The following is a 72,089-nucleotide window of genomic DNA, read 5'->3' on the forward strand; positions in this document are numbered from 1 at the left end:
TTGTCAGTTTGTGCTGTAGTTTTATGATACACCTAAATATTCTAGGAAGATAAACTCTCCAAAGTCATTTCAAATGTGACCTTCCTTATTTCTTAATTGATTTCCCCGGAGGTGGTCCTCTTCTCACCCATCGGTGAACTCAGACATGCTGGATTGTCCTCTCTTTTCTGGGCACAGGAAATTGTTAGAGAGCGTAGCTTGGAGAAGGATGGGGCAGTCATAGGTTTCTGCCTTTTTTGTGTCTTTGCAGGTGGGGAAATGGAAGGATAAAAACCTACAGATGAAGTATTATGTGTGGCCCCGCTTTGAGCTGTACCCTGACTCTGAGGAGCGGGAGGATGATCATCTGAGTATTGTGACCCTAGAGGAGGCACCATTCGTCATTGTGGAGAATGTGGACCCGCTAAGTGGCACCTGTATGAGGAACACAGTCCCCTGCCAAAAACGCGTCGTGTCTGAGTAGGCACCCACAGGATCTTTCTCCTTCTGGTTTGCCTTTACCTGCAGAGCAGGTGGAGCTAGCTGGGTACTCTTTGCTGGCTCTCCCTGACACAGCTCTAGCAGAGCCAGCTGGGCGTTCTCATCTTGACCCATGCTGTCACTCACCAGTGCCAAAGCCAGCCAAACTAACCTGCCTGGCTTGCTCTGTCCCTCAGCACTGATATTACAAGCTGAGCTCTTCACAAGGTAGTTGTGTGACAGGGAGGAGAGAGTATATCTTGGGAAGCAAGGGGGATAATGAGTGAAATGTTCCTCTTTAATCTCTTGTGGTTGTGATTCTGCAGAAACAAAACGGATGAAGAGCCAGATTACATGAAGAAATGCTGCAAGGGGTTTTGCATTGACATCCTGAAGAAAATCTCCAAGTCTGTCAAGTTCACTTATGATCTCTACCTGGTGACTAATGGCAAGCATGGGAAGAAGATCAACGGGACGTGGAATGGAATGATTGGAGAGGTCAGCAGCGAAGGGCAGGGCTGCGCTTCACCCAAAGGCTGTGCTGTGGAGTCAAAGCCTATTTCCAGTTCTGATAGCCTCCCTTTGGGAGGCGCTGATGAGAACTCACATAAATAAGTGATCCGAACCCAGATATTATAGGGCTTGGGTGAAAGAATCCCCTCTAGTAATCTCACTGCTGAACAGTAGCACTCCTTTCTCATTATTTATCATTGCCTACTGTTTCCCTAATCTGTGTGACACTTTACAATCAAATTAAAGGTGATACCATGAGGTTACAGTTGAAATTTAGGCAAGACATCCAGGATATGATGAAAGACCTTTCAGTGGTGGGCCTAAGGACAACAGAAATAAGATAACATGTCTTCTGGTTTAGTGATGCATTTATCCTGAGAGCTGCAGAGGTGTACTTAAAGTGCATATACATACGTTCTTTGTGGAGAAGTTTAATATTTACAAATTTCTTGGAAGAAGAGAGGGATTAGAAGAGGAGAGAGGGCAAGAAGAGGATTCCAGGAGAAGAGGGCTGTATGGGCAGATGGGAGCAAAGGATGGTGGTGTATTTACCTGTGATGCCCAAGGAGGCCAGGCTTAGAAGCATCTCTAACTGCTTTTCTTTTCCCTTGTGTCAGGTGGTCACGAAGCGTGCCTACATGGCGGTGGGTTCCCTCACCATAAATGAGGAGCGGTCGGAAGTAGTGGACTTCTCCGTGCCCTTCATTGAGACAGGAATCAGCGTCATGGTGTCACGTAGCAATGGAACTGTCTCACCTTCTGCCTTTCTAGGTAGGTATGCTTTTTCTAAGGTGGTGGCAAGGAAGAGACTAACATCATTAACACTTAGCCGAACAGTCCTTGTGAGACTTTGGGAGATTCCTAAGTAGGGCATTTCAAGTAAGGACATTTTAAAATTGGCAGTGTTTTATTTCTAAACCTCAAATGAGCAAAATCTAGACAAAAAAAAGATAAAGACAAAGTCCAGAGGTTCCAGGGTATTTCTCAGTGACCTTTCAGCCTAAGGGCAATATTACATAGAGCCATCCTCCACTCACAGAGTATGGTTTCACTGTGGCTTGGCTAGTGGCATTTTCAAGAGGGCTGGACCATTAGAAAAATTAGTTCAGGTGTTAGAACAGGACTTGCATTTAAAGTTAGTGATAACACAATGGGCATGCCTGTACCACTTCCACGGCACTGGTCAGACCACTGCTGAAGTACTCTTGCCCCCCTCCTCTGTTTCTACATACACCAGTCCTGGAAATGAGGCAGTGAAATTGCTTGGAGGGTGTCCCTGTCTGTTGTTCCTTTTTTCAAACATGCTGGAGCAAGAGATCATGAGAGTGGTGTTAGAGGACATGTTCTAGGTAGTTTCATCGCCCTTTTTCCAGGGTTGGAGTGCGTAGGGTGGAAGTGGGTGGGTAGGGCTGGCTTTCTGAGCACTGCAGAAAGGTATAGACATACCCGGTGAGACAAGAGGATGCTACACCTTTAGAGATGTCATCCATTAGAAGGCACATTAACCTGAGCTCCCCTTGGCACTGTGTGGTAGAAGCTAAATATCTAACAGCAGCTATGAAAGAGATTATGGCATGATGTCTTTTGTCAGGCTAACCTCCAGTAAAAGAGGTTCTAGCATCCCTAGATAGTTGAGAGTGATCTATAAGTGCAGACGTGCTGCTGCATTTCTCCAAGCCTTCTCTGCATACCTAGTACATTTTGCTTTTATGTTTGCAGAGATGTCAAGTGTAAAAGGTGAGCTGTAGAACAATAGTCTGTTCCCGCACCCTGGGATCCTGCATGTTTTTAAGTTCATGAAGAACTTTATAGGGGTAAATGAAGTTATCTAAACCTCTCTGAGCTGGGATTCTCATCAGATCATGTTTTTCAGTATTTTCTGGCTTTGGTCAGGTCCTGAAATATCACTGGGAAATATAAAACAGGAGCTGCAACAAGATTAATTTAATGTTTATGATCTACCAGGAGATTTGGATTCAAATTTTAGCTGTAGTTTGGACCAGGTTTTTATTTTATCTCAGTTAGTTCGACCTTATCATTGCCCTTCAGATTTAGAGAAGGGCAGGAGCCAGCACATTTTTAGTATGCTCTGGCATTCTTTGTTGCAAAGATGATACTACTGTTAAAAATATCATAATTGTAGCTAAGTCTCAAAGGCTTTAGGGGGGTACAGTTTGATTCTGGAAGGCACCCCACAATTCAGAATCCCCTCTGAGCCTTATCTAGACTTGTTTAATCTTGCAAACTAGCTGGAAGGGCTTCATGGGTGTAACCTTTATTCACTGAGATTTACAATGTTTGTCTGATTCCAGATACCAGCATACAAATAAAAAACAGTTTTGTAATGAAATGTGAACTAAACGTTTTCCAGTCACTGGAGCTTTGAGGCTCAGTTTGAACTTGGGAGTGAATGCTGGGAGTCACTTCTTGTTCTACCCAAACCTGTTCCCCTACCCTTGCTTAGAACCCTGTAGGGTAACCTGATAAGCTATCTGGACTGTATTTGACCTTTCATTCTGTTTTTATTTTTTTTCCAGAGCCATTCAGTGCTGATGTGTGGGTGATGATGTTTGTGATGCTGCTCATAATCTCTGCAGTGGCTGTTTTTGTTTTTGAGTACTTCAGCCCCGTGGGTTACAATCGGTGCCTTGCTGATGGCAGAGGTAAGAAGAGCCTTTATTCAATGCCAAACCTTCTCCCTTGTAATTCCGGCTCTTTAATCCATGGAATTTCCTTTTCCCCCTATACATGACATGGTTCCAGCCCAATCCAATCTCCATGTTCTGTCTAAAAAGGGAAGGGAGGGAGGTGGAAAAATGACTTTGAAGATAACAGATGTGCGTAATGGATAATTTGCTTGGCTCAGGAGACTGTGATGTGGAGCCGTTAATCTACACAGTACTAGCTCCTATCCACTTTGACTTACGAGGAAATGGATTCCGAATGCTTGCATTGGTACTGCCTGTGTTGTGCTTTTCTGGGGATAATTAGTAGCTTTCCACTGTCAGTCCACCTTTCAGCCATGCTAAATTTCACTAGAGAAAAGTAAAGATTAAAAGCCATGTGTGAGAGGAGTCTCTCCCCTGTTATATTCTTCCATCCTCCAAACTTAGGATGTTAGCTCTGGATGCCCCTCCACCCATTTTAATTGTAATGCTCTTTGACTCTCCAGAGGTTGAGATGACTGGAAAAGTGAAACATGAGTTTTCTTGGGGATGAATGGGTGTTGTTTGTTAAGGATATGAAGGAATAATAAAGGGAAGCTTAAGTTCACTCAGTGGTGCTCAGAAATCTCTTCCCTTGGGAGAAGGCAGGATGAGTTAGAGAGAAGGACTATCAGCATTAGCAGAGGCTGGACACTCAGCAGTTAAAGTTGTTTCTCTTTCTTTATCTTGACTCTATTATGAAATAGTTCCCAACATAAGGCTTTTTTGTTCTGTCAGCGTGCTAGCAATTTTAAAATGGTTGAATAGAACTGTTTGCTTGAAAATACATTCACTTGCTTTCCAACCTATTGCCTTGAGCAGATTTATACCAAGCTAGAGAACACTGAAGAAAAGGAATTTGTTATGGAAATACTGACAGAGTCTTACGTACAGTAATGCTGGTGGAGCCTTCTCTAATAACTGAGCTGTGAACAGTGCATGTGGGCAAATGCCCATATCTAAACAGATCTATGGACAGAAATAAATATTAAAGTAGCTATGAGCCTAATGTGAATTATTAATACAGATGTGTAAATAGCAGCAGATAATAATATAAAGGTGAAGTCAGATAAATATTTTAAATTAGCTTTATGGGTAGATGCAAATATTAATATTTTTAGGGCTTGTAGATATCATGATATTGCTCAGACATATAGGTACAGATGTGAGTAACAGTGTGGCTACGGAAGGCAGATGAATATATTGTAGTGTTTTCTTGGAAGCAAATAATGAGCTGGAATTTCTTTGGGAACTCTATCCTTGTATTATTCTGTGATTGATAATGCAATTATCAATGTCTCCAGTGAAGTCAGTTGAATGAGGAGTGTTTTAGGGCAGAATTTTAAAAAGTCCATAACTGACGCTACATGGGATTTGCACTTGTGAGTCATGAGGTCATTTAACAATCTTACCTTTAATCTTTCTTTCCATCTTGGTCCTAAAAATGAATGAATGCAGTGCAAAAGCCCCAACTAGTGTGATTTTAACCTTATAAGCACTAAAACAAACAATCTGTGTTCCTCATAATAACTTTAAATAGTTTCCATTGCCAGTTGAAGATACAGTTTTACTATATAATACATCAGCTTTGAAGTCAGTTGTATACACAGCTCAAGACAGATATAGGTTTGTTGGGCATAAAAGTTACATTTATAATAACACAGTTGATCCCCAAGGGGTAGGTTTTGGCTAACCCAGTTTTTGCAGGAGGGGAGCTGCAAGAAACCTTCTTTCAATTGGACTCCCCTACCAGTCAGTCCCAGTAAGCCAGTCAAGTGTAACACCACAGCTAACAGGAGTATTCCCAAAGGAATTTGCATGCCAGTTAGCAGAGTAGAGCTGGTAGGTTCATAGGATGTACCCTAGGAAAGCATGCTCTGCTTCTTCAGATCCTCCAAAGATTACTTGGAGTAATTGCAAATTTAATGTCTTTCCCAGTTTGCATTCTCAAGAGAGGTGGGCTCCAATGTGCCCCTCAGAATTTCTGCTAATGGGTCCAGCATATGCAGCAAATTATGCTTGAGCAACCTTACATTTTCATGTGGGTTTCTTAGTCGAGCATTACGTTAACATACACATTTATTATTGCTAGAAGGAGTGAATATATGCTCTGAAAAGTGAATATGTAAAACTAATGCCTACTTAAACAGCAGATCTGCTCTGTCCATGTCAGATTCAGAGCTGGAGCTTTTGATTTTTCTGAGAAGAGAAAAAATCAGTAAACTATTCTTTAAAGTTGTTCACTGATCAGAGCCTGGATAGCTTGGCAAAAGCAAACTGGATTCTTTTCTGGTATATGCATGACCAGCAGAAAGTAGGGCTATCAAATTATTAAAAAATTTGAATGCGATTAGTTGCCTGATTAAAAAAAATTAATCACAATTAATTGCAATTTTAATTGCACAACTAAAAACTCCAAATGATGCATAGAAAAACTCAAAATTATGCAGCTTCCCACAGCTCTGTCTCATGACCCACCCCATCCCCTGCCCCTGTCCCACTGCCTCCCTCACCATGGGGGCCTCAATCTGCCCCCCTGCCTCTTCCCTCCCCCATGCCTCTCCCCCTCCACAGACTTACCTGCAGGACGCTGCTCTACATGCCACCAGGCTGCATTCTTGGCTGCGTGCATGCTGTGGCTACTCATTTGTGTCTGTGTGCACTCCCCTGCTGCAGCTGCCCAGGTCCCGTGCCCAGGCTGCCCTGTGCCTCCTCTGCACTGCCACTGCTGCTCAGCTGAGTGGCTTAGAGGTGACAGTGATGGCAGTGGAGCAGTGCCTGGGTGCAAGTTCCAAAGCCACATGCGTGATTAATTCATTACAAAAAATAATGCAAGAACCAATTAATGCGTTAATCACTCACGTTAACTGTGATTACTTGGCAGCCCTAGGAAGGTTAAGTGAACTTCATTTGTGGTTCAGTCCTTCAAATTATATAGTTATACCTGTGTAAGCCCACTGAGAGTGATAGCTCAAACAGGTGTCTGTAAGGACAATGCAGTTGGAGGACAGTGCTGTTAAGTGAGGTTAGGATTTGGCTGGAAAAATCTTTATTACCAGGGTCATCATGCATGAACCAAATAGGAACAGACTGACTCTGAGATACCAGGGTAGTCAGCCAAAGTACCTTTCTCTTGACAAGTATACAGAGTTTCTGAGGAAGTCTTTGAGGCACAATACATGTGGGTGTCTATGCTGCTTTTCACTTTTCAGAGTAATACTGTACTTTAATGCGGCTGCACATATGTAAGTGTTGCTGCAGGTGTTCATTACAGATGTGGGAACAGATGGTGATATTAATTCAGAAGTCAGGTTGCATGAGTAAAGAGAAACATAGACAGCTTGTCCCAAGGTTTTCATTACCTGTTTCTTGGTCATTCTAGAGCCTGGTGGTCCCTCTTTCACCATTGGCAAAGCTATTTGGTTGCTGTGGGGTCTGGTGTTCAACAACTCTGTGCCTGTGCAGAATCCCAAAGGTACCACTAGCAAGATCATGGTGTCCGTGTGGGCCTTTTTTGCTGTCATCTTCCTGGCCAGCTACACTGCCAACCTGGCTGCCTTCATGATCCAAGAGGAATATGTGGATCAGGTGTCTGGCTTGAGCGACAAAAAGGTAATGGATCTATCAAAAAAAAACCCTTCCCTAGGGATGAAGTTGTTCCCTCTCTCTTCTGTAGTAAGTGGGATCCTAATGAATTTATTCAAAAGATTAGATATTGATGCCAGCTCTGGTTAAAATAGTACAAATGCTCATTACTCTTTTACACTAACAATTTGCATGTTTAAAGACTGTGAAAAGGATTAATTGGCTGAAAAGGTGTTGTATATATTGTATAAACAATGATGGACCAGATCTTCCCATAGTGTAAATTAGCATTGCTCCATTGAAGTCAGTGGTACTACACTGGTTTACACCATGGAGGATGTGCCCCTGTAATTTAATGCTCACTAGTTATGAATCGATCCTTGGAAGCATAATACAGAAACCAAACTGTTTTTTCGTTATTAGAGAGTAAGCAGCTATGCTGGGCTGTGTATGTTGGTTTCTTACCAGATTGCTCATGTGTTTGGGGCTCTACTCACTAGTGTGCTAGGCTGTGGGCACTGATTATTTTTTATAGGGCTACTTCCAGTGAGCATGATGCAGTAGACTCACTTGCCTGTGCAGAGTCTATTCCAGGCTGTACAAACAACTTTGGTATTGTAGAGCTGCCCTTGAGTATTAGGCTGCAAATACTTTTATCGTAGGACAGCTATCAAGAACTGGACGGTACACATAGGCTTGTTATTACAGGCCTGGTTATATAGTTGTGGTCCCCTGTGCACTCTGTGACAGGATAGGCATAAATTGTGTCCAGGCCCATTGCTGCACAGAGACTTTCCTGTCAGCAGGCTGGAAATTCTGTCGCAGATTCGTTTCATTTTTGCTTTTTCAGGGTTTTTTTCTTAACTTGAAGTTCCTCAATATAATTGAATATGACAATGCAAAACACAATACACACAGTGTCCCTCATGTTCTTTATTTTGACTTTTGTCTTCAGGTGGTTCCATGCTGTTCCTACATTTTCCTTTCATCATGCCAGTTATTTTTTTTAATTTTATTTATTATACATTACTGCATGGTAGAAGCTGTCAGATAAAGCAGGATGTTTCTGTAAAAGAGGAGTGGGAGTTGTCCAGGATTAATTGCGAGACAAACACATTAGCTGGGTATTTCTTGTAAAGCTGTCAGCAAAGAAATCAAAGAAAGCATTAATAGTGTTGGCATCATCGAGGTTCACCTTCATCTACCCACTAAGGGCCTTGTCTCGTGGGACATAAAGTACATGTTAAATCTGTGGAACGTTATGCGGTATTCAAGTTAGAACTTGTCACACAATAATATATACTATGATCTCTGGCATACATAGCTTGTGCTCCGCTGCTGAAGGGCTGGTGAGCAGGCAGGTGTCCCAGCATGCTTTGCAGGGTCCCTTTTTTTGCATATTTCTGATGAGAACTAAGGAAAACACTGGTTAGCTGACTGTCTTGCTGAAGAAGCAAATTCCAGTGCCTCCTGGGCTAGGCATGGGATCGCCAATCCTTCGCTGACTGACTATCCCAGCTGGCTTCCTGGAGATGGTGAGTGGTAGAATTGACTAAATCCTTGCCCTGGCTGCTCTAATCCACATGATCTCCATACTTCAGTGCCGTTAGCTCCTTGCCCTAGGAGGTGCTACTTTGGGGAATGTAATATTGTCACGAACATCATACTGGTTAATGTGTAGGTGGTACAACACGACACTGTGAAAGCTGCAGCACTATGGGCTCCATACTGGATGACATCTTGACACTGCTGGGCAATAACAGAGCTTGGATTGATGTGAATAGCTCATGCTAAAACCTGGGATGATGATCAGAGGCAGAGGAAATTTAGGATGTCCTGTGGCTCATTCATGGACCTTTATGCTAAGCTAGTTCCACTATTGCAACTCAACGATGTTGGGCTTTGGCACCCTGCGTGCACCAAGAGACACATGTCCTGTTGGTTTGGAAGTCTCTGCACACCAGCAGCCTCTGTTCCATTGACAACCAGCTCTGTGTGGGATGGACAATGGCAATGACAGCTTTACATGAAGTATATGATGCTTTACTTGAAGAGCTGGGGCTTCAGTCCATTGGGCTCAGGGACCTTCATGAGGTCATCACGGAGTTTGATCAAATTACCCTCCATGGAGTTCAGGAGGCCTTCAATGGGACCCACATGCTCATTCTGTGCCCCCATCGCCATGCCTCAGATTAAACCATAAGGGGTTCTTTTCAGTTCTACTCCAGAAAGTTGTGGACCACTGGAGGTCCTTCACTAACATCAGTGTTGGGTGATTGGAAAGGGTACTGATGCCTTCATAGTTGGGAAATCCAATTTCCCAGGGAAGATGGAGTAGGGGGATTTCCCCCCCCCATGCTCCCGCTATCAATATGAGTGGGCTGACCGTTCCCTTCCTTGATCATCAGGGACCCAGCCATCTATTGCTCCTCGAATCATGAAGCCAATACACCAGCTGGCTGGACTCCAGGAAGGAGTTCTTCAGTTACCAGGTAAGCAGCTGCCAAATGGTGGTGGAATGTGTCTTTGGGCACCTAAAGGCACACTGGTGGTCCCCAGGGGGGTCCTTTATGAACTTGGGCTGAGGAACATTCCCAGTTTTGTGGCAACTGTGTGCATCTTCCACAATAATTGAAGGGGGAGGGGTGAAGCCTTTCAACTCCAAATGGACCCACGGTGGGGGAAACCCTTAGCACTTTGGATGGTTACTGGACTGAAGCAGTAGTCCTGGCTGAGCATCCTGGACAGAACTACTGGCAGGCTATTCTGATTGGGAAAGCCTTGTCTGATTATTTTTTGGGACATCCTGCCAGGTGGGAAGAGGTGAAGGGGACCTCTGTGTGATTGTAAACCCTTCATTCACTGCACTGCACCTTTTATTATCCATTTCTCCAGAGCATCTCAGTAAACATTGTCCATACTGTGGAAAGGTAAGTCCCTTTTCTCAGCCAGGATGGCCAATCTATTAGATAGGGTTTTAAACTAAGATCGTAGAGGGGTGGGGAAACGCTAACTGGAACCTACCCGGGGACCAATATACAAGAAAGCTCCATCGACAATGAAACCAAGCAAGCCACTCTTATGGGAGCTGAGAAAACAGCTCCCCTTCAATGCAACAGGCAGCCAGCAACCTCAGTAGAAGGACTTAGCTGCTTGTACACCAATGCCAGAAGCATGGGGAACAAGCAGGAGGAACTAGTCCTCCTGCTTACCACTGGGCACTACAATCTAGCAGGGATCACAGAGACCTGGTGGGACTCCTCTTATGACTGGAGCATAGCCATAAAGGGCTACATCTTTCACATGCAGGCACAGCTCACTGCAAGTGGAAGAGGGCAAGCGGCAGTGGAGCAGAGCCCCCGCACTCGCAGAAAAGCTAAGAAGCGATAAGGTAGGGAAGAGAGGTGGGGGTGTTGTCCTCTATGTGAAGGAGCAGTACACCTCCATATAGGCCGATGTTGGCCTCAAAGAAGAACAGCTTGAAACCCTCTGGGTCAAGCTCTGGGGGAGGCCTGGCAAGAGAGACGTGACTGTAGGTGCATACTACGGACTGCCTAACCAAGGGGAGAAACTTGATCTAGTGTTCACCCATGAACTAACGGAGGCCACGCATGCATAGGACATGGTTGTCATGGGTGACTTCAATTACCCAGACATCTCCTGGGAGGAGTGCTCGGCCAGCTTGGATTGATTATGATTCTTCCTGACCGGCACCAAAGAGTTTTTTTTTTTTTAATTAGGAGGTACACAAGCCAACTAGAGGCAATGCAGTTCTCAACCTGGTGCTGACCAAAGGGGATGACCTGGTGACCAACGTAAACATAGAGGGTAGCCTAGGCGATAGTGACCTTGAAATGATTACATTCATGATCCGTCACAAGACTGACAAAACAGATACCAAGCTTGAAGTCTTAGACTTCAAAAATGCAAATTTTTAATAAGCTCAGGCCACTAGTAGAGAATACCCTGAGAGAGCAAGGACCACAGGTAAAGGGAGCACAAGAAGAATGGTCATTCCTTAAGGAGACGATCCTAAAGGCTCAGAGAAAATCCATTCTCTTATGGAGAAAAAGTAGCAGAAGGGTCAAAAAACCCTCTTGGCTAAGCACGGAAGTTACAACCCTCCTACAGAAAAAGAAAGAGGCGTACAAACAATGGAAGCTTGGGACAGTCTCTAAGGAAGACTACTTGACAATGGCCCGCACTTGTAGAATACAGATTAGGCAAGGTAAGGCAGAAACAAAACTAAAACTAGCTACAAGAATCAAGGACAACAAGAAGTCCTTCTTTAGCTACATAGGGAGTAAAAGGAAAATTAATGGGAGTGTGGGGCTGCTGCTCAATGCCTTAGGGTACCTGGTCACTACCACTCAGGAAAAAACAGACCTCCTAAATGGCTGCTTTGCCTCGGTCTTTCACAAGGCCAAGTGGAACAACGTGCCAGGTAGGGCACAGAATGAGTAGGGCAGGATTGACGCTATTTCCACCATTGTCATAGAACTGGTATACAATCAATTAAAGAAATTAAGACGTATATAAATCAGCAGGACTGGATGAACTCCACCCAAGAGTGCTGCAAGAGTTGGCCAAAGTAATCACAGAGCCTCTGGCAAAGGTCTTTCAAAAATCTTGGGCTTCTGGAGAAATCCCAGAGGACTGGAAGAGGGTCAGTATTGTGCCCATCTTCAAGAAGGGGAAGCGTGAAGACCCAGGAAACTACAGACCAATTAACTTAACTTCTGTTCCAGGGAAAATCCTAGAAACTTTGATCAAAGAGACTATATGTGACAAACTTGCAGAAGGCATGATACTGAATGACAGCCAGCATGGCTTTGTCATGGGCAAGTCTTGTCTGACCAACTGCATTTCTTTCTATGGTATATGATGTCAACTGCTTTTCTCATGTCACCTGGATGAGAGAAAAGCAGTTGACATCATATACCACGACTTCCAGAAAGCCTTTGACGTGGTTTAGTACCATGAGGTAGTAATCAGAAAACTGGAAGATATTGGGCTCAACTGCGGGACCGCCAAGTGGGTGTGAATCTGGTTGCAGGGTAGGACACAGAGTCCAAATGAAAGCATTGGTGTCATCTTGGCGAGACTTGCTGTTCAATATCTTCATCAACGACCTGGTTGAGGGGGTGAAAAGCACATTGGCCAACTTTGCGGACGACACCAAGATATGGGGATGTGCGGACACAACCGCAGATAGGCTGCAGATACAAGGAGACTTAGCCAGGCTGGCATGTTGGGCACAACAGAACCAGATGAGGTTCAACGTAGAGAAATGCAAAGTGCTGCATCTGGGAAGGAAGAACTCCCAGCAAACCTACAGGCTGGGGGTAACAATAGACCCCAGCATGAATATGAGCCAGCAATGTGATGCAGTAGCCACCAGGGCCAATAAAACTCTGGCATGCATCAATCAGTGCGTCTCCAGTAAATCGAAAAAAGTGATTCTCCCACTTTACTCAACATTGGTGCAGCCGCAGCTGAAGTATTGTGTCCAGTTCTGGGCACTGCACTTCAACAAGGATGTGCTAAAGCTCGAGAAGGTCTAGAGAAGGGCCATGCACATGATCAGGGACTTGCATGGCAAGCCATATAAGGAGAGGCTGAGGGATCTCAGACTCTTCAGCCTAAAGAAAAGAAGGCTGAGAGGGGACCTGATTCCAGCTTACCGCTATATCAGAGGCATACATCAGGGGCTCGGTGAACCAGGGCGCCTTGGGGGAAAACTAGAAACAACAGCCACAAACTCCTGGAAGATAGTTTCAGACTGAACATTAGGAAAAAACTTCTTTACACCTAGGGTGTGTAGACCAGTGGTTTCCAAAGTGGGGTGCGCAAGACGATCCATTGGGGTGCGGGAAGAAAATATTAGAACTTCTATTTATATTTATATAAATATACATATATTGGGGGGGGTGCTCAAAAATTTTTTACTGATGGGGTGTGTGATCAAAAAAGTTTGGAGATCACTGGTCTAGACGATGGAACAAACTCACCCCCCAGAGGTGGTGCAATCATCTACACTAGAGGGCTTCAAGAGAAGACTGGACGGTCACCTGGCTGGGGTCATTTGACCCCAGATGTCTTTCCTGCTCATGCAGGGGGCTGGACCCAATGGTCCTTTGGGGTGCCTTTCAGCCCTATGATTCTATGATACTAAGTGTCAGGCTTGACACTCCCTATTGTGGGGGATTGGGGTGGGAGACCTGGGGTTGGGGGACTGAGGCATAGGGCCTCATGGAGTTGGGGCACCGAATCAAAAGGAGTTTGTGAGGGTTGCATGGGAGGAGGAAATTGAATCACTGGGCAGATCGGACTTGTGAATGTATCAAGTTGAGGACTGGACAGGAAGTGCACAAAGAACAAATTTCCTAACTGGGCAAACTCTTCAAATAAACCTGAAATAAGTATTTGAAATCTTCTCACAAAGGCCTTCTCACAAACAGGTATGATTTGCTTAAAACTCTTTACACTGTGCACTTGTGCCACGTGTGAAGTGGATGGTTTTCGGTCCACCCAAGGCCCTTGTCTATAGGCCTTCTTTCTGGCTGGGATGGTCCCTAGGAGCCATGGCATGGAAGCAAGCCCCCCTACACCCCACTCTATATGGCTCCAAGGAGCTTGATTGTCACAACTCCATGGTTAGATCCAAGTTTGCACTGCTGGGGGTAAATTGTGGTCCATCTTGCTGCTCATCATAAAAGTTCAGGTACTTTTTGGGGGGCACTGTCCTCCTGCTGCTAGAGTGCAGGCCCCTGAGAGGGTGGTGGGGTTTCCATTGCTCCAGGAAAGGGAAGGGCTGCCTCACATTGGTGTTCAGTCAGCCTGCCACTGAGACATTCACTCGCTACTTGGAGTCCAGCCACACTGGGGGATGCAAAACTCCAGCTGGCTAGGGAGGCATGCACAACAATCTGGCCAGCCTCCCCTTGTTTCTACTGATCATCTGGCAGTGGTTGCTGGTCAGAGAAGGGTGGGAGAGGATGAGCTGAAGGCAGCCAGTGTCCATGGTAGTATATGTTGGAATGAGACTAGTGCCATTGACTTGGGTGATGGAGGGTAGGCGGTTATAGGTATCTGTTGCCTGGCTGTCAGGAATAGACAATCCTCTGCAGTAGTAGCTATGGTGTCCAGGAAGGATTTGCATGACTCTGCAATGGACTGAAAGGTCTTGAGGGATGCTTTCTGCATCCTCTCGGAACCCCTCAATCTCCGCACCAGTTCCAGGAACTGTCTTCCTGCATTTCAACCATTTATTGAAGAGTTCTCAGCAGCTGCTCTGATCCATCCTGCCAGTGCTTATAGGCAGCAGGCCAGCTCTCAGCGGTGGTAGCTTGGTGTATGGGGAACTCAGCAAGGTCCTTCAACATTTGATTTCAGTCATCCCACCAATACTTTTGGGTACAGAACACTGTCTGAGCCTGAGTGTCCCTTTGTGGCTTTGAGGCAGCATCAGCACTCAAGCTTCTGAGTGCTCTCATGCCAGGGTGAATGGTGAGGTGTGAAGAATGCAGAAATGGCCTTGAGATTCTTTCTAAACCTGACAGACTATGCATGTGAATTCTGAATTCCCACCCAAACCCTGCCAGGCACACAGACAGCAGGGCATTGACAACAGAGCAGACCTTGAAATTGTTGCAAATTTCTAAGATTGTATGAGGGGAAACATTGCTCAGCCTGGTCATTTTCATGAGCCAGGAAGACAAGAGCAGAACCTCATCATGGTAAGCAAGCACTCTGCTACCCACTCTCACCTAGCTGCTGTCCTCTTTCTTCCTTCCCTGTAAGTTCCCGCATTTAGCCAGGGATCATCTGCTATGAAACTGTTCCCTAACCTCCACCATAACTTGCCTGTCCCTGTCTCAGGACACCACTTCTCTGGCTGGTATTTCCTGGGATAGTGTGTCCCATGAGTGCAGAGCAGAGTTCTTTGAACTTGCAGGTGGTGATCTTGCAAAATATGCCTTGCTGCTTCTAGGACTCTTCTGCCAGCTCATGCCTTAAAGTCATGGAAGGGAATTGCTGCTTTTGAAGGCTGTCTGCTGAGGCTGGCAATCCCATGGAACACCCATGAGGCTCTGGAAGCTGTCCTTCACCTGCATTGCAGCTTCATAGCTCTGCCAGACCTCCTAGCAGTGAGACTGGGGACTGATCATGCCCTGAACTGGGATCTCCCTTCGTTCTCCCAAATGCTTCTCTGAAGAATGATGTCCTGTCCTGTGCCCTGCCTGAATGCTCTGAACCCACTATCTCTGCACCTTCGAGCTGTGAGGTGGACCTAGAATACTGAGGGTCTGCAGCTTTAACTGCCAGAAATGGCTGTGCCCATATCCCTGTGGTGATGGAGGTGGCAAACATCCAAGCACCCAAAAGATGACTGCGTTCCATGTCTCCAGACCCATCTTCATCTAGCACCCACTGAGAAACATATAAGACTGCCACTGACCATACCAACAGTTGCAGAGAGGGGGTACAAGGAAGGGTGAGGGGTGGCATGGGGTTAGATTTTAGTCTGTGTTTCTCAGGGCTTCACCCCCTTGGTCACACCTCTACTATTGCTCAGGCACCTCTAAATAAAAGACTTTGATTGTATGTTTTTGTATGTTGTTGCTCCAAAAAGCTGTCCCAGGGGTTGGACCCTGGCCATGTGGATGGGAGTTCTGTGTGCCTACCCCTGGGTACTAGCACACAGAATTCACCTGGCAGTAACCTATATCCATGGACTAGGGTGAAGGTGACCCTCCAAAACCTACTGATGCACCCCAAAAGGCATGGGATGTCCACAGAGGGATGGAGAGGGGTGAGCTGAAAGCTGCCATTGCTATCTACAGCCAGTCCTGCTACTTGTCCCTGATCCACCATCTGGCCCATGATGCATGTGTAGACTACCTGGTGTTGCCAGCTGCCCTTCATACCATTGGTGGTAGTGGTGATGGTTCTCTCCTTGCCTCGTATCATAAGGTCCTGCATCTTGCCACAGCTCCTGCTTGAGGCCTGCCTGCTGGAGTTTGACAAGGGCATTCTCTGATCCATTTTGGTTTATGAAGCTACGGTGGTGTCATGTGGGCTGGGGTCTTACTCCCCAGAGCAGGTAGGGGTGTTGCTTTAGGTTCAGTACCATCCCTTGGGCAGTAGAATTTGGGTAGGTGGATAGACTGTCCCATGGATTGGGGTGGGGGGCTGGAAGTGGTGCATCTTGGGATGCTGGAAGACCATACTTTGCTTGTATTATCCCTGTGGAGCAATCTGGCAATTGTTGAACAATTGTTACTTAATATGATCTAGAGGTACTCCTCACATGAAAAGTCATAACTTTTCTACAATACAGTCACACTTACCACATTTGTATTGCTTGAATGCATGGACATTCATGGTTTAACTGCAGTTAATACATACTAAGTGTGTCATGTGGCATGGCCCTAAGTCGAATGGGATAAATCATACCTCTGAGCTGTTATTTCAGACTGCCTGCAGACACAAGAAGACAGAAACTCATCCATCTTCATTATTCATGTTTCTAAAGGCAGACTTCATGCCCATGAGTCTATAAAATATCAAATAGGTTGCAGCAAATTCCACACTTTCAGATGTAAGGAGTGAATTGGATCTTAATTAGGTCACTGATACTGTTTTAGGTACTGTTGCTTCTATATGCTGGGTCTGGGTACTTCTTCCAGTTCTACCCCTCTTGGTTTACATATCTATACTTGCATTTGATATGCTGTACACTACAATGCAAGTTTATCAGAACAGAAAAGGAAGACAGAACATGTAAGTGATTAAGCTTTTGGACAGATATATTGCTTTCAATGCATGACATACATTGGGGTAAAATTGTATAGCTTTAGAACCAAGTGAAAGTTGCCAAGCACTATGTTTTTCAAAGCTTACTCTGCTGTGTGTATGCCTCACCCATGACTAATAAGGGGAAGGGTAGATTTATGCTCCATGCATAGGACATGAATGAATAAGCTTGGTGTATCACACCTACATGAGTTTTCACTTGCTTCACAACTGAAGAAGTACAAATAACCAGTAACATTTGTAGAATTTCTGACCCAAATTCCAGATGTTTTCACGCGGATTTTGGATTCCTTAATCACTCTGGGTAAAACTCACTTGTCTGCCCCACACAAAACCTATGTATTTCTAACATCCCTGCTTCTCCTACTTGATGTAGGGTAAAGATGGGACACAAGTGGTTCACAAGCCTCACATGCAGCCATCAGCATAGGAGTGAATCTCACCTAGAGAGAGTAGTATATAAGCTGAGCCCTCTCTTCGTTTTCCAGAATTTCCGTGGCTTCATTCTTCTAGCTGGTTAGGGCTGGAGGAGACAGCAGCCGACAAACCACAGAAAGTCCACAAGAAAATGAATGTACTTCAGCTCTTAGGGTCTTTTGTCCTAATCTACCAAATCAAGAAACTCTTGTCCATGGCAGTCATTTGTGGAACAAAAGAAGGGTCATAAAGTTAGGTAGGCCAAGCTAATACGTTGGGCCTATTCACTATAAAGGAGATTGTCTTTCTTCCCACTCATCTCCCGTACTTCTTGAATCTGTTAGCAAACTCCTCAGGAGTATAGAGGTATTAGGGAAAGGACCCCATCTTCCCTATGAAGCAGGGATGCAAGTAAATTTATCACCAGGTCTTCAAAGGAAAAATGATACTGTCCAGCATTATATTGTCATTCAAGTACAAGTTAACTCCTTTACTGATGGTCCCTCCCATAGGGTCTCCTTAGATATGGTGGGCCTTACTTCTATGTTTCTGTTCCAAAATGGCACTAGAGCACTAGAAATGACTTGTAGCTTCTGTAGACCTTTCTGTCCAGTGGTCCCAGCTAGTAGGTATTGAAGTGACCCAGTCTTTTATGGACTGTCACCTCATTTCTCTTTAGAGGCTCTGCTAATTCTCTGCAGGAAGATTGCCACATTTCTGACCCCTCTTCTTCCTGTGCACAATCCTGAAACTCTCCCTGCTAACTACATCAACCTTATTCTCTGAAGAGCTGAACAGAAGCTCAGGCATGGGATTTAGCCAGATACTCACTTTATTTAATTCCTCCAAGTTAAAGTTTCCTGCAGATAAGCGTCAAGGTCAGTGCTATGGGTTTTAAAGTAGATTCAGCAATCATCTGTTCTGGGAAGGGACTTTCCCTACCCATTGAGGGCAGTGTGGTCTTTACCACAGTGTCAATGTGGGTAATTAGCATCCAGGTCTGAGGACCAGGTTAAACAAGCCCAGGTATGAGCACCATACTAAAAAACCATGCTTGAGTTATCATGTCCTGACTGGTGCTATTGTAGTCATCCATGTGAATCACTAAGGCTAAAAATGGGTAACCGGTTTGATTTTCATCAGAGCATTTTGTGCCGCGTCAAATCCAGACCTTACAGACAGCAGAGCTTAATGTCTCAGCTTAAATACCTGTGTATTATTCAAATTAAAACTTTTCCTTGGAATAATTGCAGCTAATTCAAGTTAATTGCTATTTAAACCTAGTGTGTAAACAGCTCTGCCACATGTATTTTGGTGCGAGTCATATCCCAGCCAAATCAGGGCTGCATTAAACCAGTTGTCTGTTTTTAGCCTGAGACTGTCCATGGTTCTCAGGTAAAGTAAACCAAAGTGCTCTATGATTCTTTCTCGGCAAAATGTGTAAGAACTATCTCTCCTTCAGGCAACACAGGGAAATTTGGAGAAAGCACTGGACAGCTCAACAGTCAAACAGTTCAGTTTGCATCTTCACTGCAAGGTGAAAGGGTTGCCAGCCCTAGTGAAAGCTTTATGCAGGTCCCAGAAGAGCTAGCTAGGTACGATTGAACTTGGGTGAGGGTTTTCTGTAAGGGTAGAAGATAATCTTAAAGAAATTCTCTGCCCATTGAGACAGGGGGACTGGTTCACTCATCAGGTAGGGGAAGTGTGGCATGAGGAGAGCCAGAGCGCAGAGCAGCTCAAGCCTTGTGAAATACTCAGTCTTCGGAGGCATCTGGAGTTGGCTATCTCAATTTCAAAATTGAAAACAAAATGTTTTTGTCTTCCCCACTACTACCCTCTAAATTTCTCTTCCCTGCTTAATACAATTAGTATTTTATGTTAAGCCAAATTTAAAAAAAAGAACTATTTCGCCAACTCTTAGGTTATACAAGGCCCTCAAGTCCACAAAGGAATTAAGCATGTGTTTAATTTTTGAGATCATGAGTTGGTACGTGAAAGTTCATGGGATATTACTCACACAATTAAAATCTACAGCTTTTACTGAGGTGTGAGGTTTCATACACTAAATCTCTGCTCTGGAGGAGGTTACAGCAGGTAACTTCACATCTGCAGGTCTCTTGAGGAGTGCAGAAGTGGGGTTTAGCTTTTGCACCTCACCAGATCTGCAAGGTGGGAAACTATTTCAGTTGGCTGTCTTAGTTGTAGAGCTCTTAAGGTGGCACATAACACAAACACAACCTTTTTTTCTGTAGTTTTGTGTAGACTTACATGGCAAAATGAGGCTTTTATGTGGTAACTGTAAAAGATGGAAATATGCTGCCAGTTCAGTGGCAATATGATCTGCATTGTTCAGGAGACATTCATGGAAGTTATGAAGTAGCTAGACAAATACAGAACAGACAGTGCATAGTTAAAGACCCCACAGCTGCTTTTAACTCTGTTCTCTTGCATGTAAAGCACATTAATGCACCATAGTTATGGCGCATGAAATTTAGGACTTGGATACCCAAATACTGGCAGTAACTGGTGCTACTGTGCAGTAGCACTGGCGCACGGGTTTTTACAGATGCTAACTGTACAACAGCCTACTACTACTGTGCAGTAGCATTTTAGCATGGGTTTAGCTGCTGTGCACAGTGTTATTAAGCTACTGTGTAGTTAGTGTCTCGTGTAGCTGCACCCAGTCTTTCTTAGATGAGCATCATGTCCCTCCTATTATGTATTATTTGTCAAAAAGGATTATATAATAGACTAGAATTGGATTTTCTTCTGCACTGCTTCTCTGGTGAGACAGTTTACTGTAAATAAATTGAAATATGTACTTACTGTCTTCTGTTTAAATGTAGTCTTTCTACCTAAGATTAGATGCACTTGCGCAAAGCTTTCTATTATTGCTTAATATAGCGTATGCTAATTAATTGCAAGCACACATGACAGTCAGAGCCCAGATTTACAATTAACTCTGAATTTTCAAACTCTCTACCTTAATTGTGGTGATCTTTCTGTGCATCATTTTAAATGGTCAGCCACTGAAATGTATGAGAATTTTTTATCCATCCGTATACATGCAGTGAGTTACAGCACAAGATGGATGCCCAAGCTGGGACACTGCTTTTTTAAAATTTTAATGAGATCCTCAAAACTTGTTATGCTTAAAGAAAATTGTTTCAGTAGTTTTAAGGCTCTGAACATTTTAAATCATCAGGTTTTGAACCACATTTGTTGTTTTTCATCCTTTCTTTTTCTTTCTTCTCTTTCCCTCCATTTGTGTCCCTCTCTTTCTCTCCCTCAGCCCAAGCTGAGAACACTGATAAAGCTACGATGTTCTTTATCTTTGGCTCAGTCTCTCAGGACCCTCTCTTCCATGGGTCTGCAAGGATGAATGGCAGTACAAACTTGTAATGGGGCTTTTCAGGATTAATGGGAGTAAAAATGTGTTTTTGTCAGGAATTTAAGCAGATATGACATGAGGAATATGCTGAGTAAGGCTCGAGTCATCTCTGTCAGTGAAGGGAGATGCAGCTGAGGTGCAATCATGGGAGAATGATGGGGGCATTTATCGTTTGAAATAGAGGGGCAAGTTTCTGAAGTAGTGGCACTATTCCTAACTTACAGCTTTCTTTTTTCTCTAGCCTCACTATCCTGGCACATCACAGATGCTGGTTACTATTTTCTGGTCCTTTTTTTTCTCTTAGTCTTTACTTGGTATTAACCATTTGGAGACTTCTGCTACATTTGGCCACCTATATGTTCATTTTTTTAGCAGTTTGAAAAATGATTGATCTGAGGAAGGGCACTTGGTGTTTAAAAGCTTGTCTAAAATCTCTTCCAGCTATGCACTTGATCCAATAAAATATATCATGTTCCCACTGAAAAAAGATCCTTGCTTTTTGCAATCTGGAAAGGCCAAACTTCTGTGAGTTATGCAATCACATTAATAATAATAATAATTATTATAATAATTATAATAATAATAATACAAAGTTTGTCCGGTTTCCTACTTCAGAATAAGAATAACTAAATGGAGACAGAAGCTAAGTGTATTTTTATTTATTACTTATATAGCTCCATAAACATGCATGGCACTTAGCAGTCAAATAAAAGACAATGGCCCTTCCTTCATAAGTTTACAGTCTGAGAGATAAAAACTACCTCATACAACTCTAGAGGCTGTGAACTCTAAAATGTAAGTGCTATATGGAAATGATCGTTGGAGTTACTGGAATGCTTTGATTAGTCACAGATGCAAATTTGAAATTCCATATATTTTTCACTCAGGTAGATTGCAAAATGTTCAGAGCAGGGATCGAGCCTCCCTACATGTTAGAGAACCTATTTAATATCAGTCTGAACTCCATTTGGAGCCTTTTGATGCGACCACTTATTCTAAGGGATATGTCTGTGCCTGAGTGGCAGAGATCTTAGGTGTGCAACTAAGGGAATAAGCCCCACTTGCCCATTCTGTGCATATCAATCTTGGATATTGTCGCACTTAGAAAGTGGGTTTTTAAACCTAATGTTCCAAGAATTGACAGAATATCCAGTTGATCAATACCAGAAAGGCTTTAATAACAATACCACAAGCAAGCTACAAAACTAAATGACAGAAAAAAGACTCTTTTCCACTATAAGATGAGCTGTTAGTTTTTGTATTCTCTTAGCTGCAAAGATAGCTTTACCCAATGCAGGCAGGATACGGTTCTTGTACAGCCTCGCAGTGTGGATCCGTTTGTTTATCAGCTGGGTGGCAGAATGACTTCTTGGTCTTTCCTGGACTGCACACACTTTTCTGGCAGTTCTGTCTTACTTTATACAGCTTAATTGTATAGCTTCAATGCATTTTTCCTTGATAGTTGGCTGATTAAAGTCAAAACAAAAAAGGGAGGAAAAGGGTGACCATCATATTGCAACTATTAAATTGCCTGGCTCCTGTTTTTGGATTTGTCTAGATCTGAAAACTTGTGTTTCTCGCAGCCCCCTGCAATTAGAGGTTAATTACAGGTGATGGGCTTTGAGTGGTCCAACAGGATGCTTAGAGGTGTTACCAGACCTGTCTTTGGGTATTTGTTTATCAATGGGGCAAATCTGCAATAGCTTATACCGGTGATAGTCTATTTAGAAAACTCCAAACATAAATGGAATGGTTGAGACATTTATACCACCTTAGACATTGGATGCTTGTTTGGAAAAATGTTAGCATGTCACATACAGGACATCTTTCCTGTATTCAATGAACCTTTTACATGTTTTGCTTGAAATGTATATTTAGTTTTTTGTCTTCTTTAGTTGCTAGTTCAGTTGAAATGTATATGTAGTTACCTTGCCTTCACTGGCTCAGCCTTTCCTTTGGCTTTCTTAGCTTGGAAATACACATGTGACGAGCATGTCAGGACTCTGTTAACAATTGTAACCATCACTTTTATTATTTTATGGCATGGGTCTGGTACTGGATACCGCAAGCACTCCACTGTCTCGATGCCTAATGGGCTGCAGGCCATTAGCAGAGTTTGGCAGTCAGGACTTGTAGTAGAGATGATACCTTTTATTAGACCGACAAGATTTTTGCAAAAATTTTCTTTAATTGCGAGATTTTGGGCACAAACACCCTTCATCAGGCATTGGGGAAAAGATTGTAAAAGTTCTCCTGGGTAGAAATTAGTGGAGTTTGATTTTCTTGTGACAGTCTTGTTACCACAAGCCAGGCTTGCCCCAGGAATTTTCTTGCATTTTTGTGCAAGAGACACTGTCCAAGCTTTCACAGTTTTCATATGCAGCAGATGTTAGGCTGTGAGGATAACCCAAAGGAGCCCCAAGGCACCATGAGACGCATAACTGGAAATGCAGGTTTTGAGTGTGATGCCAGCAGTGCCCCATGGAACCTTCCAGCTTCCCTTCTGGGGCTGATGCACACAAAGTGGATGAGTGTAGCTTATTGCTTTGGTGGAAGTACTGAGCTCTTTGATGCTGCTGTGTGGACACATTGTCAGAATTGGCCAATATTTTACACTTGGTGCCCATTATTCAGTATCCATATGAAGATCTGTGTGCAGAAGAAACATGTCAATTTTATTGACTCCCTACTCCATCATAAGATACCACTACATGTACAGAACTCCACTGGCTTTCCTTTCCAGAGAGGGCAATTTCTCTCCCCATCCCTGAAATGTGTGCAACCCTCCCCTCCCCTTTCCTCAACCCCCCACAACTTTCTTTTGATTTAGTTTTTTTTTTTTTTTTTTAACTGACTCTCTCCTGTGCAGTTGCATTACATTTCATACCTCGTTATTATCCATGGTCACCCATCTATCCTTTTTAGCAGTAGCATGTTCTGGCGTTCTCTCTCCCATTGATTATCTGTTTCTGTTCATATCTCTTTAAGATTTTTACCTAAACATTTTCCAGATGGCATATCACTTTTGTTGTTTGCTTTCCTGGGACTATCTTGAAATGCTTCTTTTTGCCAGTTCCACTTTAACGTGAAATTGACCACAAGATACAGCGTATGGGTAGCATTTGATACTTGGGATGGTGGTTCATAGAGTGAATGATTTACATGCATTACACATGCATGTGGACAAATAAAAGCTATGAAAACTATATTTTAACTCATATGTGAGTGTGGGTGGATCTAGAATTTTGAAAGGGAGGGTGCAGATGGTTTGGTGTATCATCACATATAAAACAACACATGTTTTTCTCCAGTTAAAATTAAACTAGAAGCTTTGCTAATATGTTAGGGGGGTAGGGCTATATTGTTTAGTTTAAAATTGAAGCAAAAATAAATATAACTTCACTGGAATAAGTTAAAAACAATTTACAGGGCTGTGAAGTAGGAGCTTCGTTACCAGGAACAGTGCACGGACACAGAGGAAGAAAGCCTAGCTTGGTTGGTGGAACAGCAAGACCATTAAAAAGAAGAGAAGGTCATTAACACTGGTGGAATGAAGAGTTTAGAAGGGATCAGGTAGATTACAATGAGCTATGAAGTCAGCTGACTCCCTCACCGTTGCCTGACTAGAAATGCTACTGCTAGGCAGTTGGTTTTAAACTTTGAGTGGAGCAGGAATCAAAGAGGGGGTGCAAGTGCACCAGTGCTTGCATCCCTGTATGTGGGCACGCACTGAATCGCAACAGTTAGGCCTATAGTGATCCTATCCCATAAGCACTACTTTGATTAGTATGCAAAGGGACTTCTGTTTAGTCAAGAGGCTCAGTGATCCCAAGATGGGGATGTTTTCCTGTTGCTGAAGAGATATGATAGGCACCTAAGTACATGGCTGTGATAGGGCTTTATAGCTCTGATGTATACACATTGATAACACTTTATAGGCCTGATATGTATGGAGTTATATGATGGGGGAAAAGGCTTCAATATGCTGGAGACATGGTGTCCTAGTTGGCAAAGAGACCATGTAGTTCTGATGCATGTTTGGCTTGCTTGCAGTAACGGGACCTTGCCATTGTAGTATGTCTAAGAGTCTGGCCAGGGAAGAGGCTGCTTAGCCCTGACAAAGCTGAAGCAATCATGCAGTGAAGGGGCCACATGGTCTCAGTGAATACCTGGTGATCTGGTTGTTAATGAAGCCATATGCCTGAGATACCATCTGGTTGGAGAAGAGTTTGTATAGCCCTGAGTTTTTAAGCAATCTGTTTGGTACAGAGACAGCCAACCCAGAACTGATATGGGTATCTCAGTCCAGTTGGTGAAGAGGCTGTACAATCCCACTGTGTGCATTCCTCTGGCAATAATTATATGTGATGGAGGCCTCTTCCACCAATGGATCACTGCTTTCATCTCATCTATTTTACAAGGACAGCTATTTTTAACTGTACTATTTTTGATCTTCCTCTTTTTCTTTTGACTTCTGCACTATTCCTAGTGTGTCTGTTCCTTTTCCTCACCTGGCAGTGTCGCTATTTCATCTGTAGATGTTCTTGCATCTTTGGCTCTTTCTAAGGGGAGTCTAGCTTCTCCCCACATCTTACAGGGAGGGTTAATCTAATTTTTCACCAATTCTGTTAAGAGTCAGAAACATTAGCATGAATAACTCTCTTGAAAGTCATCAAGGGCTGTGTGTGGAAGAAGGCACTATGCAAAATAAGGCTTGAGAATTTGAAAAGCCACAGGGTATTTGTTAATAAGATAGACTAGAAGGCTGAGGAAATGGGATGCATTTTCAGGATCTCTTAAAGCTATAGGTTAGATTTAGCATTGTCTCCTCACAGTGTCATTTATACCCAAAGCAATGTATGTCTTCAGTGTAAATAACAGAAGTCAAGAGACTGATGTTTGACCACTGGGAGTCCTTGGTTTGCATTCTGTTCTGGAGCCAGGTAATGGAATGGTTGATGAGGTGGTTGAAACTTCATTGTACAGGGTATTGGTCTTTACTGAGAAGATGAAGAGTGATATCTTGCAAGCATGAACAGAGGGAGCAGAAATGTCAGATGGAAAAAAAATGAGGAACTGAAAGTTGGTAGCCTCATGAAATAAACTCAGAATTCTGTCCTGGGAAGAAAAGTGCTTGCAATGTATAAGTCGGGTGTCTACCTTGAGGTGATAAGAATAAGTGGGAAATGAAACTTGAGAAGTCTCTGTAAGAAGGAACTGTCAATAAATAAGAAATGAGCAACACTGGCTTTTAGGCTTGTGCTACACACAGGCTTCATTATTGTTAAATAATTTAGGTTAAAGTGTGATTTTCTTTCAGACTAACTATGCTGGTATAATCCAGTGTGCAGACACTATTATAGCAATAAACATATGACTCATGGGCTGGATTTGGCCCATGGAACCATTCCATCTGGCCTACTGGTAGTCCATCAGGCTACCAGAATTTGTGGGCCCTAATCTGTCACAGAATTGAGGATCCCTGGACCCCAATGAACATGGCCTCCGGAGGTGGGGGGGGCAGCCCCATAGACCCACATTGCAGCCTGAATGCAGTGCCATGCTGCTGCATGCTCCCAGATCCAGGCTGCTACCTGAGTGTGGCTTTATGCTGCCACACATCCCCAGACACATACTGCTGCCTGAATGTGTTTCTTTGATGCTGCCTGCCCCTGGACCCACTGTGGTTGCTTCTAGCCCTTCAGGGTGAATTTGACGTCCCTCATTTAGGTAAAGATGTGTGTAGCCTTGATGACAATGACAATGATGATGATAATTTATATTCCAAAAAAAAGTTAAGTGCTTTCTGAATATAGATCAAATTCTGAAGTTTCAGCTCTGAAGACCTAGTCAGCTGGACAAGACACAGGTTAAATAAAGTAGGTCTGGAGTTTAGTTGTAGCCGTGATGGTTCAGGAAACATTGAGATGTGAGGCTTTTTTGTGATACCTTTTCTGGACCAGCTGTGTAGTTGGGAGAGCTATTGGACAAGCTTTCAGGCATCAGGTGCTCTTCCTCACATCTATTAGGAACTACCAACATATAAATGGGGGGTACCTTGGAGATGCAAGGCAAGACTGCTGACCTGATTTAAAAAGAAAACAGTGTCTTTGAAAACAGTGAGACTGGAGTTTTAGACAAAAAATTAAGGTATAAGCAGACTGTGTCAAGATCCTTCTATAGGAGATCAGGGCAGCATCAACCCAAGATGTTTGCACAAGGCAGAGAGGTTATGCTAGAAGCATTCACATGCATTCAGGCTTTGCTTTCCTGTTTGGAAAAGGCTGGCGTGAGTCTCAGAAAACATCTGTTGATAGTTTAGCTCCCTAAAAGAGTTTTCAGTAAGGATTCGAACTCTTGTGGAACAGTTGACAAAACTGTGGCAAGAAGCAGAAGTGCTGAAGCCAGACAACCTGTCTCGGAGCAATGCAGAGAGGAAGCTCAGGGGTTGCCACTAAGAAAGTTATCCCCCCTAGATGGACTGTGTGAAAACTGGCATTTCACATGTGTGCGCTTAAATGTTACTCTCAGCTTTGGATTTGCTGGCAGTTCCTGTCTTAGCAGTGGCTCTCCTTCTTCAGAGCTCCATCTCAGAGGGGATACCCTCCCAAAGCCACTCTTAGGGAGTGATTTTTCTCTACCCCATTCCACAGACAGAGCTCTGCCAACAAAGGATGTAGTATAGATGCAGTTACACTGGCAAAAAAATCCCTGTGGTAGCAATTACTCTGTTGAGCAAACTGGTTGAAACTATGCTGGCAAGTTCTTTTTACTGTAGACAATGCCTATACCAGGCAGACAAACATGTGCAGATGTACTTTTCACAGGGAACAATTTCATGATAGACAATGTACTTTTTTGTAGGGGATAAAAAAGAATCTCATCATATTAATTGTGGCCAATTAGAGTTAACCCCCACCCCCTTATCCCTGCCAATCACAGCTGCCTGAATGGAAAGAAACCCTATCACCTGTTTCATTATGCAGATTGATATTCAAACATCCGAGAACAATGCTGCCTTGTGCACGGCATGGTTCCAAATTGCTAATGAGACTGCACTGCCAGACAAGTCACTTAACCTGCTGCTGCTGAAGGCTTTCATAGAGGGAGATGGGGAGAGCAGAAAAGAGACTCTCAGCTCTGGATTTGCTGGCAGTCCCTGTCTTAGCAGTGGCTCTCCTTCTTCAGAGCTCCATCTCGGAGAGGATACCCTCCCAAAGCCACTCTTACGTTGTGATTTTTTGCCTCTTGGTTTTGTGGAGGGAGGAAGAGGAATTGAGAGTGAAGTAGCTCTTGGGCTTCTATGTGTGTAAAGACAACAATACACGTGCAGCCACAGTTGCATAGAAACGCTTCTGTAGAAGAGCATTCATGCAGTCCTGCATCCGCACAGGGCCCTACAGGGCCTCCCTGCCAGGAAACAGGCACACCGGCAAGCAGAGATACATACACTCACAGTAGTGGATCCAGTGGGGGTGCAATGATGTGACTGCATCCCTCCCCGCTTTTCAGCCGTGCTGCAGGACAGCAGCTGGGAACTTCTTTCGAAGTCCTGAAGTAGGTAAGAATTCCACATCTCTCAACATCCCCTTTCTGCCCCTCCATGCTCTGCAGCACTCACCCTTGCCTATCATTCCCCTGCTTCCCTACTGTCAATGCCCCCATTGTCCCCTGCTGACCTGGGGCAGGGGAGCTCCAAAACCTTTCCTGCTCTGCTCCAGCTGACTTGTGTAGGGAGCCAGGCTGAGCAGGGAATGGCAGCAGTGGTGACGGCGGGTAGCTCTCCCTCCCTGCCACTTGCCCTGGGTGTTTCCTGCCAGCATGGGAGTGGGTGTAAGGATAGGGAAACCTACTTGTCACCACAGTTGTCCCTAGCCAAGCCTGGCACCCTGCTCAGCAGCTCCCTGCAGCCTTGGTAGGAGCAGGACAGTGATGGTGGCAGGTGGGGCTCACTGTGCCCATAGGTGTAAACAGGGAGAGGGGAAATGGGATGGCAAGGAAGGAGAGGTACTGTGGAGCATGGAGAGGAAGAGGGGGGATAAGAGTGGGGGCTGGGGGGATTCTTACCGACTTCTGGGCCTCAGAAAAAGGCCATAGTTGCCATTCCCATGGCACACTTTGCCTATCCTGGTTGGGGGAATAAGTTGGGAGCAAGGGTACATCCACTCCTGCAGGGCTAGACACTGCCCTCACATCCCCCACTTCTAAAAGTCCTAGGCCTCCCTATGTGCATCAGCACTGTCAGCACACACCCATTCAATCGACTCCCTGTGACTCTCCGTAGTCACAGATTCTCCTTCCATTTGTGCTACCGCTGTATCATCTTTCCTTCTCTTACCTATAAGGAGGCAAAAGCAACTCTTGCTGTTATTATTTGGTCCACACTGTTTTTCAGAGGTATCAAGGGGAGTTGTATAGGGGTCTGTAGTCCTGGATATAGAGGGACAGTGACTCAGGGCCTTTGTAGCACAGGAACTTAAGATGAAATGATAAGAGATCTTTAGGAGCTTGGGATTTAGATGCTGACCCTGTGCATAAATGCCCATGTTTAATTTCTAGATCTATATTGACTGAGGCCCAGCAGAGACCCTTTCCACATAATGCTTCTCCCATAGCATCTTATATATACCCCATCTTATATTATCTACTACTAGGATAGCACAGCAACATACTTTGCCTCTCCTCCTTGTGGAGTGACATTTTCTAAGCCAGTTGTAGAGATAGGCACAACCCAGGAGACCTACTTCCTTTGCTGGGGTCTCTTGCAGCACCGCCATGCCTTTTTGGATTTCCCAGGGAGATCCAAGAGATGAGATCCCTTATCCTGGTGCTTTGCCAGGCCAGCAGGAGGTGTGTACCTTCCCTAGGTAGGTAGTGCTAGTACTTTCTGAGGGATCAAGCAACCTTCCCACTCCTTCACTGCATGCCACATCTTGGGGCAATGAGATCAGAAATATTCTGATTGATCCTACTGCTTCTGGCTCTGCCCCAGACCTAGGGATCTTGGTTGTGATGCTGTTCTCCAAGCCCAAGTTAAAAGAGAGGAACTAGCTAACTAACTAACTTGTGATATAGGATATCATTTCCTTTAATAGTGAGGACTTTTTTCCCTTCCCAAGCCTTTCCCTTCTCTCCTGGGTCCTATGGACTGGTGAGTGGCAGTTGGGCATCGATTCCCTTCAGTGTTATGAACACAAAGCCAGGAGTCAGGGAATGAATATTTATGTGTGTTCCTGTCAAGCTTTAGAGCCAAGGATCTTTGCTTTTGGGTATCGTATGGATCCTTGCATATAATTTCATATCTTGCTCTCCACAGGACTGCAGTGGGAGACTTACTCTAAGGTGCATGTGGAGATTTGGTTTTGATTGAATGGTGAGAGTGGAGGGAGAAAAGGGGGAGCTCACAAGAAAATACCTGGATGTAAATAAATTTTCTTGCAGGCATTCTTACTGGGTCCATTTCCAGGGCCAACCTTTTATAGCCAGAGGGAACGATAGTTTCCGTCACTTGGGAACTTTCTTTTTTTTTTTTAACTTGAGAGAGGAATTGAGAAAAGAGATGAGTGACTGATGTTGCTAATGTGGTTCTTCGTGTGCAGTGGGGTGCTCTGGAAGATTCAGGGATCAGTGTCCTGTTCTACACCACTTTATAGTTTCATGGTTTCTAGGGTCGGAAGGGACCTGAGTAGATCATCTAGTCCGAACCCCTGCCATGGCAGGCAAGAGTACTGGGGTCAAACGACCCCAGCAAAGTGTTCATCTAGCCTCCTCTTAAAAACCCTCAGGGTAGGAGCCTGCACCACTTCTCTTGGAAGTTGGTTCCAGATCCTAGCCGCCCTGACCGTGAAGTAGCGCCTCCTGATATCCAGCCTAAATCTACCCTCTGCCAGCTTGTGACTGTTAATCCTGGTCACTCCTGGCAGTGCTCGGGGGAACAGGGACTCCCCCAGTGCCTGCTGGTCCCCTCTGACTAGTTTTTAACAGGCCACTAGATTCCCCCTCAGCCTTCTCTTCTGGAGGCTGAACAGGTTCAGGTCCCGTAGCCTCTCCTCATAGGGCCTGCCCTGCTGTCCCCTGATCATGCGAGTGGCCTTCTCTGGGCCCTCTCCATGTTGTCCACATCCCTCCTGAAGTGCAGTGCCCAGAACTGGATGCAGTACTCCAGCTGCAGCCTGACCAGTGTCATGTAGAGGGGGATGATAATCTCCTTGGACCTGCTCGAGATGCATCTGTGAATGCATGACAAGGTGCGGTTGGCCTTCCTGACTGCCTCCCCACACTGCCGGCCCATGTTCATCTTGGAGTCAATGATGACTCCAAGACCTTTTCCTGCCTCTGTGCTGACAGGAGGGGAGTTTCCCAGCCTGTAGGTATGGTGCCGGTTGTTCCTCCCCAGGTGCATCACTTTGCACTTGTCAGTGTTGAATCCCATCCTATTCTCGTCCGCCCACCCTTGTAACCTGTCTAGGTCCAATTGTAGTCTGTTGCTTCCTTCTAGTGCGCCCACATCCCCCCACATCTTAGTGTCATCAGCAAATTTGAACAGGGTGCTTTTTACCCCCTTGTCCAAGTCACTGATGAAGATGTTGAACAGTGTGGTAATAGATGTGACTATTCCTCTTAGGTCCAACCACCAGCTGTAGAAGTGGCAAAATCTGCAACTGGTACACTGGGGAAGGGCTACAGTCCAGTGTTACCCAGAGCCATAGCTGTACAGAGGAATCCCCCTGCACACACTTGGGTGATCTCTCCCCTCTCTTTTGCCACGTGACTCTATGAGAAACCCTGTGGGGAACAATTAGCCAAGACTCCAGCCAGTAGGAACAACCATAGAAGCAACCAAGGCAGAGACCTTGGATGTTCAAAGAACTTTCTGCCAGAGTTGTAGAGAGCAAACTGAGCCCCTTGGGGGGGGGAGCATGGGGCAAGAGTGTGCTGACCATCGTAGATGTGGGGAGAAGGTGGGCTAGGGGAAGGGAAGTCTTATCTGCATGGGCTATTGCTGCCCCTGCTGTAGCAGCATCAGCCCCAGCATCAGTAGCTCCATGGCCAGGCTTCCTGGGCATTGATCCTACTGACTTTTTTGCATCTCACCTCTCTCATGCATACATATTGGGTTCAGGGCTGTGCCTGCTCTAGCAGAAGCCCCCAGGGAGAAGCACCATTTCACTTGCTCCATGCTGTCCAGATGTGCTGTGGTGCAGCACTGTTCTGCCCACCTTCTGTGGCTGACCAAGGGCAGAACAAGACCCTCCTGGCCGTGGTAGATTCTCAGCTGGGTTGGGGGATTCTGGACCCCCTCAGTCAATGCCCAGGCCTAGTGCCCTGCTTGCCCTGCCCTGGTTATGCTACTGCTTTCTGAAGCATTTGACTGCATTTCTGTGTTCTGTGCTGGCAGCCTGTTTACTCCAATCCTCTCCTCCTTCCTCTCCCTCACAGTCTCTCCACCCCACCTTCACTCCCCCACTGCCCCTCTTACCCCCTCCTTTTCTGCTTTGAACTCTTCTCCTTCCCTCTAGTGCCTCCTCTTCCTTTCCTTTTTTTTCCCCATTTAATTTATCCTCAAATGAAATCCTCCTCCCCCTGCCCATCCCTGAAAAGACCATGAGACTAATGTGCCCATTCAGTGCCATAACGTTGTTCATTCTGCTTCAGTGTTGTCTCCCTGGGGGTCAGGGAGCTTACTTATCAAGATTGCAAGCTTTGGGAGGTAGGAAGCACCCAATGGTTCTATGTTTGTAGTGCCTCACATAGTCAGCCCTATGCTTGGTTGGTCTTAAGGCATTTTCCTAATCAATGTGATGACTAATAATAGCTTTAACATGCTGCTGTGATTTTATTCTATCAAAATTTACTCTCATTACAATTTTTGATAGTTATGAGCTTGTCTTCTCCCTTTGGGAGAGGGTTAAGTTTCTGGAGAGGCACCTTATTGCCTGTTTACATCTTGAGAACTCCTTTAAGTGCAGGCCTGTATTTTGGGAAATAGCGCTGACGTTTTCCATCCTTTTAGGAGCAATGGTGCATGCACGTCTTCTTATTCTCTCACTGTCTCATATACACACACAACCCGGTCAAACTCATCCTAACTAGGGAGATGATTCCCTAACTCATCCAGGATAGGGGATGGATACACACAAATAGCTGTGAAATGATGTTAACACACCCAGCAGATTGAACAGATATGCTTTTTATGGGACTAATTTATTCTACACAGTACAAGGCAATGCACACATTACTGGATCTGGTATATTCTGTGCACAAAGCATAAGTGGTACATGGTCACTTTGGTCATTAGACAAAGATCTCACTAAGCATGGTCAAAAGATAGTAATTAGCAGGGTGCACTGTGCAAAATACCACTGTGAACTACCAAGGGACAGATTTTTCTATCTACCAGACTGACCGCTGTATGTATTTTTTTTTTTTTTTACTACTTATTCAGTTCCTGGCTTGCAGTTTTTTGTGCTTCTTCCCATCTGCCTGTTCTGTGGGTTTTAAGAAGTCTTGATAATCGGCAGTGCTAAATTTTACTGCTCATAAAACCCCAGAAAGCACTGATTGTGACTTGAGTTAAGCAAGTGGCATATAAAATCTTACAGCCTTACAGTCATGGGGGAGTTTTATGATGATTGTATTTCTTGGGAGCAGCAAAGGACTTGGAGGATTACTTCTTCCATCTTTGTTTCAGGCATCACTTGCCATTAGAAACAAGCAAAGCTCTAATAGGATTTAGACTCTGAGTCAAGAGAAACACCCAAAAGTTAGAAAACAAAATCTCAGTTTGCTAATTTGAGTATGAGGGGTTGTGAGAAGACTGTTTCTTCATGAGAAAACTGTTTCTCCATCAGACAGAAAACAGGTAGCCCAGTGTCTGTTCCAAAGCTGAAAAATAGATTTAAAAAATACAGTAATGCTGGCAGAGTAAGTCTTCTTTATCATTTCTGAAAAACCTTTTCTTACATATGTTCCAAACCCACACATTAGGTTATTTTGTAAAAGATTTTAAAAAACATTATTTTTCATTCTTGAAGCTGATTTTTTGGGGGGTTTCATTCAGACTCCTTAGTGAACTTTTGTATAAACTGTGTATTGTTAGTGAAACTATATTGGTTGGTTTCACTCTCTGATTCTTAACCAGAGGCTACTGTGTTTGAAAGCAGCTTTCCATATGATTTTAAAGAAGTTGGAAGCTAATTTCTGTGTCCCAACAAAACTTTCTCCTGTTCAACAAAATGGATTATTTCATGAAAACTACTATTTATTGATGAAAGTTCTGAGAAGTTTTCTTTTTCTCTCCCTCCAGTTCCAGAAACCTAATGACTTCTCACCCCCTTTCCGCTTTGGGACAGTTCCCAACGGCAGCACAGAAAGGAACATTCGCAACAACTACCCTGAAATGCATAGCTACATGGTGAAGTTCAATCAGAGGGGGGTAGGGGATGCACTGTTATCACTAAAAACTGGGTAAGGCTGCCGTCTTCTACATTTGTCCACAATGTAAGCTTGGTTTCTTGTCTTGAGTGTCTGGGAATTTTCTGTTGGACTTCAGTGACTATTCTTTATGATATTCAAAGTGCCAAAAATATCACAAACTCTACAACAGTTACCAAGGCAATTTTGTTTTGATGCTATTCACCATTCTTTTTTGCTAGTTTTCTGTTAATATCTACACAAGTGATTTTGTTTGATTTTGTTTGTTCACAGGAATATTTTTGGAGAGAGCGAACCTCATGTGAATATTTATTTGCATACATGTTAGTACGAGCAATCTTGCTGGTACAAGCTATTATGTATGAGGAGACGCCTATGCCTTTGCAGAGCCAGTACTTGCAGTACTTTGTGGCCAAAGTTTGTCCCAGAAATGTTTGCACAATCCTCCTGATACTGTTTTGATTCCCTTTTTATACCATGAAAGATTAAGTCAGTTAGGGAGCCTAAATGTCACAGGCCAGCTTAGCAACAATGAATATCATATAGACAATGACATAGTCAAAGTAATTTGTTTGTGAATGACTCAGAGGCTAAAATATCTTTGCATAAAATGCCTGTCAAAATATTTTTGAATCATGAATATATATATATGAAATCAGAGTTTTTTCACACATCTTTGGGAAGCAGAAAGGGAAAAACTCACTGAAAATAGTTTGCTTTTAGCCCTTTGCCCCATTCTAACAGCTACCAGAATGCCCTCTATGAGCAGACAGAAACCCTGCTGTTTTTCATAAGTCCCTATCCTCTGTGGATAAGGGCAGCCCCTTCCGTATCAAGCCTCAGATTGATTTTTCAGAAACTCACCCTTATAGGGGGATTGGGGTGCTGCGGGCATTAAGGTGAAGGGGTGACAGCCCAGAAATCACAAGTCCAAGGCCATAACAGAATTGCTCATGGTTTGGCCCTTTCAAGATTCCAGCAATTCTGCAAATTCTGCTAAATACCTTGTCACAAGGACACAGAAAAAGAAAGGAACCCCTGTGGGGAAAAACAAGATCTTTGCTCCTTGTGTCTCACTCTGGGTTGCAGAAGCACTGCACTCTCTGATAAGGTTCATTCTGAAGTATGAAAGGATGTTCAGCCAATTTAATTACTAGATTGACTGAATATTTCTAACCCATTTGCCTGAGTCAGAGGAGCGTAGCCCATTACAAATGACTGTACAATTACTGGATGCCATCCTGGGAATGAACACGTGCCAGGGTAGTCGTCATCCAGGAAATAAATATGCTCTGTCCTGGAAATATATAGATGAGAGAGATGTCATCCTAGAAATATATACCAGGTTGAAGTCAACACTGATTTATACTAACTTTGGGATAGACCACCCCCTAGGAATAAATTTGAACTGAATGGGGAAGATACTACCTTGGAAACATACATGCACTCCAATAGGGGGTTAGAATCATGGAAGACTAGAGCTGGGAGGGACCTCAGGAGATCATCTAGTCTAACCACCCACTCAAGACAGAATTGAATGGGTGGGTGGGTGCGTATGGTGGCGAAAGGGTTGGAAGATGAAAGTTCTTCATTTCATACTTAGCAGAAAGTTTTACTCTCTTGCAATCTCTGGTTATTTGGAAGATGTAAACCATAGAATCATAGAGAATTAGGGCTGGAAGGGACCTCCAGAGGTCATCAGAGGCAGGATCATCCCTAGCCAAACCAATTTATACAAATCCATAATCTAAACTCTCTGTAAAACTGTAATCAACCCTGACACACCACAAGACACAACACCCTAACCTGCCACCGATAAAGCATTTTTCCTTGAGTTGGTGTTTCTTTCCAAATAATCAATATTTTTACTGGGAGAAAAGAAAGACTACCTGACTTCTCCAAACCACATCCACCAGTGTCATCTAGTCACAGTGCCAACATTAGTGGTTCTCTAAATCAATCTGGAATAAGTTTCTCAGGGCATCTCTACTCTGCATGTACTACACCCCAAAAGTGTAACATAAATGTCTTTAGAGTAGCCTGGGCATGTGCTATTCAGTACACCTGAGAGCAAAAGCTTTAGGTACATCCCAGTGCCACTTGAAGGATGGCTACATTAAATATTTTCAAAGTGTAGCATGTGCCGAATGGCCATGCCATGCTTCACCACTGCACTCCCTAGCACAGTTGGAAGGTGGTATAGACATGGTCTTATAGATTCATAGATGTTCGGGGAGGAAGGGACCTCAGTAGGTCATTGAGTTCGACCCCATACCATAGGCAGTAAAGAGTGTTGTGGGATCAGATGACCCCAGCTAGGTGCTTGTCCAGTCTCCGACCAGCCTCAGTGCTCTACAAGCAGGGTGTGATAATACCCATCTTCATGGTTAGACATAAATCGATCAATGACCTGATCAATTGCTATCATTAAAGATCTGCTGGGACTTTTTTAATAGGGGTGTTAAACTCAGTATTTTAAGCTAGCTAAATCATGCCAGCCATTTCAGCTAGAAATGATCTTTTGCCTTACTTCAAATCCTAATTTCTTATATAGCATCCATGTATTTTGTAGAGCATTTCAGGATCCTTCGAGATGAAAGGTACTATAAACATTTAAGATGACTATAGATGTTCCTTTATCTTCCTCTTTATTCATCCTTGACCTTGCAATAGGTTTTTGTTTTATTTCTTCTTCCACATCAACTCACTGGAGACCATGTTGGAAGTCAGGAAAACAGAGATAGGTCCTTACCTAATCTCTTCACCTAATCTCCTCCACTTTGAAAATTAAGATTCAAGGCTCAGATTTTAGTTGCTCCCTGTGAAGTTTCAGAATGCAGTATACAGTATTCGATCTGGACTGGTTCCTCTCATCCATAGCTAGCAAACCACATTTTTTGCAAGGAAAGGGAATTGCTATGTATTGTGATTTGAACTTGCATAGAATCTTTTTTTTTTACTGCATACCCTCTGTTTTTTCTTACACCTATGCAGGAAGTTGGATGCCTTCATTTATGACGCAGCAGTGCTAAACTACATGGCTGGCAGAGACGAGGGCTGTAAACTGGTAACAATTGGAAGTGGGAAGGTGTTTGCCTCCACAGGCTATGGCATTGCCATCCAAAAGGACTCTGGCTGGAAGCGGCAGGTTGACCTTGCCATCCTTCAGCTTTTTGGTGATGGTAAGTGATCTCAACAAAAAGATTGGGTTTCCTTGATCTCTGTTAGATCCTATCTGTGTGGAATTTGCTGCTCTCATCCCTACCCTACTGTTTTAGACTTGGTAGATAATGGGAGATTAATAAAAATAGGTTACTAATGAAAAGATAGAGCCACATGAGTGGAAATATAAACAGTTTCAAAGATTTGATAAAAAGTATGCATCAGATCAAAAGTGTATGTTAAGCTTATCTGAGTATCTTTCTTTCAGAAGTCTTGTGAAAGCAGATTTTCCCTTGTGAATTAGTAATACTTCCAGGTTCCTGGCCATAATCAAAGACACTAGTAAAAATGGACTTTGCAAGAATTATTCCATTAGGAATTCAGTAGTAAATTTTGAAGAACTCTTCAGCTCTTAATGGATTCAAACTAGTTTGCCCTCATCCTTATTAGGTATTACTTAAAAAAAAAATATATGGTACATTGTTGATGGGATGAGAGCTTCACTCTGGGAAGAATTTTCTACAGTTTCTCCCTCCTTCCCCATACCACTCCTTTCAGGACACTTCTATTGGAAAATTAAAATTCTTATCTTATCGTGTAAATGAATAGATTTCTTAAATCAGAAATAAAGGTACAGGAAAATAAATACAGGAAGATTATTAGAACTGACATATTTTAGCAGAGAATTAACTACCATTCAGAAAGCTTATTCTGAAAAGTATAAAACACCCACAATGTACCTGACTGTGCAATGTAATACCATTCGAACATAAGATCTCATGTCTGATCCTGAAAAGTATGGATAACCTCCAGTTTCTCCTAAAATCTGAAAAGTAGTCCCAGAATTCAGTTTTTGAAGGTTTGCATAGATTATGAGCCATACGGTTAATAGGGATAAGTGTGCAGTACAGGCAAGCTAGGAAAGCTCCATTGTTACTTGGTATATGTGGTTGATAATTTGACCTGATCAAAAAATAGACATTTTGACAAAATTGAAAAATATTTTGATAAATATAGTAGGGAAATATTTTAATAAGTGATTTTTTTTTTAGCTAGTCAAAAACCAGTTATGGAATTGTGTGGAAAATTTAAAATGTGAAATGTCAGTGAATTTAAACCTGAGCAGGGATATTTTCATTGAGAAAAATAATATGTTTGTAAACATCTGTAGTAATGGCTGTTTTCTCCCTCCACTGATCTGATATCCACAGTGAAAGTTTCAGAAGAAAGGTCTCTACTGACATGGAATGGAATTTTCCTTAGCAGTTCTTTCAGAACTTTGGTAGTTTGGCAGGTGTGTTTTTATGATGCAGCCTTTCATTCTAGCTTCTGGTTATGGCAGAGTCTTGTCCTTGTATTTCTCCTCCAACAAATCACTACATTTCTTACTACTATGAACACTGCATCCTGCCAGAAGTGCTAGGCAAGGAGCTATACAGACAGAACTCCACCATGGTCAGACTGCAGTTATAAAACCAGAGCTCAGACAGTAGAAAAGACTTGAGGCCAACTTCTATTCCAGTTTGCTACGGCTTGGAGTTTATAGTCAGCATAGAACCGACTCAACTTTATTTTTTGTCTTTCTAGGAGAGATGGAGGAGTTGGAAGCTCTTTGGCTCACTGGCATTTGTCATAATGAAAAGAATGAGGTAATGAGCAGCCAACTGGACATAGACAATATGGCAGGGGTCTTCTACATGCTGGGAGCAGCCATGGCTCTCAGCCTCATCACCTTCATCTGTGAGCATCTCTTCTACTGGCAATTCCGTCACTGCTTCATGGGTGTCTGCTCTGGCAAGCCTGGTATGGTCTTCTCTATCAGCAGGGTGAGTGTCTTCAGATGATACAAAGGAACAATGGGGAAGTTAAGTCATCTGGTTATAGAAGTTAAAAAATAGGAAGTCCTACTAGATTATTTTGACTGTCTCAATTATGGACATCCAACATAATATATATATGTGTGTGTGTGTGTGTGTGTGTGTGTGTGTGTGTATCTCCAGTGCTTTGTCTATTTTAAATGTTACAAGGGTTTCCACCACTTTCCTTAAGAAGTCTGCATTTTCCTCAGATTATTTAGTAAATTCTGGTCTCATTTGGAACCAATAATGGTGGAACAGTTGGAAAAATAAAAGGCAAGGTAAAAAAAAAAGTGTCGTTTTTCTAACCCTCCAAAATGTCCTTAAAGAATGTTGATTTCCTGGAGGAAGTTTAGGGCAGTTCTTGATTCTTCTACCTGAACCAATTTTCCTTTGGCTCTAGTCAATAATTTTAGAAGTAATTGAGAAGTCTGTTGTTGCCCTGTGTGTTGGAGCTTTATAGATAAACTTGTCGCAGATCAGCACTGGCCTGTGGTTGTTGTGGACACTGACTTTTTTAACCAAAAATCATGTTGTGAATCATACAAAAATCCCTCCCAAAAGGAGGATCACTTGTTTTCAGCACACACCTAATGCAAAATCTGCCTTCATGGCAAACATTTACGTATGAGGTAGCTTCTTCAGTGAATCATTTATGTGTGATCCCTTTGCTACTGTTGTAGACATCTGTGTCCCACTTTCTTGCTTCTCCTCCTGCCCCATCTTGAAAAGAGGTCATAATTCTGTGTTTCTGACATCACTGCCCACTGCTTTGGAATTTAGTGTGTCAAAGAATGGTTGTTCGAGGCATACATTGTACTGTACCACACTGTTTGGGGGATATTAGATAGTTCGGCTGAGTGTGGGTAAAAAAGTCTTATGTCATATGTTAGCTGTTCTAGTTTGATCCCAAGTTAGGAATCAGAAACTGAATGTGTCAGATGATTGTTAATATTAAATAGATTGTTAAAATACTATAGATTCTTTCATATCTAGATTACCTTCAAATCTCGGCCAGGTTGGTGGTATGACTGAGAGTCATTAACCATCTACTTGTTGAATGATCTATGTGAAATGTCTTGTTAACCAGTCCCTTTTATAAAGTATTGGTGTCTACCTTGCAATTGGCATAAAATGGTGGCATCAATTTGAGAGGCCAAGGAGTGAGTAATGGAAGCTGAGCTATTTTTTCACCCTAAATGTAGTCTTTCTACATCATGGTTGAGAAGCACTGGTTCAGGAAACATGGAAAGATGTTGCACTGTCTGTTTTGGGCTTGCACAGGGACTTTCCAGGGATGTCCATCTGGGGACCTCGTAACCTTGTTAGATTTAACTTGAAAGCCATTGAAAATTCTTTTGCTCCCCATTCATCCAAATTCTAAATATCTAAATGTCTGTTCATCAGCTCTATCATTTCTGTTTCTTTTTTTAAAAACTGGGCCGATGGTTAATATGCCTGTATGTATGCTCTTTTTAACCAGTTTCCTTCCTGGGTGATTCCGTATTGTAAGGGGGTAAATTCAGGACCAAACTAGATAGTCTTCAACCCTCGTGTCCAACACAGAAATTTTGCTCTTGCTGTCAAATATAACATATGTAGTGGTCTTGCTCCCCTGGAGTTCTACCAGGTATGAGTAAATCCTATTGACTTTAGTGGTTGTTACTTACATCCGGCAGAATAGACAATTTTGCTTTTAGAATTACCAGCTTTGGAAGAGGAGCCTGATCTTGTGTTATATTGATTTTTTTATGTCTCAAATAAATAAGCTTCTTTCCACATGGAAAGTATTATGATTTAATAAAATGTAATTAATTTTATATATTAATATCTTTCCTGGAAGATCACACTGAACTCAGGGCTCCAGTTATATTAGGCACTGTACACACACAAATGTAATCAGAGAGAGACTCACTCCCAGGGAACTTGATATCTAAATAGATCAGACAGAGAAAGTATTCTTATCCTCATTTTACAGATGGGGAACTGAGTCACGCAGTGGCAAAATTACTTGTTTAATGTCACACAGGAAGTCTGAGGCTAAACTGGTTAAGGAAGCAAACTTGGATTGTCTTAGTCTTCGTCTAGTTCTGTCCAGTAAGAGTTGTCCTTCTCCTCTAAACTGTTTATTAATGAAAGAAAGGGAATCTAAGAAGAGTGAAGGAGTAAGTAAAAAGGAACAAAGTAGAGAAAGAGAAATGGAGGGGAAGGAAAATAGAAAGGAAGAGCAAGACAGAGAGAAGAGTATATGTTGCTAATGTAAGTTTGATCTCATTTCGTAATGCTGTAAAGTTGGCAAACTTTAGGGTCTTTGGCAAGGACAAATTGTTCTCTGCCTCATAGTTCAGTTTTCCCAGTCCTGTACCTCTCATATCTCTCTCCTCTTGCGTAAGCACTCACCTCTTCCTGTTCCATTTCATTCCAGGGTATCTACAGCTGCATTCATGGTGTAGCCATTGAGGAACGTCAGTCAGCAATGAACTCTCCCACAGCAACTATGAACAATACCCATTCCAATATCTTGCGCCTACTCCGCACGGCAAAGAATATGGCCAATTTGTCAGGGGTCAATGGCTCTCCGCAGAGTGCCCTGGACTTTATCCGCCGTGAATCATCAGTCTATGACATCTCTGAGCACCGCCGCAGCTTCACTCATTCTGATTGCAAGTCTTATAACAACCCTCCTTGTGAGGAGAACCTCTTCAGTGACTACATTAGTGAGGTAGAAAGGACCTTTGGCAATTTGCAACTGAAAGATAGTAATGTGTATCAGGACCACTACCACCATCACCACCGGCCCCACAGTATTGGCAGTGCCAGTTCCATTGATGGACTGTATGACTGTGACAACCCACCCTTCAGTGCCCAGCCAAGGTCCATCAGTAAGAAGCCATTGGACCTTGGTTTGCCATCTTCCAAGCACAGTCAGCTAGGTGATCTCTATGGCAAGTTCTCCTTCAAGAGTGATCGCTACAGTGGTGGAGGGGGCCACGATGACTTGATCCGCTCAGATGTCTCTGACATTTCCACCCACACGGTGACTTATGGCAATATTGAAGGTAATGCTGCCAAGCGGCGGAAGCAGCAGTATAAGGACAGCCTGAAGAAACGTCCAGCCTCAGCTAAGTCACGGCGAGAATTTGATGAGATTGAACTAGCCTACCGCCGACGCCCACCCCGTTCCCCCGATCACAAGCGCTACTTCAGGGACAAGGAAGGGCTACGAGACTTCTACCTGGACCAGTTCCGGGCCAAGGAGAACTCACCGCATTGGGAGCACGTGGACCTGACAGATATCTACAAAGAGCGGGGAGATGAGTTCAAGCGTGACGCTGTAGGGGGAGGAGTACCCTGCACCAACAGGGCCCACCACAAGCATGGATCAGGGGAGTTTGGAAGCGCCAATGAGCACAAGCATGGTGTTGTGAGTGGGGTGCCGGCACCATGGGAGAAGAATCTGACCAACCTAGACTGGGAGGACCGGAGTGGGGCTAATTTCTGCCGTAGCTGCCCCTCTAAGCTGCACAATTATACTCCAGCAGTGGTGGGACAGAACTCCACCCGCCAGCCATGCATCCGGTGTGAGGCGTGTAAGAAAGCAGGCAACCTCTATGACATCAGTGAGGATAACTCCCTTCAAGAGCTGGACCAACCGCCTGCCCCTGTGCCAGTGCCAACCAGCGCCGCCTCCTCCTCCAAGTATCCTCAGAGCCCTTCCAACTCTGCCTCCAAGGTGCAGAAGAAGAACCGCAACAAGCTTCGCCGGCAGCATTCCTATGACACCTTCGTAGACCTGCAGAAGGAAGAATCAGCCCTGGCCCCCCGCAGTGTAAGCCTGAAGGACAAGGGCCGCTTTTTGGAGGGGAGTCCCTATGCCCATATGTTTGAGATGCCAGCCAACGAGACCACCTTTGCCAACAACAAGTCCTCAGTGCCCGCCACCAGCTACCACCACCACAACAACCCCGGCGGCAGTGGCTACATGCTCAGCAAGTCGCTCTATCCCGACCGGGTCACGCAAAACCCTTTCATTCCAACTTTTGGGGATGACCAATGCTTGCTCCACGGCAGCAAATCTTATTTCTTCAGGCAGCCTGTGGTGGCAGGGGGGCCCAAAGCCAGGCCGGACTTCCGAGCCATCGTCACCACCAACAAGCCGGTGGTATCAGCCCTTCATGGGGCTGTGCCAGCCCGTTTCCAGAAGGACATCTGTATAGGGAACCAGTCCAACCCCTGTGTGCCTAACAACAAAAACCCCAGGGCTTTCAATGGCTCCAGCAACGGGCATGTTTATGAGAAACTCTCCAGTATTGAGTCTGATGTTTGAGTGAGGGGAAGGAATGTGGGAAGGGGTCATGGGGGAAAATTGGAGTGGGGGAGGGTGGGGTGGGATCAGACTTGATTCCCATTTGCTACTCTTCTGGTTCTTTCTTTATTCATGGAATACTGGAGTTCTGAGTTCTATCTAGGGCAGCACTGGTGACAAGTGCCACCTCTTTGTTTCCCCACTTCCTTTATATCTTTCCATTTTCCCACTCCTTCCTTTCTCCTCCACTGCTGGCCATCACATGTCCCGTGACGTAAGAGTCAGGTATCTGGTTGTTTCAAAGACGGAGAAGGTGTAGGTTTGGGGTGAGTCAGGGGAGGGTAAATGAGCGGGAGCAGTGACTATGTAGTTTCATTTTATTTAACTGAAAACAGTGAAGGTATACACAGATGTGTGTATAGCAAGAAGAGAGCAGAAAAGGTGGAATGGACACAAAGGAAAATGCTTGCTTGGGCAATTCTTCCTAAAACTGTTTAGAAAAAAAAATGAAGGCATGAAGAGGAAACAAGGTGGGATTGGCTTGCTGCACTTACATGTTAATTATATTGTGGTTCTTGTTAAATTATTTCCTGAAAATCATGGGGATTTAGGGCTGAAACATGTATTTGCATATATGCTGAGAAATTTCCTCTGAAATTTTGAATAATTTGCTAGGGGTGGGAAGGTTGAGTTATATGCAGGTCTGGCCAGTGGTTCAGTTCTGGTAACGCAGTTATCACATCTGGGACAGGCTAATGTGAGGGATGGAAATAATGCTGAGCAGCTTTGAGCTCAGGAAAACCCCTGAGTATGCTGGGGGTTGATACTGACTGCCTTGAAATAAGGGGCACCTAAAGGTGAGAGGCAAGGCTTAGCTTGTTCATTAACAATTAACCCCTGTTCATTTTTGGGTATATTTAAATCATGAAAATAGCTCAAAGCATGAGCTGGCTTTTACACGAGTATATATGATAACACTATACTTGAAATGTTTGCAGAGAGAACAAAATAAAACAGATCAGTTATGGTGTTTGGATAACAAACCCATTATAACAAGTGGAAGAAAACTTGACAATCCAGAGAAAAGGCAAGGAGAAAGATGGCACAAAAAGGACAAAGGGGATGAACTGTTGCAGTCACTTCAGGAGATGGCAACTCCATTTTGGCTACATCCTTTTGAAAAGAGGGAGTCAAAACAGAAAGGGGTTTTAACTTTCCTCCCTGCCCATCCTTACCGGGCAGGAAGAAATGTATTATAAAATGGAATAGAGCTCTCTCTGCTAATATTGGTACAGTGACAAGGAGAAAGGAGGCACCAGGGAACATGTATGGAAGAGGCAGGAGACTGTGTAAATGTCTGGTTGCATAACCAAGAGGGGAGGGTGCACACTTGTTGAATACATGCATATGCTTTTGAATGTGCAGTGAATATGCATGACTTGTCTTCCGGGGGCAGGAGGGAATGACACAAATAAATGGCAGTAGACACAGCAATTGTGCTGAGGTCTGAAGACTAGAATTGAATGTGGGGAGGGGGGAGAAAGAGAGGAAATGTGGGTGTATGCGTGCGCGTACATGTGTAAGTAGAAGAGAGAGTAAGTTACTAGCATAGGTTCAAAGCTGCAATAGCCTGAGGGTTTACCATGCCTGCAGTCATACTGACAGCTTGTCCCAGTGCACATAGTATCAGCAAGAGCATACTTCTTTCCATTGTATCCACGCACATTAATTAAACTAAAGGGTAGAGGCGGTAGGAGTGAGAAGTCACCCTCCCCTTTCATTTACTGTCTTCTCCAGGAGGTTTGATGGTGGTGCCATAGGCCAGCACCTGAGATCTATGGTATGGTCCCACACTCTTTTTCATAGGCTTGTCCCAATGACCTACCAGTCTTCACTCAATCAGGAAAACCCCTGTTGACTTGGAGCATTGCATGAGACTGACTCAAAACAGAAGGCACAACCATTTTATCAGCCACATTTTCTGCACTCTCCGGAGCTGAAACCCACTTCTCTCACTCTCCATCACACACCAGTTGATTTTATCTCATCTTTCTCCTTTTTTAAGCCAACAGAAGGTCTCATTTTTTAAAAAGCTGGGCTGGGGGATGGGGTGGACCTGAAAAGTTTCATGATGTGAGAAAAGGGTGGCTTGGGTGGGCATTGTCTTTTCTTATATTTTTCTGAGGAAGGTAGAGAGGAAGGTCTATGAAATATAACCCCCGGTAACAGGGGTCAGGGAACTACTTACTCCTTCCCTCTCCTCCCTTTAAAAGAAAAACCAAACTAACCAAGCGATCTGCAATCCAGAACACACGGCACCTTGTCAGAATTGACTGACAATGGCCACCGAGGAGACATTCATTTCATTTGTAAATATTTCGTTTCTATTGCGTTTTGTATAAATTGGTGTTTTTCTTCTCGTGACTCTTCAGGTCGTGGGGTGGGAGGGAGGGGAATGGTTGTTTTTGTTTAGTTTGTTTTCTACAACTTTCAGGCTGAGTGTTTGGAGCGGTTTACGCGGGTCGAGGCCGTACGAATGGGAAAAAAACGAGAAAATCGTGTGCGTTGTATTCCTCAGTACCCCAAAACTGCCCTCATCTCCTTTATCTTCATGAATGGAAGACGCCGGCACGTCATCTTGAACCTTGCCAGCAGGGTTCTTATGTTATGATGGAAGCACCCCATCTCCCTTTTTGATGATAAACTCTCTATACCAGCATCTCTCTGTGGAATTTGGGCCTCAAGGCATTCTGCTGTCTTGATAGTGATGGGGTGAACCATCAATTTGGCTGTACATTTTGGATCATCACCTGACACTACAGAGACTTCTCCGACACTTCTTTGGTTTAGAAATCTTGGGACTGGGAGAGCTTCTGAGATTTCTGGTATTTCCCAAGGGGTTTTTGGTTTTTTTTTTAGCAGCTGGCAATAGCAGCTGATCTCTGGTGGTTTTTTCAGTCCTTTCCCCTCACCTGGAACCAAGACGCTCAGAGGTTGGCACTGTGGGGAAATAAAACTGAAAACAAACCAAAAAGAAGTTAATGGGACTCTTTTTTCAAACCTCTGTAAATGGTTCAGGTTTTGTGTTTTGGGCAAGCTTTGGTATGGCTCTTTTCTCTGAACTGATTTGTTCTCTCCCTAATTCCAGTGACTGGCAAATGATGGTTTGCCATGATAATTAAACTTAGCATTTATACTGTGTAGCACTGTTAACATTCAAAGCGTTTTTCAAACATTAACTGTGCCATAAACCACAAAAATTTCTGCTCTGGAGACAACCAGAAAAGTAGGACTGGCAACAACGGATCGAACTTTTGGTCCATCTACAGGAGTCTGGTATCTTGCCTTCTGTTATATCAGATTAGACCATAAGTCCGCCTAGTTGCTTCTTTCTCCTATAAGTGACCTTTTCTGGTGGCTTCATGTACTTAAGTTCTGACTGTGGGTGAGAAGCTTTGGGGCAGAAGGATGTGTGTGGTTTATCTGGGGTAGATTATAACCCAGGAAAGAAAAATGATGTGATCAAATATAGATTATGAATTTAGGATTTAATTTCAGTGTTATTTTGTTACAAGTAATCAAGTGCACCAAACAGGTACATTAGCAGCAGGTGCTGTTTATGCTCAAGCAGAGCCCATGTGATACTTATTGCATATGCTTCCAGACAAGCATGGGCTTTCATACTGAAGCCCAACAAAATTCTACATCTCCCACTCTGCCATCGCCCTCTCTTCTTTTCTTCCTCATAGAACAATACAGTATTTCTGGGGCACTCTATAGGATCACTGCCCACCAGTTTCTGAGTACAAGAATAGTGAGTGCAAATCATTGTGCCATTAGTGGTTCAGTGATCTGTACTGAATGCTTCAACTTACCAGGAAGGATCTGGCACATCTAAGCCATGTATTTGTTGAATTCCTCTTCCTCCCCCCCCTGTAGCCCCAGATGTGGCTCCCTGAGAGATGTTTTCATGAGCCATGGAGCAGTATCAGAGCATATGCATTTAACTGAGGGAGAACAGGGGATGTGGGGATGGGGAAGAAAATGTTCCTAAATCAGAGTTGTTCCATACACCAGGGGTTGGAAACATTTTCCAGCTGTGTGTGTGTGGGGGGGGGGGGGGTCAGGGTCTAGAATGACCCAGTTCAGGTCAGAGGTGAATGGGTATTAAAATATGACCTCTGCTGACACTTTTTCCAGCCACTCCTCTGTGGCATGGTATGGTGAAAGCTCCCCTCCTCTGGAATCCGTGCCTCCTGACTGGCACAGCACAGGCAAAACTCTCCCTCTGCTGGAGCCCTAAGTGGCTGACTGGCATGGCACAGTTAAAGACCCCCTGCTGTTGAATGCTGTCGAATAAGGCACAGCTCTGCAGGCTGGATCCAAAGGCTCCACAGGCCAGGTTTAGCTTGCAGGCTGTAACTTGCTGACCTCTGCCGTATACCATACTAGGAATCTGGCCTGGAGACTTTCTGGCTGTGGACCTTGTCTGAAAACTTGCTTGGAGTGCTCACGCTGGCTTTCTCCAGTAAGGTAACATCACTTGGGCTGGTATAACATAATGCCAGGATGCAGTGTGAGATGGCATAACACATTGCCCTCTAAGTGTGGTATCAGGACGTAATGCAACACATTGTAAATATGAGGGAAAGCTGCACTCAGCCCTCACTGTCAGTGAAGACAATAGACTACACTCTCCCTAACCAAAAATATATATTGGCTGCTCTGACACCCCTCACATTCTCCCAGATTCCCCTAGCCAGACACCCAAAATGGCTTTAGACAAGTCGTCAATTCTATAGCATGAAGTCCTGTAGGAAGTTGCTGTTTTAATTTTCCCTATACCTGCTGAGGTAGGTTCTTCTACAATGCCCTAAAAGAATATATAGCTGTGAGAATGAGCCACTTGGCTTCAGAGTTCTCCAGCATGCATGCTGATATTGATTTCCTAATAGCAAGATGGTTGCACTCATATTGAAAGGGATTCCCTTGATCTTCAGAGCCATGACTTTTTTTCTCATAATGGTGTCAGCAAGGGTAAAAGAGGATACATAATACTGGCAGCAAATTAAAGTGATCGGAGATACCTCAGGGATCTTTATAGGCACGTCTTTGCTCTAGAGCTATCTATAAAGTGTGGCATACCCTCCAAACTCCATTGCTTATTAACAGAGGGAAGCAAGCCTGAGAACATGGCCAGTGATCAGACTAAGATCTTTCTCTCACATCCTCACTCCAATCAACTCCTGATAATTCTTTCCCATGGAGAAGGGTGGGGGTTGCATTTCCCTGTCTATATTTGGTTGCAGAAAAGGGGAGAGGTTGGGGGATAATTTTGATGAAAGGACTTTGTGCTGGCCATCTGCATTATTGGTCTAAGGTGGTACATGCAAACCTTTATGCTCAGTCCAAGCTAGAGGTATGGAAAAGCCTACAGCCCAATTATGCTGTTAGTGGCGTATGCTCAACTTGCATTGAAGTCCATGGGAGTTGCGTTACCAACATTTCCTGGATGGTCAGGTCCTGGATTGCTAACAGTGAATGGGGAAGGACTCAAAGCCATGATCTCCCTCCCTCCCTCTCTCATAAGTGCTTCCCTGCTGCTGAACACCTCGGGTGCGTTCAAAGTGGAACACACCTACCATGCTGCTGGATGCTGCAGGGCACATCAAGAAAGTAACTAGTGGGACCCAAACTTTGTCCCCACAAGGGCTTAATTTCAATTTGCAGCCAAATAGATCTCCAAGCCATAAACCTCCACCCACTCACAATATTAATCCTGCATCATTCCCCAAAGAAAAGGAATTGGGATTACCACTGTTACAGCAGAAATCCCAATAGTCTTGCTTCTTCTTCATCCCAGGCTCTCTGAAACTCATCAGGGTTTTTCTCAGATGGACCTGGGCATCTCTTGTAAAAGCGTCACTTTTAATTGGCTTTGAGTCCCTTCTCCATCTCTTGAGCATCCCCAAATTCCTCTCTTAACCCTGACATTCAGGTGGATTCTCACACTTTGTTGTGGACACAGACAGCAATACTGACATGGAAAGAGTTTGGTTGTGTTAGCAACACCCAGTGAAAAGGCAGTGAAACCGCCACTGTATATCACAGGGAGTAGAACTCATGACCTTCAATTCCAAAAAAGCACAGTCTTATAACCACTGAGGTAAACGAAGCTCTTCAGTTGGTGTCTGTAGTTACTAGTCTTTTAGCCCATACTTGCAAACTTCCTGCCATTAAAGGATGAAACAGCTAATGCTGATTAGTGCTTGAGCAGATCCATCCTGTAGGAACAATGGTTCCTCTGGACGGACGGACGGACACACACACACACACACGGGAAATGATGTATGTATGAGCAGGTCTGACATACTTTAGGAGGAGGCAGTAGTGTGCGTGCGCACACGCGCATGCGCACGTACACACACACACACACACACACACACACACACACCCACACACACACCCACCCACCAGTCCATTGCAGTAGCTGTGTGATTCTTTCTGTCCCAAAATGCATTTTCTCCAAGTAGGGGCAATGTGACCTTTCATAATGTTCTGCTGGTAATTATTTAATTTATGCATTCATTTTGTGATTTTTATATTATCTGCTTCCTTAACTGCAGTATTATGTGTAAATACCTATGTATATATGTACAGAAGCAAATTTGAGCAATGCTATTCAGGTTGGGAAGGGGTGATTTTTTTTTTTTTATATGTACAGTATTTCCTTATTAAGCAATGGCATGGGGTAGGGGTGGGCAGGGCAGTTAACTTCTAAATTGTGGTTTTCCTTGGTCTGTGGTGTTTGAAGTTGTTTCAGTGGTTGCTTTTGCTGGTTTGGAAAGTTTATCTGGATGTTATATGTGTGTTCCAAGAAAGGGACCCAAGATAGGGGAGGTTTGGGGTTGGTAAGGGGTGGTGGTGGGTAGATGAGGGTGTTAATAATTTCCTGTATCAAAAAGCTGTGTTAATTGCTAGGGACTGTTTGTTTAAGGCCCATGGCTGTTTCCTTCTCTAGGTAGTTTGCTGCTTCTCAGTTGTTTTCTCTCCTCTGGTCCCTATTGTCTTCTCTCTGGAACATTAACAGGATTCATCATTATCTTGCTTCTGCTGGGATTTTTCGCTGGGCCTTTGTTTCCTTTTGACCTACTTCTCCAAAGACTTCCTAACTATGTTATTTTTTCCCATTTTAGTCTTCTCAATCCATTTGGGATCTAGCAATCTCCTGCTTTCCAGGTGTTTTGGTTGGTCCAGCATTTCACTGCCTCACATCTCTGATTTTTGTCTGTCTACTTCCTCACTTTGTTCCTCCAACTCCATCTTTACTTCTTCCCTCACAACCATTTATTCTCACTATTTACTCACTTATCTCCTCCAGTTACTGTCTTACTGCTCTATACTTATGGAACTATACAATGGGATGGTGGTGGGGCATGGGACACAGGCTACTCTTTCTTTTATAATAGAGCTAGCCCTCTTCAAGTTACCTCTTCTGCCAAGAAGATATTTGGCAGCCATAACAGCTTTACTGTTGCTTTCACCAATCTGGTGCTCTGTTCTGAAAAAGCCGGGAAAGAAAAAAGAGGTAGCTTGGCAACTTTGCCAGCATGAGCAATTTGGTAAACCATCTGTCTTGGGAAAGACATGAGAGAAAAGGTAAAGTTTCCTTCCTAGACAGAAGATTGGTGTGTGCACAATAGGGTAAGGAAGGAACTCCTAAGAAGATTGGTGTGTGCACAATAGGGTAAGGAAGGAACTCCTAACTCTTTCAAGTTGACTCTTATCAAATGTAAGTCTTTCTACCAATTCTTTCTGCTTTATCTGAACCCAGTAAAGTCTGTTACCAGATATGTGCCATGTTTTAAGATCAAATACTACTTTGCTTAGTCTTCTGGCCGTCAGCTTGCTTTCTGTTTGCATAGTATCCTACCTGCTATATTGTAGCCCTCTACCTGTCTGACAAATTAGTATGAGCAGGCATAGCTGGAAAGAGGACTTCAGTCGACTTAGCTTGGGTTTCCATAAATGAGTAAGGTGATTGGTGGGTCCATGTGAACATGTGTACAGGTCTCAATGTCTGAGAGGTATGTAGAGACACTGACATACAATGTGAAGCTGTATGAGTGTATGCATAAGTCCAAGCATGCTTTTATAAGGTTTTGTTAAAGTCTGTCTGGACAAGGCAGTGGGTGATGAATGAGTGTGAGTGACTGTACAAGTACAGTCAACAGGTGATTAAGCATGTGCAAATCTCCCGAGGTCCCTTCCAGCCCTAATGTCTATGAAATCTATGAAATCTATGAAATCGTGACTGTGAATGTTTGTCAGTATGTGAGGAAGCATATTTGTGATGTTTCACATTTTAGTCACTAGGGTTGAGACTACAATTTTGCCCCAGCAGGCATGGACATTGCAAAAACTGTGAAAATGAAGAAACTCTGTGACTCTCCCAAGGAAACCTTCCACTCAGAAAACAAGAAGAAATAGGATTATGGGAGATGCAGTTCAGCCATGGATGTTGGTCTGTAGGAAAGAACGGAGGCACTGCTCCTGTATGAGGCAATGCTCCCCTAGGAAGAGAATCACTTAGTAGGGCTGTTGTAAGCGTGCAGCAAGCATGCTTCATAGGTCTTCTATTAATATCGCTATTACTACCGCACCTCTCTGACAAAATTGTAGATTTAACAATGGCTATAGCTTATAGGCATTGAGAAACCATGTTCCACTCCACCATCTAGTACTGCTATTACCAGACAAAATTAAAGGGCATCCACCACCTGGATGTCTGGGTGCATGTTCTGTAAAGTACTGAATTCACTGAGCCAGTGTCTGTAACCCCTCCTCTTCCCCAACATCCATTGCTTCTTCTGCTTACTCAGTTTGCTGTACTTGCACTTTACCAGCCAGTGTTTGTAGGATGTCTAGAGAGGAAGGAATCTATTTCATGGGACTTCTGTCTAGGCCCACAAGCACTAGCAGGTGAGTCCTACGGCACCTAGAGAAAGGCACATAAGTGCCCCAGAATAAATGAGAGATTAGTGAAGTGCAAGAAATGGAGGTTCTGGGATTTGAGGTGTCTCCCACAGAGTGCCCTGGCAGAGCTCTTTGTTGGGATTCAGTGTCCTGAACTCTCATTCCTTCTAAACACAAAGCTTGAGCTCAGCTTTGCAGGATTTGAACTACCTGGGAGTATAATGTCGATGCTGCATGCCTGTTACATGTATGTATTTATTGCATGTGTATATTTGTGGCAGGGGATGGTGGTGCATCTGTATGAGTATATGCCTGTACATATTTGTGCAGTGCAAACATTTGTGTGTTTGCGTGCATGGGCGTGTGAGTGTGTGTGTGTGTGTGTTTGAGCAGAGGGAGTAAGGTTGCAAGGTGCATTTTGGTAAAGCTAGGTGATAAGTATCACTGGATTGGTGGGCCTTTCCTCTTTTTCTTTTGCCTGCAGTAATTAGTCTAGGACTGGCAACCCTCTTGTTGCTCTTATTTTCCCTGGTGTACCCTGTTGTGGCTAGACCCTGAAGACCAGCTTTGGATCACAAACCTCATTAGGAAGCAGACTCCTCCTTGGAGGAGTTTGAATACAACAGCAGAAGCGCATTCCATGTGTTTGCTCAGTTCCATGCTGAATCCACTGTGCCATGTCTTCACACCCTTGTGCCACATGCATTGCATCCGTAGGCCTTAACTGGCAGATGAAGAAGGAGGACATCACCATGCTGTCCAGTCAAGAATTTCACGAGAGGCCTGGTAAAGCGGAAGTTGTATGCACCAGTCCCATGACTGAAGCAGAATCCTCCCTTGCTTTTTTGCTGCCTCACAGAGCACTACAGGTGTGTTCTCTCTCTTGGACATATATGGAGGGCAGAGCTGAGTCATTGCAGATTTGATCTTGGGGCTCCCATTTTCACCTGTCTTCTCTTTGCAAATGTAACGGTTCATTGAAAGACCTGGAAGAAATATTCACCTGGTAACTTGAGCTAGAGATGGAATTCATAAATCACTGGCTCTACAGGATTCTGGATGAGAGGAGGAGACAGAAAGCTACAAGTTATATGGAGAAGGAGCAGGTGATCTTTCTGCAGCAACCTCTCTTTTTTATCCCACTACAAGGAGATACCAGTAAACAGGTAGCATCCCAGCAGAGGAGGACCAGTTGGGATTTTTGATGGTCCTGACCAACACAGCATTTTGTCTGGCCAAGCAGTGGCACAGATGAGCAAGGCAAGGCTCTCAGCCAATGGCTGGGAAAGTCTATCTGGACCTGATGAGCAGCCTCAGTGACCAGGCAGCTAAGGAAGGAGCAACACCCAACAGCTGTTGCCTTTTGTCATTCATACTACCTTATTTTATTCAAGTGACCCATTGGTACTAACATTTTTTGGCCTCTATTACATGTTTTTACTTATGTACAGGTCCATGAAGGGTATCTGTGTGGACCTCAGATGGCTCTTTATTTTCTAGCATACCCATCAAATTTATCTGCTTTCTTCTACATGCAGCTACTCTTTTCTCTTCAGTAAATTGTATCTTGTGCTCTGCCAGGTTTTGCTGTTACAGAAGAGGAAAAAAAATTTAATAATCATTTTTATTCTGTATGTACTGGGCATCCAAAAGCTCCGAGCCACCCAGAGTCCTTGGGAGGTGCTGTAGGAAGTAACCTTCCCATGGAACATTTGGTAATACGAGGCATCTGAAGAGACAGCTGCTAGATTTGGAGGCCTGTCTGCCACATGTGGCTTTTCTTACCTTTGGAGCGGGATCTCTTTTCGTCTGTGCTCAGAATACAGCAAACTGCTCTTTTAAGCTCTCCATTTTCAAAATTTTTAATGTGAACAATGTTTTATAAACATTCCTTTTGGCAGGAAGAGGGGGAGATGTTTTCAGCAATACGACTTTCTGAGACCTCAGTTCTGTGCAGTGTTGTTTATACAGTTCTGCTGTACTAGCGGTCTTTGTAAATGTTTTTGATGCCAGGGCTACCTTGAGCTGTCTCATTGCCAGTGACCAAAGCGCCAGTTATAATTTGAGCCAGCAGCTGCTACGGAGAAAAGACCTTGGCCTTTCTGGCAGTAACTTCTAAGAGACTTCTACATGGACTCACAGAGGGGGGAATATTTAACAGTTGCATAGAGGTGGGTTTTCTCACAGTCCTTCTCTATACTTTTTCCTTTTCTTTCTTTCCCTCCCCTTCTAAAATTATTATTCTACAGCAATGTCCCAAAATGCTGCTGTTCCACTAGTGTGAGTTGCAGCATTGAGTGTCATAACTGTAATGTTGTTTAATAAGAGCTTTTCCTTTCCCCTCTTTTATTCCCAGCTGCGGTTTTCACCACAGTTTTCTTGCAATCCTATTTCCCTTCCACAGAGAATTGGCTAATACCTGGCAGTAGATGCATTGCCTGATTAGAAGGCTATAATTTCCAAAAGCTCATTCAACCAGGGTACCCTTTTAGACCTGATCTTACCAATGAAATTCCTGAGTCCTACCTAGGCTGGCCTAGGCTCCAGCAATGATGGTCATCTTGGGTACAGGTACCTCTCTGACGCAGAGTGATGGAAATCCCAAAGAAAACTGAGACATCCTTTAATGGGCAACATTTAGAGAATGTGGTGGTGAAAGCCAAGCTGATGGACATCTAGTGGGGAAATGAAGCCTTGTGTCCCTGTGGGATTGTGGACCTCAGGTTTGTGTGTGTGATCATCTCTATTGAAATGTACTTTGGCAGAGGAAGTTTCACTTACAGAATCTTCCTATATCCCCACTGTCCATACCATCTGGGTGCTCCATATGTGACGTCTCATTGGTGATGAGAAAGGGCAGCAGGGGAAGAAATGTGGAGGTTTCTCTGTTGGGCATTGGATGATAATTCTTTCAGTGTGGTACTTTCTACTGATCCTAAGCCCCGTGAAGCTTTCCAGCAACTTTGGTGGGCTATGGAACAGGATCTTAGGTGAGAGGGAAATGAGGGATAATGAGAAAATTAGGAGACAGGGCGGGAAGCAGATTTAGGCTGAGCACTTGGCTGGAACAGCTGAAGCTGACATTTCAGTAATCCTTCTCTTTGCCCTCTGTGCACAATTTCCTTCCAACTCCTCCTCTTACATCTCTTCCCTCCTCCCCCACGTGCATGTTGGAGAAACAAATGGGACTGGATAGAGGTTCTGTGGAATACAATAAACAAGGGAGCTAACAACCTCTGCTCCCATCTTTCTCTTTCCTCTGCTTCTCTATTTTGTCCAGAAGTGGACAGGGCTCACTTTTGACACAGACAGATTGGATTGAGGGTAGGTGTAGAGGTTGGCTAGTATTATGACACCCTACAAAAACTGTACCACCTTCACTAACTGGCCTTTGGAGGTGAGCATGTGTGGGGGTTGTGGGGAGGAGGGGAGAAGGAGGAGGAAGAGGAAGGGCATTTGAAGGTTTTTAATACACTGCCCTCATTGATCTGTTGACTCGTAGGAGCTGGTATCAGGTTCCTTTTTTCCTTTTAGGCTTTTGGCTCAAAGAGGGCAGTAGTGGGGTAATATCTAGTTTATTTCAGACTTGGGGTGTAGATTATCTAAAATCCAAAATAGTCTGAGCTGTTCGTACGTCAGGGTGGGCACTGACACTTTATCAGAGCTTTGGTCAGAACAAGTATTTCCCTCTCCCTATGAGGACTTCTTTGCCTAAATATTGCCTCCTCTTCATTCCCTGTTTCACACACATATGCCCACCTCTGGCCCTTGCACTGGTGAAAATCGGAGCCACAGAGACATGAGTGCCAAATGAATTTTTATTTCTTGAGTAATCTAAAAGTTTTTTTTAATATGCAAATGTAAAAAGGGAACCGACAGCAAGATGATGGTGGCAAGAGGAAATGGGATGTTTTGTAACCCTAGCTGCAGTACAACAAAAACAAAAAACAAAAATAATTAAAAATATTTAAAAAAAACAAAAAGGAACAAAAAAAAAACCTTGAACTATTTTGGAAATATTGTGAATAATTTTTTTGATATAAAACTAATTTTTATGTAGCATGAAAACCACCAAAATAAAATGATCAAGAATAAAACTTGCGCAGAGGATTGTTTTTCATTTCTGAGGGGAATGGAGGGGCAGGTGAGGAGGAGTATGTGTGGGGATATGAGTGAGGGGGCAGTATTGCAACTTCTTGAGCTGACTGCAAGTTTCCAAATATTTTATGTTCTTAAAGACTCTGTTCCTGGACTCCTGTGATTATATGAGACTCTCAGTTATCTTTTCATTTAAATAGGCTTTTTAGTTCTCATTTTTATGAAGACAAAAACTTCAACATGAAAATTTAAACTAGGTGTATCCCCAAAGGCTCCAAACCCATTGCCCCAGTAAAAAAAATACACGTTCCTCTCTCTCGCTCTCTCTTTTATTTTTAAAAGATGTTTCATTTTTACTTGATTTTTTTTTAACAGTCAAGCTTGGCAATACTGGTTAAGAAGTAGCACATACAGAAGTGAGGAAGGGGTAGAGACTGTATTCACACATACAATTGTTCATTTTGTGATGGGATGCACAAACTTCCCTGTAAATAACTTGATCTCTCCTTTTTGTCCCTCCCTGCTGGGGAATTGGGGCACACTCTCTCTTGACGGCACACAAGCACCATCTCTCAGCTTCCTTTAAAGAAACAGTTCAGTCATTTTCAATTCTCCCCATCTTAAAGGAAACACTGCTCCTCCAATAAAAGTAGGTAGTGGACCTGCAGTCCTTTATAGGAAATGTGATAATGCCTTTCCCCACCCTTTGTCTTGAAGAAATTAGTGTTAGAGCTCTTTGCTGAAAGAAATATGCACCTCAAAAGACAATACCATGCTACCACCTGAAAGAAGGAAGAGGCATTGGCTCCTTGAGCTTTCCTGGGAAACATGTATGGTGGACTTTCATTCCAGATGTAAAATGAAGGCGGGTCCCTTAAACCTTCAAATGAAAGTAAATGCCAGTCCCCTTAATCACAGCAGGATCATAGTTGAAACTTGGCAATTTTTCAGTTTACCCTCTCAGTTTGCAGTGGATTAGAGCAGGTGGATACTTGTTTCCCTAGAGAGGAAGGATGGTGGTTGGCTGGGTGGAAGTGGACAGGCATTGCATGTTCTGTATTGCAAATAGGACCGAATGTTACATGTTTGTAGATGTAAAGCCCAGTTAATTCCATTTTTCCTTTCCCAGCTATCCTCCACTGCCACCAATCTGTACCATTTACTGATTGACTGCCCCTGTCCTGTAAGCCTAAGAAGAGGCTGCTAGTACTGCAGGTAGTATAATAGTGGGCCCTTCGGGTCTGAAGCCAGCACTGACAAGGAGCATTGATACCAAATCACAGGTGCAGACCCCCCAGGGTCAGCCTTTGACAGCAGTGTGCACATCTGCCACTGACTGGCTATTTGGAGAGATCCAAATGGATAAAAATCTTCATCATACTGAAGTTCAAGATACTGATATTGAGTGGTTGTGAATGGGGAAAAGTGAGGAGATTATGTAAAAGAAAAGTTTGTTTAAGAGAAAGTGGCAGAACAAAGTTTCTATGTGGGGAGAGCCTCAGATCCTGGGATATGATGGACCAACATCTTGGTTGATCTGGGTCCAGGCTAGCACTAACCCATCCTTGAGTAACCCAATTGCTCTGCTTGCCAAAGAAAGAGTGAATCTCCCTTGCCCTGTAAAGCTTCTTCTGGTGTTATTTTGGACTCTAAGCTGCTCCTTTAGCAAACATCTGCTGCCTTATGCCTGAAATACCAGACCCATTCTTTCCAGTCCATTTTACAAGCAGGTTGGCTTCTAGCTGCAGTGATACACTTCTGTGGCCTCTCCTGTTGCTGCATATATGAAGGAAAGAAACTCATTTCTGTCTCACCCTGCCTGTTAGCAATCTAGTCCTGTTCATATATGTTTTCAGAAATGGTTTGCATGGATCTGTGGTCAATCCCAGTCCCTTTCTGCAGCTTCAGAACATTGCTGTACCTAGCTCTTGGTGTCTTAGCCCCCGTTCTTACCAGGAGACTGGTTTAATTTGTGCCACATGCAGCTTGACCCTTTGTATATATCCAGATGTGTCTCTATACCCCAAAGGTTGTGAATGGCAAAGAGTACATGGGGAACCTGATCTTTAGCCTGGAAAATTCCTATGTGGTTGGCTTTCCTGCATAATCCAGGCATAGTCCTTTCATTGGGGTTGTGGAATGAGGCAGAAGAGGTGGGCTTGCTACAGAGGAAATAGGACAGAGAAATTCATGCTACTTGTTCTGGACTCCAAGCAAGTTTGATACATAGGAGTCATGAGTTAGATAAAATGGTGTAAGGTGAGAGGAGCAGTTGTTAAGTTTATCTGTGATGACAGCTGACTCTATGACCCCTGATGCCTTTTCATCCTGTTTAGATTGGGTGATGACCACCTTTTTCCTCCATGAAATGATCACCAGGGGAGTGACCTGTGTCCTGAGGGAGGATGAGGGAGAGGGCTCAGCTGAGACTTTCCAGGAAGCTGCATTAAGAACAACCCTTCTCCCTACCCCCAGAGAATATCTTTAGTATAAAAAATGCATGCTGTTTCATATCCCAGGGCTTCCCACCTTCCAGCAAGAGGCATGAAAGTGTCACATTGGAAAACATATTTTTTCCCCTAGTAATGTCTAGTCTCTGCAAAATGAAAAAAAAAAGAAAGAAAAACCTTTCCATGGTTACCTCCAACATGACCATATGTAAGGAGGAGAAAAACCGGAACTGGAATCCTGTGCTAATGTGGAATGGATTCAGAAGGGAGCTTCCAAGGAGGAAGCGAATCGAACTAGAGAAGCCCCTGGGCAAGTTCCTGAAAATCCATACTCCCAAGGGTGACAAGTCATCCCAGGAGCAGGGGTTTAACCATTTCTTTATGCTTGCCTAGAAGTTCAGCACTTGCCATTCCCAGAATCCATCCTGAGCTACAGCTTGCTTTCACCTCATTGGAAAAGATAACAAAGGGTGAAACAAGGAGCCTGACGAGTTCTACATTCTTTGGATGACTGAGGCCCTCATCCCCTAAACTCAGAAGCACTGCCACACCAGCAACAATTACCTGGACTCTTTCATGCTCCCTCAGACTGGGAAGGGCAGGCTTTGAAAATGCCTCCTTACGTACCTTGGCTCTCCATGTCAGTGCATCAGATTCCTGTATTTTTCTGGAAGAAGTTCAGCCATGCTAGCAGAATGCCATGATCCTTTTCAGGGCATACACACGGTGAGACTTGGAACAGACCTGGTCCCTGTTCTCTTTGTGACCTCTCTGCTGTTTGTTTGTTAATGTACAGTGTTGCTGGGTTCAGTTTTCCTAATGGAGAACTTTAGTTCATGAAGCGGAAGCATGGCTACCATTTCAATGTGGCTTATACTGTGTTTCCATTAGAAATTCTTAAATTTCAGTACTGAAAAGTCTTCTGATACTGTAGCGGTTGCTGAATGTAGTCTTACCTCCCATCACATTATAGTTCCAGGACTCCTCTTTGAACTACTAAGGTTGTGAGAACTTTTTCACAAATTACTAGGGCACTTTCACTGTGCCTGGTGTGCCATGCAAAAAAGTATCACAGCATGAGAACTATCATAAGGTGAGCTCAAAATTTCTTCGAAGAGCTAAGTTGAGCCTTGGTGTATCAAGATGCAGAGACACCATCCTATTCTGGACCAAAGACTAATAGCCATAGCGAGCTGACGACGTCTCTCAGCTTTGTAGCCATCATAGAATAGCATCTGCTTGGGGAATAATCTTTCAGCTGTGTTGCACATGTTCTCCTTCCAGACCGAAGATCTCTTGTGGATGTCCATGCGCTTTTTCAGCAGTTGGGCGCCAGCACTCCCCCCACAACCATTCCCTTTTTCTGTGCAGAAGGGAAGGGCTTCATGGGTTGCTTTCTTATCTGAGCTGTTAAATTAAAAATTGAGAAGCAAGAGGCTTTGGAAACTGTCTCTGCTGTGCTCTGATTAGTTATCCTCCCTGAGGAGGTGAGATACTGAAGCCTGGATAGCAAATCTGTCAGTTCAAGGTTAAGCACTGGGTAAGGGGAGTACCCTTCAGCAGAACTTGCTGTCTTTCTGGTAGCTGAGGGGAACTCTCTCTGGGATGTTAAGTAACATCCTCTCTGTCAATGTAAGTCTTTCAAGGTGTCTATACATCTCTGTGTGTGCCTTTCTGCAGGGGAATTTTGGCTTGTTTGGCACCGTTTTTAAGGTGGAATATCCCACCAGGTTTTTGTTCACTCCTTCAAAACTCAGGCAAACTTATCCCCACACTGTGTGAGCAAGGGATTTGCTTTTCAGCAGCTGCCTAAGGCAATTATTTCAATGCCATGCATATCATGTATAAATAAATACTTCTAGATCCCAGTTTAAGGGCCTGTGCAACTTACTCCTTGGTGGAAATCACTGCTACCTTGGCTGGTAATTTGGCATGTGTTAGTGACAGACAAACTGCCAAAGGTTCATCATGAGTTGGGTTAAGCAGTACCCAGAAGTTTTAAAAATTATAATGGCCTTGGACTACCCTGAGAACGTGGACTATTCGGAAAGCCTACTACTGTTGCAGCCCCAGCCATACAACCATAGTGTGGAGCACTAATTTAAACTAGCTACCGGGCTTTTACTACCTAGATCTTCTTTGAGCATGGTTAGTTCAGTGGATCTAACCTCTTCAATCCCATGGCCCATGTTAGCTACTCCAAAGTGATTCTACAGCCCTCCAGAGCCAGTACTACTGCTGGCACTTTCTTCAGAGTATCACACAAGGCAGTGTCATGCAGTTATCCAAGCTGGCTCTGTACATGCCACCTACTAAATGGGATGTATTTGGCTTAGCATGGTGTCATGCCCAGGTTTACTGGCTCTGTTGAGAGGCAGAGCTAATTATTTCATCTGCAGCCCCACACTAAGGTGGATATTCTGCTTCTGGCTTGATATGCAGTGCACGTAGAGCAGCAAGGGGTCTTGGCAAAATGTTGCCTGGAATCACAAGGAAGTTCAGAGGAGGTGGCCCAGCTCCCTGTCCCTCCTTGTGTCCACCTCTGTGGTCCAGTAGTAGAGAACAAGTTGGTTAGATAACATTTGGTAAAAAAACATCAGTGTGTTCCCACCGTTACTAGAGAGCCAATGGGAGCTTTTCAGGGAAAAAAAATCTCAGAGGAGCTGCAACCTAGGGAGTAACAGTCTGGAGAAATGAACGCTAGGTTCAGAATCAGGCCACCATGACTTCTAATCTGACTCGTGCCATTCACTGTTTGCTCAGCATTGGACAAGTGACTTCACTCCTTTGCCTTGTCTCTTCTCTTTTACAGATAAGGAAAACTGAAGCCTGCTTCTTGGGGTCTTGTGAAGTTTAATTAGTTACTGTTTGTACAGTGTTTTGAACATGTAGGGAGGATTTTTCACCTAAGGGATTTAAGAGCCCAAATCCTGACTCACTGAATATCAAAGGGCCTTGGTTATTAAATGCCTGAGATGCTTCTGATGATTTCTCCCATATATTGTAAATGTCGCTATGCTTTTAAAATGTGAAGGGACAAAGCGTTTAATAAACTTGTCATCTGAACTATCTAAGCCCCCTTGAGTGTACAAAATTTGAGTAAAAATCCAAAAAGAACAAGTCCTGCTAAAATATTTCCGGAATTTCCTTGATCTGATCAGGTTGGAAATCTCAAAACAGCATCCTATCTCTCAAAATATTATTAGACTTCCTTTCCTGACCCAAACAAAGCAATGAAGAGGCTGCTTTAGATATGGGAAATCTGAAGGAACCGATAAGATAATTTCTTCAAACTTTGGCAAAGTTTGGGGATTCTTGTTCCTTTCAAACAATGGATATGGATGTGAATTGAATACTATTTTAGTCTGAATGACTCTAGCCCTCTAATAAGGTTGCAATTATTCATTGATATAACATCATAATTAATATAATGATTTATTGTTATTTTGTGAAGCACCACAAATTCAGCGTGTGCTTTGGACACAAGAATTAAAAAGCAGAAATAAAAATTTTAAGGGTGATTTAGGCACTTAGATGCTTTTGGAGTCTTTACCCAAGATCTTTTCTTCAAAGGGTTCCCAGTCTTGATGTTAAATCTAAATACATTTGTATTAGCATTTACATTAACAAGTAAATTGACAGCTGCCATAGTTTGCATACATTATGCAAATGATTTTTTAAAAATTTTGCCTTGCGTGCATTTACATATAAATTACTTATGAATAAATGAGACATGTACAAACTATAAGGAAAACAATCACAGGTCCCCTGCAGCATGTAAACTAGGTGAACTTTACGTGTTCTGCAGAGTCAGCTGTGGGTAAATCAGGGGGAAAGAAAGCCTGCTGTTTCCTAAAAGAAAATAAATGGCTTCAATGGTTTGAAGAAAAGACAGGATGAATCAGTGGTGGCTGCAGGAATCCCATCTGAGGCATTGGAGGAAAGTAGTGCGTAGAGAGGTGATAGCTCTGCATTTTGGAGCCAGATGTTTAGTCTTTAATGTCATAAATCTTGAACAGTCAACTGAAACTTGAACTTGCAGCCTGCACTTTCCTTGACATTTGAAAATACTACTGTCAAGGACACACTTGAGCACTTCCATAGTACTCTACATCTGCAAAGCACTGTGCTAATGTTGCCTAATTAAACCTCTTGACCCCAATGTGATGTAGTAGGGCTGATATTATTGTCCCCTTCACATAAATGGGAAGATTAAGGCAAAAAGGTGATATGACCCATACAGAAATGACAGAACCCCATTCAGAAGGTATATGCTCTTCACTCCTGGTTCTTTGCTCACTTGTTTCATCCATTATGTCCAACCTAAAAGCAGTTGTTACATGTTTGGAGGTTTTATTCATTTCCTCAGACTGCCTCTATACTCTCTGGCACAGAACAGAAAATGGAAATACTGAAATAACTGTGAGAGAGCCTGTACTCGCAGGTATTTCTGACCTAGCTGCATCTTTTGAGCTCTCAATATCTTACAAAGAAAACTCCATTATCATGAGATTTCCAGGCCCAGTGTCAAGAGGTTTGAATAAACTGTGGATCAGCATCCAAGGTTTCTGGGTGCTTCCTGTGAAAGGAACCCTCAGACCTGTTGTCTTGAGTCTCCTTAGGTACTCACCAATATTGTTTGTCCTAGAGTTTTAGGAAATCCTCTTTAAATATTACTTCACTGGTTGGTGGCCTATTCTTTTATTTGCTCTCTGGGTGATGGGGGATGACTTGTATTATTTCCAAGCCACATTCAGAATTATCAGTTGCTGTTTCGGAACTGTTGGAACAGAGAAATCTCAGAAGTTTCTTGTCTATTACTTTTTCCCAAAGCAAAGATCAGAAGCAGCGGAGAAAAGATTTTTTGCCATTCGTTTTTAGTGTTTTTCCTCATGTAATGAATTAGCTCTATGTTGAGGGGATGAGGGATGGGGAAAATGTGCATGTGTCCATTCCTAAGAGGGGTTGGGTGCCTACACACTGAAACAGTACTGCTGTAATTGCTGAGGGCTCAGCACCCTTTGTGGGGCCTGAACCAAGTCCTTTTGAAAGCAAAGGGATTTTTTTACACTGACTTCAGTGAGACCTGCACTGGGCACATCATGAAGGCCTACAATAAGGGTGAAGTTACACATTACACTTAGACCATACTAAAGGCACTTAAAACACAAAGGTCCTCATGTTAAAGCACATTACCTTATGCTAAGTGCACTCTTAGGTCTCAAAATTATGCCACTTCAGGAAAGGGTTATCGCTGGGCCATGTTACCTGGCTTGTGTTAGAGTAACTGTAGCCTGCTCCATAGAAATAAAACAGTTTGCAGTCCTTCAGCATCATAGGGATCACAATCCCTGCCTACTGCCTATCCCAAGCAGGGCTAGAATACAGGTGTTCTGGCTCCTAGCCATGACCTTGTTTGCCAGCCCTCTGGTGGCAAGTCAGAGCTGTGCAAGAAATGGTTATATTAAACCTTAATGTAGACCTGCTCACAGCATGTTCTAGCTGTAATACAGGTTAATGGTCCATGGATGTAGTATGGTCTAAGTGTAAAATGAAGCTTCACCCAAAGTCTCACATTTCAGCATGGCTCTGTTCCTTGGAGAATCCCACATAAAGATTTTAGTTTACTGTTTCAAATATTTCTCCTTGTGTATTTCTATGGTTCATCCATCCTCTTAACATCTTTCAACTTTTAAAGGGAGACTGTCAAAATATTCTTGTCTTTAAAAGTAGTTTTTCTGCTTTAGCAATGTACTGTAATGCCTTAGATGATTACACAGAAAGGATGAATGATGAACATCTCTTATTTTCTTACTAACACTGGCATTTTTCATTCTGATTTGTTGATACCAGCCGTGTGTCCATTTCAATACTTACTCTAACTTTCCGGTCTCCAAGCATGAGCTTAATACTTCTGTGTCTTGAGTTGCAACCACTTCAAAGGAATGCTTTTAAATTAAAATAAGCAAAGAAAAAATTCTCTTTCTACTCCCCTCTCATGTGTTTTCTTATAATTATAAAAGCAACCATTAATGAACTCCTGTAAGGTGCTACCTCTTATAAATCCTTTTTCAAAAATCAAATGTTAGGCCTCAATGACTTAACAGTATCCCTTTAAATCACTTATACGGTTTGAAGAGTGACTGTTTTGAAGATTCACTTCCACTTCTGCTCTTCAAATATTCAAGGGTTGCTTCCATTTAATTCCTGGTGTGTTGATATCATAGGGGACAGGTGGTGTTTTAAAAAAAGAATCCACTGACTATAAGATGAAGCTTATATAGCTTTAAAAATAAATGGCAATTTGATTGTCTTGTGGATGAATGTTTTAGTTGTATAACTAAAGAGCGTGTGAGAGAGCTAAACTGTTCTTAACTCTGTTGTTTAGGAAAAAAATGGAAGTCCCTGCTTTCCCAGCCAGTAATATTATCTGAACTTAACATTTAATGTCAAGTTTATATTAACATTTACAATTGAACCGAGAGATAAATTTGTTTATTTCTATTCATGGGCGACTGGTGCCTCCCGAGTCTGGGGTGGTACCCACAGGCACTGCTGTCGGCAGAGCTGCTGAAGCTGTTGCAGGCACCGCTGTTGACATCGGCATTGGCCCTGTCGGGGGAGCATGTGCCCCCATCCTACAGGTCGCCTATGCTTCTATTATGCAAAACTGACTTAAGATTTTGGCTTACATCAACACACATTGATGTAGCATTTCCTGATTAATACGTTATAATACATACACATCATGTGTAAGTTGTGAGCTCACATCTGCAATGTAAAGTTCATTTTTTGTGCAATGAAATTTGTGTTTTGTCTAAGAACTTTTTCAGTAGACATGGTTAGAGCTCGAAGTCAAGGTCGTGGAGAGAGAATGAAGGACAGAGATGGCTGGTGGCTTTTTATGGAGAAACACTCTTCTTGTTACTTGCTGTGGGCCGTGTTTTTGTAATTGTGAATCTGAACAGGGGACAAGTGGGGTCAGAGATTGGGACAAGCTTATTTTCATCCTTCAACTCTTGTCTTAGACTGTTGCAAACTCATAGCTGGTCCGGTGTCTTCTTACCTGAAGACAAGGTTGGGAGGGCAGTGGGAAGGTTGGGAGTGCAAGTTAGGAAAAGGGAAAACTAGAACAGCATCCAACCGGAGTGTTGCTACAAAATGGCTATCTTGGCCCTGACCTATTCATTAAAATGTCCACAGATGTAGTGAAAGCACACCAGAGGGGCAATACTACATATTCTGGTTGGGGACAGGCAGGAGAAACAATGTACCAAGTTCAGCTCCACCCGGGAGCACACTCCTTGTTGTCCAGTTTTAGTGTTCAGGTCTATCTTGCAGTTAGACTCGACAACATTGAGAGAACTGGGGAAGGGGAAGGGGTAACAAAATGCATCCAGCATGGATGTGAGGTAGAGACCCAAAAAGATAATGCCCCAACCACCAAAACAAGAAGACATTGCTCTTGCGTTCCCAGCTCAGCGTCTTCCTGAGGGAAAGCGCAGTTGAACTCAGGCTTGCCTCATCTCTCCGAGGCCCGAATCCCACTAACTCCCCAACCAATCATCATCCTTCTTTCTCCTAATCCTTCTCTCCTCTATACCCCCTCTCTGGTTCTTTTTTCTGTAAATAGCTATTTCTGATTTTGGACAAGCAGGGATCGACAGATTCTGGAGGGGGGAGGGGATGATGGTTGTTTTTTTTCCTTTTTTCTCTTGAATTTTGGTGTTTGAACTTGAAAAATAATATATATAAATACACACATATATATATAAGCAAATGGATTCCTGGAAAACAAAGAAAGGAGTTGATTTTTTCCCCTTTGATTTATCTTGTTTCTCATTGGGGGTTGCTTTTGGGGCAGAGGATTTTTTTTTTTTTGGTGAACTGTATAGATTTCCAGTTTGGCATTGTTTAAGCGATGCAGAAAAAAATAAAAGAAAAAAGAAAGAAAAAAATTTAGCAACAAAAAAAAATTAACACAAAATAAGAAAACTTTGTGATGTACAAAATCTGTAAATAGTCGAAGATTCTTTCTCTTTTCTAACAACAAATTATTTCTGTCACTTTATATTCAAAAATAAAGAAACTTACCACAAAATATCAGGGTAAAAAAAAAACAACAAAAAAACCTAGAATGAGGACTTGTTCTTTGTTGTCTGTTCTTTTCTTACTTGTTTTGGGGAGCACAAAAAATAATTTGTAAGGCATTTGTGATGTTTCCTTAAAAACCTAGAGAGTGTAATGAGTTAAAATGAAGACAAAATGCCACACAAGGGAACCTGACTGACTCATGATCGCTTGCACTGTTATGTTGGACCTTCTGCTTTTATCTGACTTGGTAAGAGCAGGAGAATGTAATATGGAACCTTTACCCTTCAGGTCATTGGCTCCAATTGAATTTGTTGAACTGGTGTGTACAGGGAGATGGGATTTATACTTTTGTTTCTAAATCTCAGTCCAGGTTCTAGTCCAGAAAGGAAAAGAGATACGATTTCTCTCATGTCTAACTTAGTCCCCTGGCTCTATTTAATTCTTGTTGCTCCTCATTTTGGGCTGTTTTTGACTCCCCATACCAGATGTGCTCCTTTTTTATACATACAGACCACTCAGGACAGAGAGAGAAATTAGGTTAAGGGGGAGGAGGGGACTTCATTTTCCAATTTTCAGCATATCGAGATAGAGACAAGAATATATGTTGGTTCACGAGGTGACCAACCATCCCTCCTCCTTTGCGAGTGGTATTTTGCTTTTGCTACAGTGAACCTTGTCCTGATGAGCTTGCGAATGCTTCATCCTAATACCCACATGATCTTATTTTACTTCCATTGTTAACCTGTTGTAACTATCCTTTCCTGGAAAGCCCAAAGGGTTTGTTCTCAGATTCGTGGGTGACGCCTTTCCATGATCTCCAGTATCCTACAGATACCAGTGTGGGAAGGAATCTCATTAGCTTCATAGAAAGATTTAATTATTCCCTAAAACAGTGCTGCCCAAATAGTGGTCTGCAGGCCCCATGAAGCTCCCAAAGGGTTTACTTGTGGCCCCTGGGCTTCTAGCCTGTGTGATGCTCTCCCCAGTGCTCTGGTTGCTGATGCCTCCACAGTCTCTGGGCTCCCTTTTCTTTCTCCAGCTTCCACTGCCTGTCTGTGTCTCTGGATGTAGGGCCAATGGAGCTTGCAACAAGGTGACCTGGGGGGCCCACATGGTACAGCGGGAGGGGAGGTGGCCCATGGTGTGGCATGCAGGGTGCAGGGGCATTGGAATAGTGCAGTGAGGGTGAGGGGGGCATGTGCAGATTGCAGTCTGTGTGGTTTGCAGCCCATGGGATGTGCGGTCTGCAGAGAGTGGGGGCCGGCAGAGGGAGGGAGAGCCTGGGACCCCTGGTAACTTGGAAAAGCTGGACAGCCCTGCCCTAAAACTTCCCTAATAAAGAGGTGTGTAGAGTGTCTCCAAAGACTGTTATTTCATTGAAACACAACCTCCAGTGGCGGCCTTGCTCCTTGTGAGAACTTTTCTTGACTAGAAAGCTTCTCCTAATGCTTAACTTGATTCTCCCTTTCCGCAGCCTGTGTGTATAAATGTCTGTTCTGTTCTCTGGTCATGCAGCGAGGATCGTCTTATGACTCATCAGTTCCAATTGCTCCCCGTGGTCTCAGATGGGTGTCTCAGTGCAAATGTCAGCCACGGTCGCATTAAGGAAGTGCAGATTTGTGGTAAGTCAGATCAATAGATAGGGCACTCTGTAAGTTTAAGTCTTAGTTTATATTGTTTGGTTGTTGGGTAGCAGATACAGCCAGAAGAACCACAAGAACCTGGTGACAGTGCAGCCAAATTAGCCTAAGAAACTTGCAGTATTACTGTACATATTCTGTCACACTGGAAGTCTGCGTACAACTTTCCAAAGAGCCAAATGTCCTAGTATGCGTCAAATCCCATATACATTCTCAGTTCCATGAACTGATGTTTTAGCCAGAGGGGAGGAAATTCAGTGACTATGTCTGAAAGGACAATAATCAACTTTGCGCAGCTTCAGAGAAGCTGAAGATTTCTTGGAGAACAGATTGGGGCACCCTAAATAGGAATCAACAAAGGGAGGGACCAGGGAACAGTGAACAAGTTAGAATAGAAAACTATGATAAAGATTGCCAGTTGGTGATTGACTGAGGAGCAAGAACTGAAAGAAGGTCTGTGGAGCTTGAAGACTCAAACCACTATCAGATACTCAGACTGCTGGCTGCAGGAAATCTCGCTGAAGATGCAACTGGAGAAAGAATAGAGAATTGCAAAGGATGTCCCCAAGGATGACAGTTCAATCCAACCCATCCAAAATATATCAGTTATGTCCAAGAGAAGGTCTCCAAACATCCAATGAAATCAGGTGATTCTCATTAATAACTGCATTTTAAGATGAGGAGACGGAACAATCTGCAGGTGGCATGGTGTTAATGTGTATTCTTCCCAAAGCCAAGACAACAACTGTGACTGCAAGGATGGATTTGTTATGATGCATACTAGCAACAACTATAGGAAGCATCAGGTATCCCTAAAGACTTCAGGGATCTTAAAAGAGAGATGAAAGAAAAGATCTTCTCAGAGATCTTTCTTGTCCCATGGGAACTAGTGGTTGAATAAGCAGCAAGATGGATTTGATTACATGGACTATTGGATCAACTTCACTGGTGAATGGAGGTTGTACAGTTTAGAGGCCCTATCCATAATTTGTGGGAGAATTAATCTTCTGGGTAACGGATTACCTAGTCAAGAGAGAATTAAACTCGTTGCAAAAGTACGGAGGTAAAGCATATAAAGCACAGTAGAAATCCTTATACACAAGTGAGTCTCGGGTTATCACATACATAGACAATCAAGGTGGTGAGGGACCTAAAGAGAATAAACTTAATAACTGCATACATTCCAATATTAGGGGCCCATTTAAAAATGAAGAAAAATTCAAAATTCTTGTATATGAGAAAAAACAGGCATTATGGATATGAATGACAAAAGATGGACTGCTAAAGTTGCTGGCAGCACCCCATATAGGATGGACAGAATGGGTTGAAGGGAAGATGGCTGGTACTCTACAGGAAAGATACCACCATCTGTTTTAGAAGAACTGACTGTCCTAAGTTGTGCGAACAGTTGTGAATTACCATTCTAAATGAAATAGCATAAAACAGATAGTGGTGGAGGTGTCACAAGCCAGCTAATCAAACTAGAGAAGAAGATGGGCAGTTCTTCAAGCATCAGTTTATGTAGAAAGAAAAATTAACTTATCATGGAGGACTTCAGCATGATGGATCTATATACAGGAGGTCTCATCCTGCCAGCTGTAAAACACCCTTGGCATTTCTAAAGAACAGAGATGATACTTTTCCAGCATAAAAACATTGCACCGGGTTCATGGTAATTCAGTATCAGGCCTCAGGCTGATGGATAAAGATGAGCTGAACAGTCAAATAATACTAGTCATTTAGTTACAAGTATTCGTACTTGATTACTTAGTTTTGAGCTAGCAGATGACATTTTCAACCGGTCACACACACACACACACGCACGCCTCCACCCACCCACCAAGGATTTGTACATCTTACTGGTTGAGAATGTCATCTGTTATAATACTTGGGATGTTAAAAGGATACATTTTTCAGAGCTAACAGTCACTATGAGATACATTAAATGTGAGGGAAAATTTAAACAGGGAAGTATTAATAATGACTGGGAGTCCAAAACCCCCCACAGTTCCTCATTCACGAGAAAAATGTGTTTAATGAAAAAGCTATTTTGGCTAAGTAGGGACATGAAAACAGCAGTAAAAATAAGAATAATATTTAATGATAGGATATAATAAATAATATATATATATATATAGAAATATGTACAACAACTATAGAAAAGGGGAGATTCATGGCAATCAGTATAAATTAATAAGTAAGAAAATGAAGACAATTGATGAGGAAAACTAAAAGTTTCAATAAAAAAATCATGGTCAACAGAAGTCATGATAAACAGAAGGGAGTCCAATGTGAATATTAGGAACAACAACAACAAAAACCATCCTCATAATAGCAGAGGTTAATTACTACACGGAAAAGGTAAAATACTGACGCATAAATGGCAAAAGTGTTCATTACTTACCTTTGTTCTATATTGGAAAGATTATAGATGGTGTCACCATTGAAACAACTTATCAGGAAATGAGGTGGATATTTAACTGACTGGTTTTATTCTGGAAGACATGGGCAGATCCTCTGTTGCTCTAAATTTTCATAGCACTGTGCCCCATGATCTAGTTAAACTGCAAAATACTGGGCTTAATGCAGTAAAATTCTATGCCCTGTGTCATGCAGCAGACCATACAGTACAACCACGATGGTTCCCTTTGACCCTAGAATCAATTAATCTGCTGGGGCCTTCAAGACATTAGAGGTCACAAAGTGAGGTGCGAATATTGTATGTTTCCATAAATGAGCTCAGTGTATTAACATAAGGACTGGCATATGAAGATTGTTTTTTATCTCTATGTTCTTGGTTCCAACAAAGCTCCAATTTATGACAGTGAATTAAATTTAATCTTCTCCAGTAGTGGTTTGTCAGCCAGTGTAAAAGGAACTTGTTGTCATGGGCTAATTCATGGTGAAGCTGGCACTCACCTCAAGTAAAAACAAAAAAAATCACTTCCTCCAGAATTGGTGCATTTTGCTGCACAGGTCACGAAATTAACTCCCATGCAGATGTGAAAAAGGATTATCAACTGAGCCTGCCTCCCACTCTGCTTGGTCTACTGTCCCCTTGTCCCTTATGATCTGTCCAAAGGATTTATCTTGAACCACCTAACCTCCAGCTAACTCCTACATCAACTCTATCCTTCAGAGGGGACGGTCTACCTCACTTGGTTCCACCTGAGAATCGAAGCTA

The 72,089-nt window shown here is 43.4% G+C and overlaps 1 protein-coding gene across 1 annotated transcript; it reads left to right on the top strand.

Annotated features, from left to right (window-relative positions):
* The first annotated feature begins 256 nt into the window (after nucleotides 1-256).
* Nucleotides 257-43,668, top strand: LOC149865969 (glutamate receptor ionotropic, NMDA 2B). Its single transcript, XM_090042753.1, has 9 exons — nucleotides 257-459; nucleotides 786-957; nucleotides 1,590-1,743; nucleotides 3,510-3,635; nucleotides 7,060-7,289; nucleotides 34,196-34,356; nucleotides 37,318-37,505; nucleotides 39,073-39,311; nucleotides 41,767-43,668. Exons 1-9 carry the CDS (start codon nucleotides 281-283, stop codon nucleotides 43,666-43,668), a joined length of 3,351 nt encoding a protein of 1,116 aa, XP_089898879.1. The 5' UTR covers nucleotides 257-280.
* Nucleotides 43,669-72,089: the final 28,421 nt, after the last annotated feature.

Source organism: Crocodylus siamensis, chromosome 4 (genome assembly GCF_052110815.1).
Source record: "Crocodylus siamensis isolate JL-2025a chromosome 4, ASM5211081v1, whole genome shotgun sequence".
NCBI classification, from domain to species: Eukaryota; Metazoa; Chordata; order Crocodylia; family Crocodylidae; genus Crocodylus; species Crocodylus siamensis.

What these genes read in the sequence shown, in the direction of transcription:
- LOC149865969 (XM_090042753.1), top strand. Translation starts at nt 281, where the DNA reads ATGAAGTATTATGTGTGGCCCCGCTTTGAGCTGTACCCTGACTCTGAG. An exon ending in CAAAAACGCGTCGTGTCTGA is followed by an intron (nt 460 to 785) that starts GTAGGCACCCAC and finishes GTGATTCTGCAG; the next exon opens with AAACAAAACGGATGAAGAGC. An exon ending in TGGTCTTCTCTATCAGCAGG is followed by an intron (nt 39,312 to 41,766) that starts GTGAGTGTCTTC and finishes ATTTCATTCCAG; the next exon opens with GGTATCTACAGCTGCATTCA.